Source organism: Perognathus longimembris, chromosome 19 (genome assembly GCF_023159225.1).
Source record: "Perognathus longimembris pacificus isolate PPM17 chromosome 19, ASM2315922v1, whole genome shotgun sequence".
Classification (NCBI taxonomy): domain Eukaryota; kingdom Metazoa; phylum Chordata; class Mammalia; order Rodentia; family Heteromyidae; genus Perognathus; species Perognathus longimembris.
In genome coordinates this window covers 29,022,207-29,094,295 of record NC_063179.1, presented here as the reverse complement: position 1 = coordinate 29,094,295, position 72,089 = coordinate 29,022,207, and the positions used below count along the sequence as shown (strand labels likewise).

The 72,089-nt window shown below is 39.1% G+C and overlaps 1 protein-coding gene across 1 annotated transcript; it reads right to left on the bottom strand.

Moving 5' to 3' along the window:
• Positions 1 to 16,506: 16,506 nt before the first annotated feature.
• Positions 16,507 to 57,947, bottom strand: Emb (embigin). The gene is made up of 9 exons (XM_048368420.1): positions 57,741 to 57,947; positions 47,837 to 47,926; positions 33,957 to 34,146; positions 33,674 to 33,762; positions 26,156 to 26,283; positions 23,330 to 23,609; positions 22,356 to 22,389; positions 19,795 to 19,849; positions 16,507 to 17,440 (listed from the first exon to the last, which is right to left on the bottom strand). The coding sequence occupies exons 1-9, from the start codon at positions 57,856 to 57,858 to the stop codon at positions 17,423 to 17,425; spliced, it is 1,002 nt and encodes a 333-aa protein (XP_048224377.1). The 5' UTR covers positions 57,859 to 57,947; the 3' UTR covers positions 16,507 to 17,422.
• Positions 57,948 to 72,089: the final 14,142 nt, after the last annotated feature.

Here is a 72,089-nt window from a genome sequence, read left to right as displayed (position 1 = left end):
GAAACGCAGGAAAACAAAAAGGAGCAAAAAAGAAGAACCGAAAACCTACACGGAGCCAGAGAATCTCTGGGGCACCCTCCCCCCACCAGCCGACCCTGGCCCAAACAGGGCCAGGCTGGGAAAGGGGACCCCGGCGATCGGCAGACAGGCTGCCAGGAGCGCAGAATTCAGATAGCGGGAGACCCCACAGACACAAGGGAGGGTGCGGAACAAGACACACACCGGAAGCGATGAGAAGTTCTGGTCCACACCGGGTTCGGACAAGGGAACCCAGCGCGGCAGAAAGAGGGAACCAGGGAAGCCACCACGACACTTCGCCAACCCCTGAAGGACCAACGGCTGCGCGGGACACACACACAAAGCAGCAACTGTGAGTCCCCCATTATCCCCTCCCCCAACGGGAGACCAGCTATCAGAGACCCAAACACTACAAAGAAGCTAGATCTCCCTCCCTCCCCCTCCCCACCCCGAGGGAACAAAGAACCCCCAAATCAGGCGGGGAGCTCCCATCAGGCGCTGGGAAGCCAGTTTAGCAGGGGAAGGGCGGAGCAGCCCCAAGGCCCCACAGGTTCCTGAACTGACAGAACCGGCCCTGCCCCCTTCCCAACAGGGGCCGGGGGACAGCCGGCAGTGCAAGCCCCACCCGAGGTGCCTGGACCTTGCAGACTCTTACAACTAAAATCACAGGCGCTGGTGGGCAATACCAGCCCAACAGGGACACCTGGGCCTGATCATGTCCCCCTCTCGCAGCAGAGGCGAGGTCTGAGGGTGCTAACCCACACCCGGACAGTTGATCCCACTGGGCCCCACACATACCGCCCCCCCCAACGGACTCGGGGGAGGGCGCAAGCACAACCCAACAACCCAGGGCTCGCTCTGGGAGACATATCCCGCTAAAGTGTCTGTTGTAGTGGACGCACAGCACACAGGAGGGCGGGGCCCCCGGCGACAGCACCTGCTCTGGTAGGCGTACCCTGCACTGGTGGGCAGGGCCACAGCGACAGCACCTGCTGCTGTAGACACGCCTACACAGGAGGGAGGGAAGAGCTACACAGATCTCCAGATGAGCAAATCACAAAGAAACATAACTCAGTTCATGAAAGGGCAAGGCAACTCGCCAGCTCCATAAAGCAGCACGACTGAAGAGGAGATGGAGACTAAAAAAGCAAATGAGGCCATGTTAACAGGAATGATCGAAAGCGTCAGAAATGAAATCAGAAAACAATGCCAGGAGTTTAGAGCGGAAATCTGGAAGGACACCCAGGAAGCCAAGAAAGAAATGGAAGCAAAACTGGATACAATGCAAGCCTTCTTTAAAGAAAATCTCCACATCCTGAGAATTGAAATGCATGAAAAAATAGATTTAAAATACAACTCTTTAAAGGAAGAAATTTCCATGATCAGAGCTGATATGACAACCATAAATAGCTCTCTGACATCCATAAACTCCGCAATTGAAACCATAACACAAAGAGTGGACCATATATAATCCAGAATATCTCGCCTGGACGACGAAGCAGCCAACAACAACCAGAAAATGACCACACTCCAAGAAAAGGTGAAGCTTCAGGACAGGCTAATCCAGGAACTAATGGACAAAGACAAGAGATATAATCTCCTCATAATTGGAATAGAAGAAGGAGCCGAATACCAGAACAGAGGGCTTAATCATGTTCTCAATAAAGTTATTGCAGAAAACTTCCCAAATCTCACAGGGGACACCATCCAGGTAACCGAAGCCTGTAGGACACCTGGCAGGCCAGACCCCAGGAAAGCCACCCCAAAGCACATAATATTCAAGACTACAGACCTCAAGATTAAAGAGCAAATTCTGAATTCAGCCAAAGCGAAGAAGGAAACTTTCTTCAATGGGAAGAGGATTCAAATAACATCCGATTTATCCACACAAACTTACCAAGCTCGAAGTGAGTGGAACAACACCATCCAAGTACTTCAGAATAACAATTTGTAACCTCGGATCAAATATCCAGAGAAATCGGAGTTCACATTCGAAGGGAAAACCAGATCTTTCCACACCAAAAAGGAGCTAAAGGAGTATGTGAATAAAAAACCAGCCCTACAGCGAATTTTAAGAGGGGAACCCCACCCAACAGAGATCGTAAAAGACACACAGACAGAATCAGAAAGAAACTTCAATAGCCAAAGTCCAGCAGAAAGACCAGCTCACTAAAGACAAGAAAAAAAAAAAAAAAGAGGAAAAAACAGCCCAACAAGAAAATGGAAGGAGAAAAAACACCTTTATCCTTGATCTCTTTAAATATAAATGGTTTAAACTCCCCGATAAAGAGGAGCAGACTGGCAGAATGGATTCACAAACAAAAAGTTGACATCTGCTGTCTACAAGAGACCCACCTTACAGCAAGGGACAAAAACAGGCTTCGATAGTGGCAAGAGTGCCTGCCTCGGATACACAAGGCCCTAGGTTCAATTCCCCAGCACCACATATACAGAAAACGGCCAGAAGCGGCGCTGTGGCTCAAGTGGCAGAGTGCTAGCCTTGAGCGGGAAGAAGCCAGGGACAGTGCTCAGGCCCTGAGCCCAAGGCCCAGGACTGGCCAAAAAAAAAAAAAAAAAAAAACAGGCTTCGAATGAAAGGATGGAGCAAGATCTACCAAGCAAATGCACCCACCAAAACGGCAGGTGTAGCCATTCTGATCTCAGACAAGCTGGACTTCTCATTAAAGTCAAAAGACAAAGAAGGACACTACATATTAATACAAGGAAAAATCCAGAATCAAGAAATCATGGTGATAAATGTATACTCACCGAACAAAAGAGGCCCTACATATGTCAAGCAAATTCTCACAGAATTACAGAACAAGATAGACACAAACACAATCATAGTGGGTGACTTTAATACTCCTCTCTCTCCAAGAGACAGATCCAACACCCAGAGGATTAGTAAGGGAGCTGAGGACCTAAATAACACCATTTCCCAAATGGATCTAACAGACCTATATAGAACCTTCCACCCTACAGAGACCCAATCCACCTTCTTTTCAGCAGCCCATGGATCATATTCCAAAATAGACCACGTCATAGCCCACACAAAGAACCTCAGCAAATACAAAAGTATTGACGTCATCCCATGTATTATATCTGATCACAGTGGATTAAAGGTAACCCTCAACAACAAAGGATACCACAGAGGCTATACAGACTCTTGGAGGCTAAACCCCACGCTGCTATCCAACACTTGGGCCACAGACCAAATTAAAGATGAAATCAACGAATTCATAAGCCACAATGACAAAAAAAAAACAAATAAAAAAAAACCTATGGGACACATCTAAGGCAGTACTGAGGGGCAAGATCATTGCACTCAGCACCCACATTAAAAGAATGGAAGCAGAGCAGGTGAATAACCTCACGATGAAACTAAAACAACTGGAGAAACAAGAAATGACAGAATCTAAAACGACTAGGAGGGGAGAGATCACAACGATTGAAGAAGAGATAAATCTGATTGAAAATAGAAAGACCATTCAACAAATAAATAAGACTAAAAGCTGGTTCTTTGAGAAAATAAACAAAATTGACAGACCTCTTGCAAGAATTACAAAAAAAGAAGAGAGGAGACTCATATACATAAAATCAGGGACTCCACCGGAAAAATTACAACAAGTACACATGATATTCAAACAATCATAAGGAGCTATTTCCAAAACCACTACTCACTAAAAAGCAATAATTTTACAGAAATGGATCAATTCTTAGAGAAGTACAAACTGCCCAAACTGAACCAAGAAGAAATAAATCAACTAAATAAACCAATAATTTATGGTGAGATACAGGAGGTAATCAAGAACCTCCCTACTAAGAAAAGCCCAGGCCCAGATGGATTCACCAACGAATTCTACAAAACCTTTAGTGAGGAGCTAATACCAATACTCTTCAAACTCTTCCGTGAAATAGAAACAGAGGGAGAAATCCCAAACTCATTCTACGAAGCTAATATCATACTCATTCCCAAACCAGGCAAAGACTCAACAAAAAAAGAGACCTACAGACCAATATCACTAATGAACACAGACGCAAAGCTCCTCAATAAAATATTAGATAACAGGATCCAGAAACTGATCAAGAAAATCATACATCATGACCAAGTAGGCTTCATCCTACAGTCACAACGATGGTTCAACATCCGTAAATCAATCAACGTAATTCACCACATAAATAGATCTAAAATTAAGAATTACATTGTTATCTCAGTCGATGCCCAAAAAGCCTTTGACAAAATACAACATCCATACCTATTAAAAGCTTTGGAGAGAACAGGAATAGATGGAACATTCCTCAAAACAATAAAAGCCATATACAACAGATCAACTGCTAATATCATATTAAATGGAGAGAAACTTAAATCATTCCCCCTAAACTCAGGAACAAGACAAGGATGCCCACTCTCCCCACTTCTTTTCAACATAGTGCTGGAATCCCTAGCCATAGCAATAAGGCAAGAGGAGGACATCAAAGGGATCCACATCGTCAAGGAAAAAATCAGGTTATCCCTATTCGCAGACGACATGATCTTATATCTGAAGGACCCAAAAAACTCAGTACCCAAACTCCTACACCTAATAAACCAATTTGGCATAGTAGCAGGATACAAAATCAATCCACAAAACTCAGCAGCTTTTCTGTACACCAGCAATAGACAAACAGAAAAGGAAATTATGGAAACAATTCCATTTACAGTAGCCAAAAAAAGAATAAAGTACCTAGGGATCAACTTAACCAAGGACGTGACCTACCTATTCAATGAAAACTACAAAAATCTAATAAGGGAAATCAAAGAAGACACAAGGAGATGGAAAGACCTCCCATGTTCATGGGTAGGCAGAATCAATATAGTGAAAATGGTCATATTGCCCAAATTGTTATACAAATTCAATGCAATACCTATCAAAATCCCAGCCACATTCTTCACTGAAATAGAGAAACCAATCCATAAATTCATATGGAACAGCAAAAAACCTAGAATAGCCAAAGCAATTCTAGGCAAAAAAAGCAGTGCAGGAGGTATCACAATACCAGATTTCAAGCTCTACTACAAGGCCATCATAATAAAAACAGCATGGTATTGGTATAAAAACAGATTGGAAGACCAATGGATTAGAATTGAAGACCCAGAAATAAAACCGCACTCTTACAGCCAACTGATATTCGACAAAGGAGCTAAAGACATACAATGGAATAAACATAGCCTCTTCAGCTACTGGTGCTGGGAGAACTGGGCAGCCATATGCAGAAAACTCAAAGTAGACCCAAGCCTATCACCATGCACCAAGGTCAATTCAAAATGGATCAAGGACCTCAATATCAGACCTGAATCCTTGAATCTACTGAAGGACAGAATAGGAAAGACGCTAGAACTTATAGGCACAGGAAGGAACTTCCTGAATAGAGTCCCAGGGGCACAACAAATAGGGGAAAGACTCAACAAATGGGACTACTACAAATTATAAAGTTTCTGCACAGCTGAGGTCATAGCCACCAAAATAGAAAGACAGCCAACCATATGGGAAAGGATATTTACCAGCACAGCAACAGACAAAGGCCTGATATCTGTCATCTACAGAGAACTCAAAAAAGTAAGCGCCCCCAAGCCCAATAAGCCTATTAGGAAATGGGCAAAAGAGCTAAAGAGAGACTTCACAAGAGAAGATATAAAAATGGCAAAGAAACACATGAGGAAATGCTCAACATCCCTGCTAGTAAAGGAAATGCAAATAAAAACAACCCTGAGATACCACCTCACCCCAGTTAGAATGGCCTATACTCTGAACTCAGGAAACAACAAATGCTGGAGGGGCTGTGGGGAAAGAGGAACCCTTCTCCATTGTTGGTGGGAGTGCAAATTAGTACAACCACTTTGGAGTATGGAGGTTTCTCAAAAAGCTCAATATAGACCTACCCTATGACCCAGCCATACCACTCCTAGGCATCTATCCTAAACAGCAAACCCCAAGATATCAAAAAGACATTTGTACTTCCATGTTTATCGTGGCACAATTCACAATAGCCGAAATATGGAAACAACCCAGATGCCCCTCCACAGACGAATGAATCAAAAAAATATGGTACTTATACACAATGGAATACTACATAGCGATTAGGAATGGTGAAATATTGTTGTTCGCAGGGAAATGGTCAGAACTCGAACAAATAATGTTGAGGGAGACAAGCCTAGAACACAGAAAACAAAGGGGCATGATCTCCCTGATATATAACTGTTAACAAAGGGAGATGGAGAGACAGTAGAGACCAAGTCTGTGAATACTGTATATGTTCTTGATACATTGTATATTGTATATATGTCTACCTGACCTAGACAAGGGATAGAAAAACAGGACGTAAGATATCACAAGAAATGTACACACTGCCCTACTATGTAACTGTACCCTTTTTGCACAACACATTTTTAAAAAAATTATGTTCAATTAATAAATAAAAAAATGAGTTCATGCACACTATCAAAACAATGGAGAGAAAACTACTGCCGAGAATAATGAAAATGAATGCTCAGTTGTAAAAACTCTCCAAAGCAAATATTCAAACATGAAACTCCTGGTGTAAAACAACGTATGTCACATGATTTCCTCTGTAAAGCAAATGAAGGCATGTGTGAATAGATACCCCTCTGCTTTCTTCAGCTTTTGGGAGGCTGAGACAGGAGGACCACAGTTGAAGGCCAACCTGAGCTACACAACAATACTGCCTCAAGGAAATCAACAAAATAAAATATTTAATTAAAATAATAAAAATAAACTCGAAGAGTTCAAAAATATTCTTAATGATAACTACCTTTGATAAATAAAATAATTGAAAATGGTAAGAGTTATTTTCTATAAGTTGCCACCTTTATTCAGTGATTTGAAAATTATCTTATTTGACATACTATGAGTAGTAATAAATTGTGTGTAGCTAGTATAGACACCCCCCAGTTACTTTTAGTAAAGGTTTATTTATCTCTTCTTGATTTTCAAATAGATACTTTCATTTTTAGTAAAATTGTTCCTGTTTATAGGGGTCAATGGGACATTTCAGTATATGTATACTAGGTATCATCAGATCAGATGAGAATAATTAGTACATCTAATCACTTTACATATGTATCTGTTTTGAGTGTTGAGAACATTTAAAATTCTCTGTCAGAACATATTCTTGTCAGCCATAGTTGCCCTTCTGTGCTATGTAATTTCAGAATATATTGTTCCTGTCCACCTGCACCCTTAATTTGTTCACCATTTTCTTAGGAAGTAGATTTTTACTTTTTAATTCATTAAACTTTCATCTATTTATTTCTATGTATTCGTGTGACCTTACCATCATCTTTGTTTTTAACTACACTAAAATTACTAGTACAGTGAAGCATAACTGTTTTTGTTTGTATTTTATATGCTTTACTAAGTCGCAGTTTATAAATGCATGTTTTATTGTTTTATTTTACACACACACACACACACACACACACGTGCAACATGGAAATGGGAAGTTTGACTGCTTAGAGCTTATATTACAGCAATGAGTGATGGGGATTTTCTAAGAAAAGAAACGTGGCATACAACATACATGAAAGTTATTTTACTGGCTGGGTAGCTGCTTGTAATCCTAGCTATTGAGGGGGCTGAATCCAGAAGACCATGCTTCAAAGCCAATCTGGGCAAAAATAGAAGTTCTTAAGACTCTGTCTCAAAAAAAGGGGGGGAGGGGAAGGTTACAGAATGCTTCAAATGATCAAGCACCAACTAAGTAAGTACAAGGCCCTAACTTTAAAACCACAGTTTGTCTACCCCCCCCCAAAAGTTACTTAATACAAACCCATCTTTAAAAGTATTAACTACAAAAAACAATATTCCTTGTAAGAAACCTTAGAAGATTCTTATTTTATCTGTTAAAAATATCAATTGAATTTTAAGTTCTTTGGCATGGTTAATTATAGAGGACACAATAAAATTTGGTTGAGTTTAGACTTGGAAGTCATTTCTACCTTTATATTTATTTTATAACAACAATTTGTAACTTACAGTGTGGGCCAGCCTTCTTGCAAAATCACCATTGGTAACTATTTCAGCTTTATGAACCATCTGCACTTTTTTGCAACTACCCAAGCACTATACAGGGAAAGCAACATTTAGATAATATATGCACAATTGAATATATTCATAATTATGCCAGCATGTGTTGCCATAACATTATATATATGTATATATATATATATATATATATATATATATATATATATATATATATATATATATATATATATATATTACACAGAGGCCTGGATTTGGCCTCTAGGCCATAAATTTCCAGTGTCTCATAATGAATGCTTTGTATGCAGTTTGTTTAAATCCATTATCAAATCATTCTATAAGGCCTGCTACCTGCATTGAATTGGATCATATAACTGTAACAGGCTAGACAACTCTCTTTAGCCAAGGCTATACCATGAATTGCTGACAGTTCACAACTCCAGTCTGCTGGTCCTTGAACAGCCAGGAAAAATTCTAGTGTGCATCCCACCAGTTGAGGAGGGTGCCTCCCTTAAACCTAATCGCCATCAACATAGTCACTCATTTGTGTAATGGTACATTACCTTTGTCAAATTCTATGTGAAAATTAGTGTTTTCTCACACCCTTCTAATTCTGTTCATAGTTTATTATTTTAAAAATAAGATTTTGAATTCTCAATTATGTTTAATATGTGTGTTATGTGTTTTGTGGGGTATGCAAGATAAAAAGGAGTGAGAGAGAAGAGAGACAGAAAGAGGAAAAAGTTAATTTGAATGTGTCAGCTTGATTGACTTAAGTAATACCTGATGATTTGTGGCTGTTTTTGTGTCTTTCAAGAATAGATTAGATGTGGCACCAGTGCCTGTAATCTTAGCTACACAGGCAGCTGAGATCTTAAGATTGCAGTTCGAAGCCAACCCAGTCAGGAAAGTCTGTGAGACTCTTATCTCCAATGAGAAAGCTGGCAGTAGACCTATGGCTTAAAGTAGCAGAATGCTAGCCTTGAGCAAAAACAGCTCAGGGACAACACTCAGGCCCAGAATTCAAGCCACATGACCATGAAAGAGAGAGAGATAGAAACAGTGACAGAGAGACATAGAGAAAGAAGAAAAAAAGGGAAAGAGACAAAGAGATAGATTAGAATTTAAAACAGCAAAGTGAGTAAAGAAGATCTGCAGCACCAACTTTATCAGGTATAGATAGCTATACAAAAGTCTCAAATAGGAAAAATGGGCAGCACAATGGTAAATACACTATTTACTTTTATTATTATTGTCTTTAATTCGTTTTACAAAGATTGCCCTTTAACAAGGCAGTTTGCGAATAAAGTGGATCTTGATTCCACATTCTCAACCAACCCCTCCAACTCACCCTTTTCCTCCTTACTCTAATTATGCAGGATATATGTTGAATTCTTAAAAAGAAATCTTTCCATTTTTAAAAATTATTATTGTAAAGGTGATGCGGGGGAGGGATGCAGTTCCGTAAATCGGGTATTGAATGTGTTTCCTTTTTTAACAGTGTCACCTCTTCTCACTTCTCCCAGTTTCCCCCTACCTATCCCCCTTCCCAACAAGAGTTTTTCTTGTTACAATGAATTCTTGAGGGCATTCTTGCCACCCTTTCTTCTTCATTACTCTCTCTTAAGCTGGCACATCCACCTTTTTTCCGTCAGACACAGAATGCCTTGGTTCTCAAACTTCCGCCTCTTTCATCTTCTTGGCTCCCTACCTTGGTTCCTGGGCCTTCAGCCTGCCACAGGAAGTTCCCCACCATGAGCTTATCTAGTTCTCAGGTGAAAGTCTCAATATAGACTATACCCCAGCATTTCATGCTCTCTGACTAATAAATGGCAATGGCAGTGTGAAACCCCAACATCTCTAATTAATCTGTATTAGGTCTGTAAGTATAGCAGCCTACCTTTATAACAACAACCACTCTTGATCTTTTGCTTTTCTCATACCTAAATAATAACAAGACCTATGTTTTGAGATAATTAAAGCTAACCAGTACATTATATTTATTCCTATTGGAAAGATTCTACTAATTTTTTTCTTTTTCTTGTTGCCAGTCCTAGGGCTTGAACTCAGGGCCTGGGCACTGTCACTGAGCTTCTTTTGCTCAAGGCTAGCACTCAACTACTTGAGCCAGAGCACCAGCCTTTTCTTTTATGTGGAACTGAGGAATCAAACCCAGGGGCTTCATGCATGCTAGGCAAGCACTCTACCACTAAGCCATATACCCAGCCAACCCACTATTTTTTTTATATCATGTGACTAATTAGTTTTTTTCTTTTCCTCTTTGTTTACATTGTGATAAAAAATTACTAATATAAGATCTACATAGGTGATTTTTTTGTTAAGTTCTTTCATATACTTATGGCTTGTCATTTTAATCCTAATGACATATAAAAATCTTTAGTATAGCTGCCTAGATTTGCAAAATATCTACTGTGTCAGGTTCACTAATTGACATGTTTTTTGTTTGTTTTATTTTGATTTTGTCCATGTACTAGGGCACTGTCCCTGAGTTTAGGGCCCATACTCTACTACTTGAGTCACAGCTCCATTTCTGGATTTATTGCTAGTTATTAGAAATAAGCATGTCATAGGTTTTTACTGTCCAGGCTGGCTTCAAACTAAATTCCTCAGTTCTTAGCCTCCTAAGTAGCTAGATTTACAGGTGCGAGCCACCAGGACCTGTCCTGCAAAGTTGTTTTTAAGTCAGACCAAAGTGAAAGCTCTTACTTTTGAATCACCATCATGTGGGCTGAGAAGCTCCTGGCCTCAGATCAATCCCACGGACAGTGAGTGATTGCTTTTGCGCAACATATTGTTACATCAATTGGAATCTGTTTCTTCCATGTACACAATAGCAGAGACACTGATACAAAGGACATAGGCCCTTGATAAATTGATAGGAAGCAAAAAATTAAGAGTCACAGATGAATTGCTCATGGCTGAGAGTCAGAGGAAATAAAAAATAAATAATGCTTGTTGTATTTAAGAAATAGACCATAATTTCTTTCTATGTATGACTTTTAATTGACAAGTTCAGGGATCATGAGCTCAACTTGTACTTTCACTATCAATTTTTAAGCTCAGCATAATGTCACAGAACTCAGCAAGACACTATCTAGCAAGGACAGAAATTAAGTCTCATGACAGGAATAATTTTTTTAATTAAGGCCTTACTTGGATAAGTAGATTTTTTATAGTTTCTGTTATACCTTTATGTAGTTTATGTCTTTGAAAATAACCTTTCACCAAACTAAAAATGAAACATGCACCAAAATATGTGCATGAGTATTCTAGAAAATAAGAAGGTACAGTACAGCCAAGTAAGCAAAAAGCCAAGAATGGCCACACTAATTAGTGTAGAACAAACAGTTTCACAAAGAAGGCCACATTCACCTTTCATTAAATTGGCCTAGGACTTGTAATCAGGAAGAGAGAGTGGGCCTGAGCCATCTGGCTTCCCCATGTACCCTATAAAGGGCTGCACTCATCTTAACCAATTCCTGCGGGTGCGGACAGAGCCCAGATGCTTGGAGAAGCTAGAAAAAAGGGAGGAAAAAGGGGTGGAAGCCCCCTTACAACTACCACAGGTCTTCAAGATCAGAAAAACACAAGAAACTGATCTTTCTTCATCATGAAGAAGGAGAAGAACAGAGCTAGATGCCAGTATCTTCAGTCTGTCAGTACATGCCTCCAGGGTGGGTCAGTTTCTCCTTTAACTTTTGCTGAAAAGAAACTACATAGCCCAGACACAGCGGCACACACCTGTAATCGCAGCGGCTACCAAGATGTTATCAGAAGAGTGCATTCCCAGACCAGCCCAGATTTTTAAAAGCTCATGAGACACCGTATCAACAGAAAAAAATTAGGCATGGTTCCATGTGCTTGTCATCCCAGCTGTCACAAGAAACATAAACAGGAGGCTCATGGTCCAGTTGAAGAGAGTCCCTATCTCAAAAATAACCAGAATAAAAAGGGGGTAAAGGTTTGTCTCAGGGATTATAGAGTCCCTACCTAGCATATGTGAGCCCTCAGTTCAAAGCTCAACATTGCCAAAACACAAAAAAGAAAGAAAGAAAGAAAGAAAGAAAGAAAGAAAGAAAGAAAGAAAGAAAGAAAGAAAGAAAGAAAGAAAGAAAGAAAGAAAAAAAAGAAAGAAAGAAAAAAAGAAAGAAAGAAAAAAAGAAAGAGGGAGGAATGGAGGGGGGAGGGAGAGAAGGAAGGAAAGAAGAAAGGAAAGAAGGAAGGAAGGAAGGAAGGAAGGAAGGAAGGAAGGAAGGAAGGAAGGAAGGAAGGAAGGAAGGAAGGAAGGGAGTCTGTCATGAGATGTTCTATGTAAGAATGTGATGATCACAACTGAGAGCTATTATGGTATACGCATAAAAGTAGACAGAGGAATCAACACATATCATAAAATTATCAAATGACAATGAAGACAGGAAGAGAGAAAGAGAAGAGCAAATGAACTGCAATAGATATAGAGAAAGGTTAAAATGAAATATATTTTTATCTATTAATTGCTTTCACTATAAATCAAAATAGTGATGATTTATAAAGAGATGTTAAGTGAAGTTAAGTCAGGCCCAGAGAGACAAAGGATCTGTGTTTTCCCTCATATGTGGAAGCCAAATTGAGCTTACAAACTCATAAATAAATATGTGGGATGGTATGTACCAGTTATGATGGCTCATGTCTGTTATCTCAGCTACTCTGGGGATTGAGTTTGAAAAGACTGTCCTTTAAGGACAGCCTTAGAAACATTTAAGCAAGACTGTTATGTCAATAAGTTGGGCACAGAAGCATACAACTGTAACCTCATCTCCTACGGAAAATGGCAAGAGGGGTGATTATAATCTGATGATAGCTTGGGCAAAAATATCAGACTACTTAAAAAAATGAGCCCAGGGAAGGGGTCAGGGTTGAGAGCCTGACTTATGGTAGATAGATAGCCTAGGAACCACAAGGCTCTGAGTTCCAACCTCACTACTCAACAGTACAGTACCGTATGGACATGCTAACACGTAAGATAGATCTCAAGCAGAGCATAAGCCAATAGCTGAATTAAGAGTATAATTTGAGAATCATCTTAAAAATCTTAGATGGAATTTTGAAAATACAGACTTGTAATTACCTTTGCATTACCTGCAAAATAGAATAGCCAAGAGGCTGGCTATGGTATCACCAGACTGTTGCCTATTGCTTACACCCAGTGCAGACTGTACGTCCATCTAAAAATGCCATGAACTGTGTGACACCACTCTTCCCTTCTGCTCCACAGTGAAACTATGATAAAGGCTTCAGAACACTGAGTCAAGAAGCAAGAGTGGGCAAGTACGGAGATGACAGGAACCTGTGATGATGGGAGGTGCAGCTGGTTGACATATTTTTATAAATGTGAAGGTGTTGACTCAGCCTTAATAATATCTTTGTTTCAAAAATAATTTTTTCTCAGCTAACGTGTCTACTGAAGTCATGACTAAGCATGAAGAGTAATTTAAGGACAAGCGGTGACCCTCTCCCCATAGCTACAACAACAAGGAGTAAAGATAAATTTGAAAATGTCTCTTTATAGTGAATCAATATGAAAGGACACCAAAGGGTTGGAAAATAAAAACATTATCTAGGACCAGTAAAATGAGAGTTAAACAAGCAATGGGTCCTGGGCTGGGAATATGGCCTAGTGGCAAGAGTGCTTGCCTCCTACACATGAAGCTCTCAGTTGATTCCCCAGCACCACATATATGGAAAACGGCCAGAAGGGGCGCTGTGGCTCAGGTGGCAGAGTGCTAGCCTTGAGCGGGAAGAAGCCAGGGATGATGCTCAGGCCCTGAGTCCATGGCCCAGGACTGGCCAAAAACAAAACAAAACAAAACAAACAATGAGTCCTGACTCCCCAGAAACCCTGTGGGAACACAGAACTGTGGTTCCATAAACCTAGAGAGATTATGGAGCTTGTGATATAACTGACCAGCTAAAAGAGCATTGTATTGGAAAAGGCACAAGACTGGGTAATAGGTTCAATTTCTAAACACTACCAGGTGGGAACTATCCCATATAACAGAGAGGCCAAGAAGTGCTCTCAAGGAGTCTTTGTCATCCCAGAAGGATGGTAGGCCTGTACACCTGTGCTCCCATGATATAAGGTACATGATCACTGATTTTTATAAGAGGATAATGTGGAGATTTAAGTGATATGAAACACTTGAAAGTATTTTGTATATAATCATGTGCTACACAATTAATTAATGTTAGTGATTAATAAATGTGACAAGGCACGAATGCACACAGGGTTTGCAACAAACTTTATAGACACAGTAAAAATTCTGTTTCTAATTATATGAAAGAAGTGCATATTTTTATATATTTAAATGCCTCAAAGTCCAAGGAACAAGCAAACCAAAGCAATAACTAATGAATTTGAGGAATAATACGTTTTTTCCATGATCAATACTAAATAAGACTTTAATTTTTTTTTTTCTTTTCAACAAATTCTGAAGTGAGTTCTGATGTGTTCTAAGGGTATCACAAGGCTGTGGCATAAGCAAGAGTGTAAAGGGTAATAGTGAAACATCTATAGTACCATGTGAAAGAATATAGCCTTGAACATTCTTTAAAGTCAATGTGTAATTAAGATAAAATAAAAATAAAGGTTTCAGTGGGCACTGTCTACAAAATCTGGGGGCAATATGTATTAAAATCAAAAGCTATATAATTTTGGAAGTTATACAATTCATTTCTCTAAATGTTAATTTTCAATTATTTGCCACAATTTAAAATAAGAGAAAACTTATGAAATTTAATTTTTATTAAAGTGTTCATCTACTCCAACGTACTTCCAAAACATTTAACATACTCAACTCTGTGATTAAAAAGATAATTTTGAGATGCTGGGAAGCATTCTGGGCCCCATCCCTTTGTGTCAAAATTAGTTCAACACAGTGGGAGGAGACTGGCAATTTAACTTTGCCATGTTGCAAAGTGAGATCTTTCTGTTTTATAAAGACTCCAGCAGCAATGCAAGTGTTGTAGTGACAAGTGAGGCTGACACAAAATTAAGACTTTAGGTGTTCCAGTCAGGAAAGGTCTGATTAGGAGAGTCTGGTGGTGATTCATGGCCATTAAGGTCAAAGGATTCAGAACTGGAATAAGTAAAATACCCTAACAAATTTTAAGTGTAAGCCTTCATGACAAAAACAGGAAGATTGCAAAAGGAGATTTGCATTTTAGTGTTAATTGAGTATGAGTACCTGGGAATTTTATGACAACATTAAAGCTATTTATTATGCTATTAAATTTCATCAGCTAGAAGGAGTCATACAATTTCCAACGTGTGAAGATAAACTTGGGAGTTTTCCTGCCCTTGCTTTTTCTACCGCTCTGCAGCTTGATCTGCAGTCAATTCAGAACCAGCCCCTTAGCTAATCCACCGATCATCTGAACTTTAATGGAAGCACTGTTTTGAATCAAACAGTGGCAAAGAAATTTCCCAGAAGTCCTCTAGAGTATAAAGGCAAAAATCAACTTGAGTGTTTTTTCTACATAATATTACTTTAGATAACTTGTCTTTCCTAGAAAAAAATTAAATGGCAAGAATAGTTATTTAAAATTTCAAATTACTCCATAAATGTTTCAGATTATTTTACCTTAGGGGGCAGCAGTTTCTTGTGCTTGAGAACTACTTTAATGTAAACAGTGAGTGATAGTAAAACATATGGATGCATATGCAAATGAAATGCATGTTGCTTGAGGTTTTGTTTACACTCTGGCACAGATATATGCAAATCAGCTGCATGTTATTTGGGGTTGTGTATGTATACTCAGTCACAGATATATGTAAATGAATTCTGTTCGGGATTTTGATATACCCAGATATATGCAAATACACTGCATGTTATTTAGAGTTGTGTATATACCCAGTCACAGATATACTGATTTGAATGAGACATGTTCAAAAGCAGCTTTGAGAAAATTCTCACTGAATTCAAATCATTCAGATGAATTTCTCTAAATGCTATATCTCCCAAGATGATTCTGTGAAGTCAATAATGAATTAAATTGAAGCAATTGTATTGCTCAGACCAAGGATAAAATGCTGTCTGCCATAAAGGGGGTAACCTAGATCAACAAAATGTGCATGGGTAATTAACATCGCTTACAACCAAACACTTATTTTTACAAGATGAGTTGTAGTGCAGTATCTCAGAAACAAAAAAAATGAACAGCTTCCATAAAACCATTTCCTATGTATCATTCCTTCTACTAATGTTGGAAAACATTATAAAATTCTACCATTCATAGGCACGACAAATGATGTAAATGTCTATGATGTTGTTCTCAGATGACTGAGATCATTTTGGGTAGCATACCTGAAATCCTAGAGCCACAAAGGCCCACTCTAGTATCCTGACACAATTTTAATATTTCATTTAAAGCCACTGACAACTTTTCTTGTCCATTCAGATTTTATTTGATTTGGTAATAGCCATTTAATAGAACATTTCCATTATTTATGTAATAGAAACTAAACATCCCATTTATGAAGATAAGGCATTTGTAACAAAATAAAAGAAATACTTTGGTATACCTGGATTTCAGTCAAAATGAATTATTATTAAAAAGCACTAACAATGCATTTTTATGTAGTTTATTCAACTGGCCACAGATTCCCCAAAACTAGGTATCCAATGAAACATAGCAAGAAGCCATGAATCACTGAAGCATTCCAGGCAGCAATACTACATTCTAGCACGAAGATCTGCACCCTCAAATATCAACAGCTGATGGATGTGAAGAAGCTCAAAGTGGGACTTTGCAAACACACAGGTACACGTGCACACACACACATACACACGCACACACCATCACTCTACTTCAATACTAAGAAGCACTTTGGCTTGTTGTGAAAAGCAGTGGAAAAGTGTAGATTAAACATGTAGTGATTTGCTTTTGTAGTGACAACACTCTGGATAGGCACAAGTTTTATTCCCTTGTCCTCCCCTTACTCACAGATTGAACGTCTGTCTTCCAGTTTAGTGTCCACCATTACCAAAAGCACAAAGCATCCATTTCCCCATGAAAACATGTGTTCAGCACCAAAGAAGATCACTAATTATCCTGGACTGCATCTCAGTCAACACACTGGAGCCAAACACTTTGCTTTAATGTAAAACAAATTACAAAATGAAATTATATCTTCCCATCTGAGCCAGCACATGTTGTTTATGAAGCTTCTGTGATGCATGTGGAATAAGCTTTTTGCCTTCAAAACACAAAAATAAAAACTCTGCTGCTCTTAAAAGCAAAGATAAACAAGCGGACATAGGAACTTGGTACATCTTCCTGACAGCTGATCAGATATTTTCCATTCACTGGTCCACAGATTCCTGTGTTATAGAGTACATAATTGAACACAATCAATTTCCACATTATTTTTTAAAATAAAACTTACTTTTTATTAAAAAAAAAAGTACTATCACATTAACCAAGCAAAATAGTAATGGGAATGGTGGTTACAATATACTGCCAACACTAAGAGCTCTAAAATTGATGAACAAAGAAAATGTGGCTCAATAAAGAAAATTAACCATTAAAAATTAGTTCATAGGACCAAATAATAATTATAACATTATATAATAACATATGTATTAGTATAATATGGGAAGAGGGGAAGGGGATGAGGGAAAGCCAGGGAAGAAGGGTGAAGGCAAGGAGAAAAGAAGAAGGGGAGAAGGGGTGAGGAGAAAGAAGAAAGAAAAATAAAAGGAAAGGACACAGAAGGAGAGGAGGAGGAAAGGGAAAGAAAACACTGTGGTTGATTTTTATTGGTTGCTGCCTATTCACTGGTAGAAAGGAATGCAATTATTTTTTGTATCACTATATGTTTTATTCTATTATAGTGTAAATAAGTGTATTTAAGCACCCAACCAATGACTAAAGTTTTTATGAAACTTCTTTGTCAAGTAGTGATTCATAGATAGCCAAGCCAGGTGTGATAATGCATACTTATAATGTCAGCACTTGGAAAGCTGAGGCAGGAGGATCATAAGCTCAAGGCCAATGTGGGCTCCAAGACTAGGTTTCTTTCTCTTATTACCTTTAAGTAGTTGTACAAAGGAGTTGCCATTTAACAAAGCAGTTTATGAATAAAATATATCTTAAGCCATTATAGAATGAATCTTTCATTTGGACTACATTTGAAAGTACCTTACAGCAACATAAACAGAAAGCCCACAGATTAGGAAAAGATCTTTACTGGCCATACAACGGACAAAGGCCTCATATCTAAAATATACGTAGAACTCAAAAAATCAAATTCCCCCAAAACAGGGGCTGGGGATATGGCGTAGTGGCAAGAGTGCTTGCCTCGTATACATGAGGCCCTGGGTTCTATTCCCCAGCACCACATATACAGAAAAAATGGCCAGAAGTGGCGCTGTGGCTCAAGTGGCAGAGTGCTAGCCTTGAGCAAAAAGAAGCCAGGGACAGTGCTCAGGCCCTGAGTCCAAGCCCAGGACTGGCAAAAAAAAAAAAAAAAAAAAAAAAAATTCAAATTCCCCCAAAACAAATCCTCAAAGAACCAACGGCCCAGCCCCCTCAACAAATGGGCTAAAGACCTAAAAAAAGACTTCTCTGAAGAGGAAATGGGAATGGCCAAGAGTCACATGAAGAAATGCTCTACATCCCTGACCATAAAAGAAATGCACATCAAAACAACACTTGAGATTCCATCTCACCCAGTAAGTATGTCCATTATCAGGAAAACTAACAGTAACAAATGTTGGAGGGGATGTGGCCAAAAGGGAACCCTACTTCATTGTTGGTGGGAATGCAAACTTGATCAACCACTCTGGAAAGTGGTATGGAGGTTCCTCAGAAGGCTAAACTTAGAGCTCCCCTATGACCCAGCAGCCCCACTTTTGGGCATTATCCACAATATTACAAGCAAGACCATACTAAAGCCATCAAAACAGCAATGTTCACTGCAGCAAAATTTGTCATTACTAAAATATGGAACCAACCCAGATGCCCCTCAGTAGATGAGTGGATCAAGAAAATGTGGTACATATACACAACGGAATTCTATGCCTCTATCAGAGAGAATGACATTGCCCCATTTGTAATAAAATGGAAAGTCTTGGAAAAATCAAACTAAGTGAAGTGAGCCAGACCCAAAGAAACATGGACTCTATGGTTTCCCTCATAAGGAATAAATAGTACATGTTTAGGTTAGTCATAGCAGAAGATCACAATAGCCCAATAGTTATGCCTGTATGAACACATAAGATGATGCTAAGTGAAATGAACTCCATGTTATGGAAGCAAGTGGTATATTGTTGTAATTATTTAACATGCCATGTGAAACCTTACCCTTTTTTTTTTCTCTCATATTCCCTTTCCATGGTTTAACCCTGCTATTATTGTATCTGATCTTAGTACCCTGGGTACTGTATATACATGCATTAGAACTAGGGAAGGGAAAGGGAATATCAAAATCAAGAGACAAAGGACAAAAAGACAAACCAATGTAACAGCAATACTTACAAAACTGTATTGTTGTAAGTCAACTGTACAACTCAAGCAGGAAAGAGGGAAATAGGGAGGTGGGAGGCGGGGAAAAATGAGGGAGGAGGTAACAAGTTGAATAAGAAATGTACTCACTGCCTTACATATGAAACTGTAACCCCTCTGTACTTCACTCTGACAATAAAGAAAAAAAATTTAAAAGAAAGTAACTTACAGTTTTTCTGAGCCTGGGGGCTTTATTTTCTATACCATTGCTGTCATCTGATTTCCTGTGAGAAAAACAAAAAAGAAAATCACCATATGGTTACAGTGTGCCATCTGTACCACGGCTATCAAGATAAATGTCAAATAGCAGCCTAGCCAGAACTATTTCCTCCTAAGTCAAAATGTTAATTTCACTGATTGTTTTGGACTATTTGAAGAAACTGTTGCCACAGATGACAGTGACCAAGGAGGAGAGCTGTTCCTCCCTGAGCAAGAGAAGGGGCCTGGATATAACACTCTGCCTTACTTCAGAATATGCAAGAGAACAGCCAACTAGGACCTCAGCCAGATTGCAAAAAGCAAGTGTCATACAGTGGTGTTGATCCCATTAACTTAGAGGTAGAATGTGGTTCTTTCCCCAGTGTGCATTAGAGCAAGCTTCCGATTCATAGAATTAACAAGACTAGGTAAGGATTCTGCATAATCAACATCCTTGAATGTCTTAGCAGCAGATTGCACTCATAAAGCTACTAGTGGCAGAGACTAAATCTAATCAACCAATAATTGGGAGGGTATGGATTAGACAGCCACTGAACTATGTGAAGGAGTTGGTTTGCTTTGTTATGCTTCCTATTATTGTTTTTAATAGTATTTTTCCTAAGAAATTCCTCTGAATCATGAATATCCACTGACACACATTATAAGTGAATTCTTTTTCTTTTTCTTCCTGCCAGTCCTGGAGCTTGAACTCAAGGCCTGAGCACTGTCCCTGGCTTGTTTGTGCTCAAGGCTGGCACTCTACCTCTTGAGCCACAGCGCCACTTCTGGCCATTTTCTATATATGTGGCACTGGGGAATCGAACCCAGGGCTTCATGTATATGAGGCTAGCACTCTTGCCACTAGGCCATATTCCCTGCTACTGACACACATTATAAACAAAATATATTGTATGTACAACATGCAAACTTTTTGCCAAAAGAATGTTCTAAAAGGATCACTGTAGAGGATTGCTCAAAATGAACTTATTATTCTCTGTAAGTGAAGGCCACTGAAAGAATGTGAAAGGAGTCAATTTTAGTGGTCTCTGTGGTGAGATAATAGGTGAAGAACATGATATAGATTCTGTTCTGTATAGATATCTTTGTACATGAGGAATCAATGTAGGACCAAAAGAAAAGTGAGGTTTATCCTTTGTAATAGAGATTGAGTAATTTTGACACTGGACCTAGAAAAGAGAAAAGAACAACACTGAATAGGGCAGGTGCATAAATGAAAATTAAATTCTATAAAGCTCAGGGCCCATGACACAGTCCTGGCAGCTTCCTTTCAGAGCATGCCATGACTCAAAGAGGTTTGAGATATGGGAGGCACTGGGAGCAAGAACCAGGGCAAGGTTTTAACTGCTACGCACATGAATGGCTGTCACACTTTTCAGGACAAAGAATAAGAAAGAAGCCCAGTCTGTGCCAATCAGGAGAAAAAGAAAAAGGTTTGAAGGTCAGGTCAAATGTCCAATCAGATCAGATGTCCAATGAGATCAGATCATGCAAACAACAAGAGTCCCCAACAACACTGTTTCGCCTCTCGGGTTTTATGAAAACCCTGAACTAATTATTTTGTTCCCTTCTTTTGAAAGCATATATATTACTGACTTATTGTACCTGCTTTACATAAACTGAGTCAAAGCATCCCATTGAATCATGCCTCTGAGTATCCAAAGGACAGCTACAGGGCTCAATCTGGTTACTGAACATGGCTGTGGACTCATAGCCACAGGGACTTCCGGTGCCATACTGTGTTTCTGATGCTCGTCAGGTCCATACTTTTCAGGTTCCTCTCTGCTGCCTTAGTCTGGCCTCATGCTTTTGGTTCACAGCCACAGGCTGCCATGCAGATTTTTAATCCCCTAATCGTCTTCTGAAGTGCCTATATTTCCCAGCTTGGAGGAAGAGAAGTTCCCAACCTATCCCAAAACAGATTCCCTCCTGGGGATTCTCCTCCCAGCCTCCTGATACCACATCTGCAGTGTGTGTGAGAACTCCAGCTCATAGTGTGATGTGAAGAAAATCAGAACCAGGACGTTCACAAGGTCCCATCTCGGAGCATATAATGTGGGGGACCCAGTGGGTTTGAGTAATTGTTCATTTTAAGAGCCTCTTAAGTGATTCAAAATACAGCCAAAGTTGAAAATCAATTAAATACATCCTTATACTTACTGAACATTTTCTTTGTGCCTGAGAATACATACATACATATATATATATGTACACACATATATGTGACATATAATATTATTTAATGTCCTTAATACAGCAGACGGGTATCATAAGTACTACCATGAAACCATTTGCAGAGGAGAAAACTGAGGCAGCAGGAAGCAAGAACAGTGGTTGGTAATGGAGAGGGTGGGCACAGACAGGCACATTCTCATGGTCTTAGTCACCAGCACAGGCAGGTGTACAGTACATCATGTATGCCTGTGCTTTTATTTTAGGTGCAAACCACATTTCTGTATTCATTTGTAGTTTGCTCAAATGAAGATTAGTCTGTAAAAAAATAATAATACTTACAGTTGTTCAACCTGTTCAAATTCTTTCCCATCATCTGTGTAACAAAAGAAGTGGACAATTAAGCATGGTTAACTTTTGTTTATAGGTCACAGGCATTCAATTGAATCTGGCTCCTAAGTGACAAATGCACTTCCTCTTAGAAGAAAAATAAAGACAGGCAACCAGAGACACTGCACTTCCTTCACACTGGTCAGACTTGACCTGCATTCCCATTTACTTAGCACCAGTACTTTTTAAAATATGACTGAATGAATAACCTGTCATTTAAGGTGCTACAAATTTACAAATCCACCCAGGTTGAGGTGGTTTAGGCTTTAATCTCAGGTACTTGAGAAATGGAAATCGCTTGAACCTAGCCATTATGCCCAGGCGAGCCTGGGCAAAAAAAAAAAAAAGTTTGTTAGATTCTAATCTCAGCTATCAGGGCTAACATGATGGGGCAAGTCTATAATTCAAGGCTGGACCAGGAAGTAACCAACAGATCTTGTCTGAAAAATAACCTAAAACTAAAACACTAGAGGCATGGCTCAAGTGGTCAGTAGTAAAGTAATATATACTGAGTAATACATACTGAAGTATATACATAGAGTGAGTAATATATACGGATATCTCACTGAGTTTAAACTCTAAAGCAATACCAAAGGGGTGAGGAGGCAGAACTATCTAAATGAAATTGTCTCTACATCTTATAAATAGTTATCAATCATGGATTTTCTAACTAATACCCTGGATGTCAACACCCATATCCAATAGTTTGGTGCCAATGGCACCAAAATAAAACCACATAAATTTTAATGATTTTTTTTCAGAAGTTGAAATAATAAGACCAGCAATATAGGTTCATAGCTCATTACCATTACTGTGATTGATACAAATACTAAGAAAGGATTTTTCCAAAATCTCTATGGTCACTATTCCATATTAAGTCATAACATAGTATGTAGGCAACATTGTCTATGAAAAAACAATCCTACCTGGACCCTGCTTCTTTTTCTTTGAGTATATTTCACAAAGAAGGATAACAGCCACTAAAATGAACACTTCGGCAACAATGGCAAGAAATGGTTTGAGGGGAACCAGAAAGCTCAGTACGACCAGCTCAATGTGGTCCTCACTCTCGCCCAGCTGGAAGACCGCATGGCAGGAATAGATGCCCTTGTCATCCTCTAGAAGCTGCTTTATCCTCAGCTTGGTTTCGTTGGCGTATGTTCCATTGACAACGTATTTATCATCCAGGTGTGTATCAATAGGAACCTAGTGCAAGGAGACAGTACAATCTTTACATCCTGTTTCTAAAGAAACTACTGGTTTTTCATGTGGTCTAATTCTGAGCAAAGCTCTAGAAAATGCCAAAAATATAAAGAAAAAAATCTACTTACTAGAAAAGCACATTAAATTTTATGAGAAGTTATACACAAGAAATCTTATCAAGCGAGCAAACAAAGGAAAAAGTACACTGGGCTGGTCAAACTTTAAGCAATGAATATGTCAAGACATAAGCATGCATGCAGGTCATCACAGGGAGAGCGCGGATTGAAAAAAATCAACCATGGGACTTCCATATTCCAAACTCCTGTGTAGCTCTGTACACGAGGGAAAGTGCTCACCCAGGGGAAAGCGCTGCTATTTCTGTTCATTCCTTCGGAGAAAGGTGGCTGAAGAGCTTCTCATGCTAGCCATGAAGCTGTAACCTTTTCATGCACCAATTCTGCCCCTTGTTTTGTCTGTCTCGCTCACTCACTGGTTGGTTGGTTGGCTGTCAAGCTGGCTTCTTAAAATTTGTTGGGTTTCTTTTTTTTTTTTTTTTTTTTTGCCAGTCCTGGGCCTTGGACTCAGGGCCTGAGCACTGTCCCTGGCTTCTTCCCGCTCAAGGCTAGCACTCTGCCACTTGAGCCACAGCGCCGCTTCTGGCCGTTTTCTGTATATGTGGTGCTGGGGAATCGAACCTAGGGCCTCGTGTATCCGAGGCAGGCACTCTTGCCGCTAGGCTATATCCCCAGCCCAAATTTGTTGGGTTTCTTCACCAGGCTAACAGGATCTATACTAAGTTCTTTGGATGCTGTTCTACTTACTCTATTTAAATTAAATTTTATTCTCAATCCATTTGATGCTTTTTTCTGCTGTCTCAACTCACCTATGTAGTTCAATAAATGTTCATCCACATACATTTATTCTTAGAAGTGATCGAACAACTCTCTGTGAGTTTATTATTTGCTAACAATATCTAGGGCCCCAGTTGCATATGCATAGCACTTCCTGGGAAGCTAGTGGCAAAAGAACCCTCCCCCTCTCATGGCAGATACATGACATTACTGCATGCTGAGTAAATACTCTGTTGCTTGAGGTGCAGATGGTTGGCTACATTGTGCAAAACACTTGACCTGAAGTTATAACTTGTACCCTCTTCTTCCCTCTACCTTTTGCCCAGCTTAATATAACCAGAGCAGATGGCTAAATTGAAAAGAGAGTGATGCTTTGTGTAGCAAAAGCACAAAAAGTGGGGCTGGGGATATGGCCTAGTGGCAAGAGAGCTTGCCTCATATACATGAGGCCCTGGGTTTGATTCCCCAGCACCACATATACAGAAAACGGCCAGAAGTGGCGCTGTCGCTCAAGTGGCAGAGTGCTAGCCTTGAGCAAAAGGAAGCCAGGGACAGTGCTCAGGCCCTGAGTCCAAGTCCCAGGACTGGCAAAAAAAAAAAAGCACAGGCATTGGTAAAGTGAAGTATTCTAAATCTTGAATGAAATTGAGTTAGACTACTGTTTGTCTGGTATCACATATGGTATGAGTGAGTAACTTAGGCTGTCCATTTTTTAAAAATTTACATCTTCCTGTTGTAATTATCAGTAAGGTACAAAAGAGTAATGCTTTAGGATGTGGAGCTATTTCCTTGTGAAATTAAATCTGTGTCACCACAAAAATCACTCTCTATATCCTTCCTATGCCAACATTGAGCCATCTAGAATGGCATGAATTTTGTGCTGAAATGATTTAAAATGTCATCATTTAAGATCTGCTCTGCTTCAAATGTTCCTTCTCAAATTACAGCTTGCCCTTAGCAGGACTTTAATCTCAATGCTCCTTAGCACCTTACAAGCAAGAGAAAGCTGTCTCCTAAAGAACAAATTGTCCAGCCATTGGAGGGTATTGTAGGTAGAGAAGAGAGAAAGTCAAACATGATTTACTGAATTTTCTTGTTTTTCTTTACACAGCTCTCTGAGGTGCCATTTCTCTTAGATAAATAAGAAACAAAGTGCAATATCTGGTTTCCTTCTGATATCTGGAAGGCCGTAAAAGGACAATGACAGGGAAGACATTATCCAGCAGGAACTATACTCATTAGGCACTTAGGGATCAAATCTTACACTTAATACAGTAACCACATTTTCATTACGTTTTTCAAATGGTGCATTGTATTATTACATTCTGTCACAGATCTCAGGAGGAAGAAGCTGGAAAGAAACCCAGGTTTTGTTTAGTTTGATTTCATGAATGGACAAGAAAGAAAATCTTTTAATGGTGATAACTCTTTCCACACTGATCAGTGAAAAAATCAACCCTAGCTTTGTTTCAAATAATTTAAATAAGCTGCTTACCCTCCCCCAAAGGAAACAGAAGTTTCTTTAGATATAAAACATCATTCATCACTATGGTTTTCCTTATGTATTCATAAGGAATTCATTAAGTATCAAAATAACAAAACTCTAAGTCATCCTAAAAATCTTAATTCTGTCATCATCTTGTTATTTTGTGAAATGAAAGGGTTTCTTTTTTCTAACTCCCAGAAATGCCATCTTACCTGTGTGCTCTCATTCATTCTGTACCAGGTCCAATTTAAAGGATGACAGCCCTCACATTTACACATCAAGACAGTGGAATCTCCCACATAAGTGATCAATGGCTTATGTTTTCCATGCAGTTGAGGGACTAAGGAAAATTTAGAGAAATACGTTACCAAAACAGAAAAAGTAAAGTACTAATCTTGAAGATACCTTCTCTTTCATTTCCTGTTATACATGGTTTTGTTTAGGTAGTTATAGTTATATAACAGAAAGCCACTAGTCAGGAGAGTAGTCAGAGAGAGAGAGTAAGCAGAGCCATAGTGAATCATAGAGTGAGCTCCAATATAACTGTCTCCGTGGCAGGATTGGAAGGCAAGTCCTCTATCGTTCAGCAGGTAGCATCTTCAAGTGTTGTAGGGAACAGAGCTGACACCATTTTGATTAGGAAAACATGGTAGGAAATGTTGGGGGAGTAGATTAGGTCAACCTGACCCCCAAATTCTGATTTTGTAAATGGTTTGTTGCGTACTCTACCCCCCTGCATCAATCTCCTACATCTGTGCCACACTTGCTTGTTAATGTTGCTTGCTCTACCACTTGCGTCAAGCCCCTACATCTGTGCTATGCTTTTACCTTTATAAACCCCACTTGGAGGACTGCTTGGGGGCACGGTGGCAGCTCCGAGTCTGTGCTGTGTCCCTGTCTGGGCAGTTTGCTTCCCCAATAAACCCATCTTTTTGCTTGAGACTGTCTCTGAAGGGTGAACTCTTGGGGGGGTGTGGAATCTCGCCCGCCCCCCTGCCCTCAGACCCCGTGACATTTTTGGTTCCCTGACCAGGAAGAGTCCTTAACCACTTTCTTCTTGAAAAGAAACCGTAGGCTTCTTTTTGCTCAAGGCTAGCACTCTACGACTTGAGCCACAGTGCCACTTCAGCTTTTTTCTATATATGTGGTGCTAAGGAATCGAACCCAGGGCTTCATATATACGAGGTGAGCCATTTACCACTAGGCCATATTCCCAGCCCCATGTTTTCACTTCTATGGTCTCTTTTTCGCTTTTTATTTAGTTTATGAACTAGAGGAAGAATAGATAAAATTACAAATATAAAAATTTTAGTACTGTTTTGAAAAACTATAGAATTTTCAAATGCTTTAACACTTGTTATTCTGCTTTAGATCTTACAGTTGAGAGGGATAGGGTAGGAATGTAAAACTGGTTTTAATCAACAAAGTTAGATGTCTAGATTAGCTGTATTTCCCAAGCACTCCTGAGTTTCTACCAGTCAAGATAATCTGGCATTTTCTACATATATGAAGCATGAAGTCTTTTTTTAAAAAAGGAAAATTATTGGTAATAACCTCAAGAAATTACAATTTATATAATTACCAGATGAAAGTTCAAGTCAGAGTTTTATGGGTTTTGTTCTCAAAAGACTAATATTACAGTGCTAAGAAAGGCAAGCCTTCTTTCATTCTTGAGTGTTTAACATAGGTTAATCCACTGGCTGCCATACAGTCACACACACCACTCCCTGTGTCATTATCACTGACCATCAGGGCCGAATGCTCCTGAGAAGATGTTTCAATCACCAGGAGGCTCAAAATATAGCAATCAGTAAGTCAGTAGTTCCTACACTTTATATCCAAGCAAACATGTTTTGATTACCTTCAACAGTCTACAGTTATACAATTACCCAAAATGTAAACTGACAATCTGAATTTGTAAGGACTCCACTGATGCTCTGCAAATAATCTCCAGACACCTCCAGAGGAACTCTTGGGATACCTCTGTGGACATGACAGGAAAGGCGAGTACGTGTGAGTAGGCTGAGGTGACAGGGAGGGCTCCCACAGGCAGAAGAAACTGGTGGCCTGGCCAGGTCTCCAGCTAACTCACATTCTCTACTGGCCACCTTCAAGTCGATGAACCCTGACCCCAGGGTTCATTCCAAAGGCCACTGATTTGTGTAGGAAGCAGACAGATTGATAATGTAATAGTGTGAAAAGATATGCTTTAGCTTTGAAGACATGGGCTAAGCCCTAACCTCCGGCAGGCAGTACAGGTGTAAAAGACAAAATAAGGTAAAATCTTATTCTGGTGCATGGTAATTACATTTTGTTAGGATTATATGCCAATGCAGCTCACATTCTGTCTGTCTCTCTCTCTGTGTCCTCTATTTACCAAGAAATAAAAATAAATATATAAAAAGTAAAAGAGGTATGTTGCATGTCTGCTCTGTCACTTCTTTGGTTGTTTCCTCAGTTTGCAGCTACCCCTTCTCAGTTCATTTATAAACCCTGACGGCAACAAAATGGAGAAAAGGAATCATTGTAAGAAAATTGAAAACAGCTCTTAAATTCAAAAAAGAAGTGGTCCATCTGTCATTATATGAACGTAACAAGTATATTTTAAGTTCTTGAGAAGAAAAATGACTAAATGTCAAAATGTTAAAGGCTCCAGCAGGCTGAGTCACAGGACATTTTATTATTTATTTTTTTCCCTAGGGCCCTATGTTTTTAGAAGTAGGAATTTGGAGGCATGAGTAATTCATCTCATGCTCATGGGTTTTTCTTTCTGGTTCAGGTGAACAGATATTCTTTCTCTAGATTAGTAGGCACCACATTGGGTTTTGGTAGTGGAGAAATACACTACTCTACTTTGGTTTATGGTTGCGATCTGGTGAGTAATGTTTTAAAGGTAACAATTTTTAAAAATAAACTGAATGATGTAGCTGCAGGAAAGCAGCTAGTTGCTCATGACTTCTCTGGCTTCCTCAGCAAGGCTTGTGTCCCCAGCAAGCCACAAATACAATGTATTCTTCCTTTTCTTTGTATTTCTTTTCCTAGGATTTTGTTTGTGAGGAGGAATGAATGAACCAGTGGAAAGCTAAATTATTATCACAACAAAGTACTGTCAATCAGATCAGTACCACTTCCTAATTATAATTCCTTTGAAAATATCCAGAGCCTAGCATGTATTTTTGTTACTTATGAGAAGTATGAGACCACAGAAGCATTTGAGGGTTAAAGTTCCACTTTAGAGAAAGAACAAGATCAACCCTACTTTAGAAGAAAGTTTAACCAGATAGGGGCAGGTAAGCAGGGATTAAAATTAACCTAAGGATTTGCAGCAGTCACTAGCTTTCTCCCCCTCCCCCCACCTGTAAAGGAGCCAGGCCACACCTGTACATCCCCTATGGCGAGGTCCCCTGTGGCGAGAAACAAAAGCACTGTGGAACAATGCCTCTCCTCATCGTTAACACAAACACTGCTCTCAAGGGAAGACTGCACTGACTTTGTTGGGCACTAGTTAAGGCCATCAGCTCTGCTTTCCCAGGTGGATTAGCTTCTAGATATTCTAGTACTAAGCATGCATGCTTCTTTCTGGAGAGTTGATCATGCTTTCATAGGAAAGTTTGTGTTGCAATATGTCCAAAATATTGACATTTGCCCACAGGCTAAGAACCAAAAATGAAAAAATACTGCTTTTTAGTAAGCTTCTATGAGACAAACGCCTGAGACAAGATAGATAGCTGGTACCTAGACAAGGTGTTTCACAAAAATCATGGGTATTCAACTATATGCGGTGAAGGACAACTATATGGGTGAGGGACATGTGACTATACAATGCAACTATCCCAAAGAATCTTCAGATCAAGCTGTACACTGCAGTTAAAGGACAATGCCTTAGTGATGACATGGAGAAGATGACATCGAAATTCTGTTTTCTTTTCATCTTTTTTCTTTCCTTGATTATCTCCTAGACTTTACCCATTCCTCTATTCTGGTGTGTATAGTATGCCCTGTCTTTATAAAACATTAATTTACTTCAACTGTCTTGGGAGTCACAGTTACTTTGGCGCCATTGTTTATTATTTATATTTACTAGTCTAATGACATTATGACAGTAGTCACACTGTTGATCGTTTGAAAGTTTTGATAAAGTAGGACACAGTAAGAATGTGTTTCAAGATGGTAAAACTGCTGCTTCAAGCTGTATCTAGGAATATGGGTTTGGACCTCCTAAAGTAACAGCTCTCTAAAATTGTAAGACTGGAGATATATTTGCATATTCATGAAGTAGGCCAGTTGGCCTAAATGTTATGTTTGTTTAAAGACATTTAGATATCATCATATTAGGAAAGGAAGCTTCCAAATGGCCAGCGACATCTTAAGTGAAATTTTAACCTGGGATTTCGGGTTAAAGTCTACATGATTCTATTAGGCTACTTTTCCACACTTGTCATTCTTGAACAATTTCTGGGGAAGACAGATGGCTGAGAAATCTCATAGCATGCAGTATTATCACAGTTTTTGTTTTCTATACCAATTAAAGTTTTTCAGTTTCTACAGATTTTGAACATTGATGAACAGTATGGAAGTTTTCAGAATATTCAACACACAAAGAAACACTCATCTCTCATCTTTCTTGAATGAAATCACACCAACATTGTTTTAATCAACACATTAGCAGCTATAAGAGGAAGAGTAGGCAGCACTAGTGTTTGAACTCAGGGCCACATTCTGACTAAACTGATACATTACCACTTGAGCCATGCCTTCAGTTTTGCTTCTTTGTTGGTAATCGTGGAGATGGGGTGTAGCGAGCTTTCAGCTAAGACTAGTTTTGCATAGCAATCCTCCAGATCCTATCCCCTTAAGTAGCAGGATTACATGGCCAGAGTGTACCCCTGCTCTCTCTTCTCCCCTGGCATCAACAGACAATCTTACAGTCAACAGGGTTGTTTGCTTTTGTTTTACATAGTACTAACCAACAATGTTGAAGCTCTTTTGCATTCTTATAGTAACAAATCAACAGATTTCATGAAAAAGCAGGGACTCTGAGAACCAAGTGTCCCAAGGTTCAGGAGCTATCTATAGTTGACTCTTAAAATCTATGGCTGAATAAAACTCATGTGGGGGTTTTTAACTAAAAACAGAGGATGGAATATGCTTCACACCATGTTCAACTGTTGAGCCACTAAGAAAGTATCCTTCTTAGGAAAAAAACACAAGCAAATCAAGTGCAGAATGAATGTAAGAGGAGATTTATATAAAAAAACAGAACAAACAAAAAACAACAAACCTACATGCCATTCTATACACCTTGCAGACATAACAAATATTAAGTTACAAGTTTTTGTTAATGTGTCTTTAACTGAATGAAATTATTTCTCTAAGCAATATCCAATTTAGATGACTTATACAAAAGTATTCTTTAACCTAGAAAGATCTCAAAGGACTCAATTTACTAATTTTATAAATACCTTCAGGATGCAATATATACTTAAAAGTTGGGTCTGGATAAAGTGGTAAATGAATTGCTCTAAGCTGCTTCTAGCAAATTCAAAAAGGTAAATATTTAGTGGCTTTTCTTGCATTCCTGAAAGATCTGATTTAAAACCTCGACTTTGTGTCCTGATAACACCTAAAACCAGCTTAAGTTATCTCGCCACAGTGCAGGAATTCAATGACCTTCTGAAGAATGCCTGGCATGAAGCTGACTGACACAGTAACAAGTAAATTTTTCCTGATATTCTTCACATTAAAAATAAGAACATTCACTTCCATCTAATGATGTATGTATGAGAGCTACTAAAAATATACATCAACTTTGATCAGAATAACTAGTACATATTTCTAGAGAACAATGGAATCTAGAAAGAGAGAGAGGATGAAGAAAAAAAATAACTCTTAAAACCCATGGCTAAGTAAATTTTGGGGGGGGCTCTTAATTAAAAGCAGAGGATATAATGTGCTTTCTATCCATATCCAACTGTAGCATCACTTAGAAATATGTCTATGTTTGATGGAATTTTTTGTGAATGTGTTTCATGTTCTCTTTGCTTGTTAAAAAGAGACAGAAGAAAAAAGTGAAGGGAGGAAGGGCAAGTAAGGGCAAGGAGAGAGAAAGGTGCAAGATGGAAACAAGGGAGAGCAGGGTAGGAAAAGAAGAAAAAGAAAAGGACTGAAGAAAGGAAAGAGCTGGGAAATAAATGTGCTATCTATTCCTTCACTAAGTTAAACTAAGAAACAGAGATAAGATTAGGAAACAGGCAGGAGAGATGACCCTCCTACACATGTTGTTGTCCTTCAAGGCCATGCAGTGGGGAAGACTTAGAACAGTCATACCAATGAGCCTGACTCGGTATAGACAGAGACTAATGTCTATCTTTGTCTTGAATAAAATTAGAAAAGTGTAACAGTGTTTTGCTTTTTTAAAGTGAAATATAGAATCTTGAAGAATAAGCATATATAGAAAATATTTTTGAATTGTGGTAAAATGTGGTTTGAAGAGTCAAATTAAAAAATAATGTATTGGCTGGGGATATGGCCTAGTGGCAAGAAAGCCTGCCTCGTATACATGAGAACCTGGGTTCGATTCCCCAGCACCACATATACAGAAAACGGCCAGAAGTGGCGCTGTCGCTCAAGTGGCAGAGTGCTAGCCTTGAGCAAAAGGAAGCCAGGGACAGTGCTCAGGCCCTGAGTCTAAGGCCCAGGACTGGCCAAAAATAAAAAATAAAAAAAATAATGTATTGATTAAGTTAAGAGAACCTGATAACTAAAGAAAAATAAGTATTATGCAGAAGAGTGATACCATTCACCAAGATGCACTATACTCATAAATTGGCAGGTCGGAGTGAAACCCTTTCTTACATCTACTAAAAGATGGCAGTGATAAAAATAATTGATTTCAAAAAACAAATATAACATTGAAGAAAAATACTGTTTGTAGATGCAGTGGAGCCAAAGCATGCAGTTTATGACGTCTGCAATGATGGCTGCACCTGAGCCTCCACTCCCTCATCTTTCCCTTGCTGACTCAGTGGATTGCAGGCTTTCAAGCCCCACTCAGGAACAGTGAGCTTCTGAAGGACACTCCCTTATGTTCTAAGTTTAGATAAACAAATCTCATTGTGTCACAAACGCCGGCAGTACAGCAGCATCCAGAACATCAATGTACACCTCATGATGCTCTCTTGACAATGAAATCACCCGGTGATAAACTCCTCAGATCACATCTCTGATACTAACTGCCATGCTGTATTTTTAGGGATGGCTATTTTGTTTTTAAATGATGACACTCAACAATACAAAATATAGACATCTTTTGGACAGATCCATATTACTTTAAAATTATATGGGTCTCTAAAATCCCAAACCCTAGAGCTACAGACACAGCATATCATATCTTAAGTTAGGAGTCTAGGAACATACTTACTCCGAAATCTAGAGCATGTTATAAAAGCTCTAAATTTAGAGGGCTAAAGTAGTAAATAAAATAAGACATCGATGGGAGGCTGGCCTTTTTATCTGAATCCTGTGTTTTAAACTGAGAGGTGGAGGGGGATGAGGTAGCTGTAAAACCTCAAAGCCGTTTTCCAGTTTGCCTCTTGTAATTCAGTGAAAAGTACCTGGTATCTTTTCATCTGTGTTATGTGTACTAAAATAATCATAACTGAAAACCCAAGGGTTTAGAGATCAAAGATCATAATGCTGAAGTCATTATTCCTCAAGTTATTAATACTGACCTTTGATTTTAAATGTTCCTCTTGGTTCCTTTTCCTCTCCAACGAAGCAAGAATAGTCTCCCATTTGCTTGTTGTTAATGAGGGTGAGCCTATAGACAGTTCAGTTTATTAATACAGAATTTGTCCTCAAAAATATTTCTTAATTAAAATCAAGTTGAAGTCACTAATCAAAACTTAGAAATAATTCTATCAACAGGCAAATTAGAATCTTGGTATAACATTCAAGTGGTTTAAAGGAAAGAATGCTCATGCTGTAAAAAGGCTAGCAAGGTAGGTCACTTACGTGTATTGGGTGTGCAAGGTGTTTCCTGTCACATTGACGATGTAATTGTTCTGAAGTAGCTCATCACCTCTCTTCCAAGTCACATTCGCTGCATTCGCATCCCCAGATATGACGAGATGGCATGTGAGTTCCACCTTAGAAGGCTTTTCCAAAGTGATATTTTTTTCTAATGGAGTATTAACATGTTCTGCTATTCCCAAAAGAAAAAAAAAAGACGTGAAAGTTGCAATTGTGGGAAATTTCAATATATAAAACCTTTTAAAACTTTCCACAATGTTCTAACAACAGTTACTGTTTGTCCCATTTATCTGTTTGAAGAATGATTCCTGTCAACATAAACCTGGTTATTAATCTTATTGTCCTTCCTAGGCACAACTGAAGAGGAGCTCTGATATAGCATTAATATCACAAATAATATAGCATAATAACAATATAGTATTCATATCATATAATGATATAACATAATATCACAAACAATCACAAAAGTCTAAAACTATGGTATTTATCTCCTTAATTAAGCTCAGTAAATGAACAGGCGGGAGAATGAGGCAAGAGTAATAATAATGTCTTCATAAGCTCTTAGTGGGAGGAGAAACAACTGCAAAAACAACACACACCAGTTAGCGAATGACTGAATTCTGCTCAGTAAGCATAAATTTGGTTTTCTGAAAGAATGTTTCCTGCATTAATAGGTATTGGATTGATAAGTTGTCATTTATACTTAAGAATCTGTAAGAAGCTGGATAAAGACACAGATGTGATAGAATTTACGTAAGGACCGTACAGGTTTGAGTTTTAACTCAACCTGAAATGTCACTATGGATTTATGCTGGTTATGTCCCCCTCCGAAAAGGCTCCAGTATTGAAGACTTGGTACGGAGCTGGTAGATTCAGTCATTCAGAGGTGATTTGATGATGAAGGCTCTGACCTGACCAATGAGTTAATCCATGAGAGATTCATGAGATGGCATCGCTGAGCAGTGATGGAAATGTCAGGAGGTAAGACCTAGCTGGAGGACATAGGCTATTTGGTGTTCTGCCCTGTAATGAAATAGCTTGTCCCTGGATCTTCCCTGCTCCATGCCCTCCAGCCCTGATGGTCAGTCTGACCATGGCCCAGAGACAAGGGGACTAGTAAACCACAGACTAAAGCCCTTGAAACTATGAATTAGACAAATCCTTTCGATTAGCATCATCTTATGTGTTCATATGTACTTAGCTATTGAGCTACTGTGATCTTCTGCTAGGACTATCCTAGACATGTACTATTATTACCAGTGAAGGAAACCATAGAGTCTATGTTTCTTTGGGTCTGGCTCACTTCAATTAGTATGATTTTTCCCACTTCAAGTTATGGAAATAAGTGATTTATTATTGTTGTTATTTTCAATGTACCATGTGAAATTGTGCCTTTTTCTTTTGTCTTTCTTCCCCATGGTTTTACCCCTCCCCAAGTCACTATAACTAATTCTGGTACCCTGGGTATTGTACATATGTTCATCAGAACTAGGGAAGGGGGACATCAAAATGGAGAGACAAAGGGTAAAAGGCGAACAATGTAACAGCAATACTTACAAGACAATATGCTGTAAACCAGCTGTGCAATTGGATGGGGGGGAAAGCAATTGGGGATGGAAGAAAGTGGGAGAAAAATGAAGGAGGAGGTAATAAGTTTGATCAGAAATGTACTCACTGCCTTAAGTATGAAACAGTAACCCCTCTGTACATCACTTTTTGAAAATAAATTAATTAAATAAATAAACCCTTACTCCTATAAATTGTTTCCCTAAGGTGTTTATCACAGCCATGAAGATCTAGTGAAGAATTAATACAAATATTGCCCTCAGAAAGAGGGGGAAATTTCAGTTCCTGAAATCTCCTAGCTGAATAAACAGAGCATCTCCCCAAATTGCTACAATTCAGTTGTCCTAAAACCCCTCCCCAAGAGCACTCAGAGAAGATCAGCTCTTATCACTAGAGAATTCTTCACACCACACCTGAGCAAACATTGTCACAAAGCTAGCAGGTTTCCTACTTAATCTCCTAATTTACTCAAAGATAAATCAGCTTCCCCTTCCTCTACTAAACTCCAATAAAGATGAGCCCAGATATTTAAGTAAATGTCAGGATCGGCAATTTACACTTAAAATTACAAAGCTTATATGTGTAAACTAAAACTCTTAATCTCAGGAAAATGGAATGCTGAATCATGGTTTTGAGACCTAGGAGGGTGGGGGAAAGGATGAAGCAAGGTTCACTGACAGGCATCTGTTCTGAAGGGCCTGCACACTGTTTCACCTTGGACGAAATGAAGAATATCAAGATGGCAGAGATGGAATACTGAAAAATCAAGGGCCAGTTTTCTTAGGCTGCCAATTAACTTTTCAATGTTTAAAAAGATGAGATACAAAACTAAAATCCTAACTACTCCTTTGAGTTACTTTTTTCCCCCTGAGAACTACTATGACAGGTGTGATTAAATCAGTCCCTTTCTTGCTAATCCTTTTTGTCAGTTTAATTCCTAGTAACTAAGAAAAGTGCTTCTTCCCCCATAGTTTTTCACAATGATGACTTATACTCCTCAACAACCCCAATCCCAGAGCCTGTAGCTGAGATGCCAAGACCCTGGGACCAACCACCATGATTTATTTACTGGTCAAATGCCAGATTTCAGTTGGTGTCACGCTGAGTGAGGATGATTAAATGCCTCCCTTACCTCTTTTTCTTTAATCTTTAGGCTCCCAAACATTAACTCCTTACACACATACACACACTTATGGAAGATGTACAATGCTGATTTAAATTCTGAACAATGGTTTAAAAAAGAAGTATCAAACATGCAAGTGGATGCTAACTGAACCACTGGGTAAAACAGAGGAAGTGTAGCTCGTACACTAAGCATGATGTCACAGCTGCTGGATCATGGATCCAGACATTTCTCATCTACCACAAATATGAGAAATAGCAGGAAACAGACATCAACCACATCCATCTAGATTTTGGGGGGAAAACTACAGAAGTAATGTGATCTGGGTTTTTCAGTAAAAAAAAAAAAAAAAATTTGAAAATGAGGAAGTTGGCAATGCTTGGAAATGAGAGTAATGGGATACTTTACCAATAATCATATATGTATGTATGAAAAGTAAAATTAAACTGTAATGTTTCAGGCTTCCGTATCTGTCCTTATTATATCTGGAAGATTACAGAAAAGTAGAGCTTCTGTGTAAATGTAGAAATAGTGGTGCTTACAAGAGTCAGAAAAAGGAAGCATGTTTGAGAGAGAGAGCACTGCACTACATAGGCCCATTTCTTCTTGTGCAGAGCCCAAATATACAAAGAAATACACGAGAACACTCACTACTTTTCATTAGATTTGAGACCTCCTAAAATGCAAAGTGTGCAAGCAGGGAAGTACAAGCCAGCAGGAAGTGAGAACATGCTTGACATAACTGCTGTCTAACTGCAAAACGGCTGAACTGAATTCTAGGCTCAAAATTAAAAACAAACAAACAAAAACTAAGGTCAGGTTCAAAATATACGGGGGGGTGGAAATGGAGTAAGTAAAATTGAAAGAATTTACACAACTCAGCAAAATTACTGAGCTGAGTGCCATCCACATGCCAACAATTATACTAAGTATAAATAATGAGAGAAAATACTATATTCATTCCTAAGGGTATGTTTGCTGCTATGTTCTCCATGTGTGCATTTAGCTCTGGGATAAAACTTAGTTTTACCCTTTACTTTTTGTGCCATCTCTTGGCAAAACTCAGCTAATTTTTAGTTAAATAATTAATTTAGTTACCTGCTTCAATAAATTTGCTGCAGCCTGTCTTCACCCCATTCCCAACTTAATATAGTATATTCTAGAGTCTCATCTCATCAGAGAAAAGGCTTTCATTTATGTTAAAAACAGCTTAACTACTAAAACCTGATGGTATTTATTCAGAGTTCAAATTCCACATACATGGTTTCTACAGAAGGTTAGATACTGCCAGAGACTTCCCATTCCTTGAAATTCCTTTTATTTTGCTTCACTTGTAGTTTTTCTACTTCTGCGTCACCATTCTAGCGAATTTCCAACACTTTCCTGGCTACATAAAATGCTACCAACTACTCTTTTGAATGTTGTTGCTCCTTGGGTTTGTTTTGGGAGTAGTTGTGTTTTCTTCTTTGCCTCTTGGTGGTACTTAGCACTGAACTCAGAGCTTCACAATTTGCTAGGCGAGCACTGTACCACTTGTGCCATGCCCCTGAGACTTTTCTTGTAGTTTTAGCTTTTAGATATGGTCTCTCACAACATTGTCAAAACTGGCCTCAAAGTATCTATCCTTTTATCTTTATCTCCTGAAAAGCTAAAATTACAAGTGTGAGCCACTATACCTCTCTTGAACTTTTAAGATAGCATCTCTGACTTTTTTTTTTAAACTGGGGCTGGCCTCAAATACTGAGTCTCCTATTTCTGCCTCCTGAGAAGCTGGGATTATAGGCTCATACCACCACATTCGGCACTCTCTGGCTTCTTTATTTGTCAGCTTAAAATATTGTGTTCAGTTCAATGATCACTTCTAATATCTAATAACTTCTAACTTGGAAGAGTCTAGACTTAATTCTTGATCTAGGTCCATGGCTCCACATGTCTACTGATACCTAAAAAGCCCATGAGTACTGAAAACTGTACGCCTGAGTTAGTAGGTCCACTAGACTTCCCTTTCTTTTGGCCCCCAATACTGGCTCATTGTACAGAAGCATTCAGTCGATTTTAACCTCTGCAACATCAAGTTTGCTCTGTTTTCCCAGCTTCATTCACTGTAATTCTTCATTAACTTTCACTAGGCCTAGACAAGTGACCTAATATCTCTGGGCTACTTTCTCTTCTCCATCTGTTTTTATATAACAAGATATCAAAATTATGCTTCCAATTATTTAACTGCTATCCTTAAACAACTTTCACTTGTAAATCAAAGTATCTGTAATGAAAACCACCGTTTCCTGATTTGGCCCATTTTCTTGACCTATAAATTGGGACAATACATGTCTCATAAAACTGCACAAAGAACCACAGTACAGCAAGCAACCATCTCTGGTAAGCTCTCATTTCCTTTCACCATTATCTTAATTGGGGAATGTAAGAAAAGCCATGGTGCATAGTGTCAATAGTCGTGGGTTGATGACATCACTTCATCTTCACAACAGTTCCCATAAGGTAAGAACAATTTTTCAGGGAAGTCCTGGGTGAGTCATCAAGACACTAGCAGAGTTGAATGTTAAATTTAGATGGGGCTAAGACCAGACTCTCCTAATCTACACTACAAATCAATTCTCAAAGACACAGAACTTTTATGACAAAGGGATCGATGTCATCACCTTCAAATGTTTTAGTCAAGATTTTAAGTTAAAAAGTATTAACATCATTATTATTATATTATTATTAATGGCACAGTATAGTCAATATACCACTGTGAACATAAAAGAGTTGGAAGGTGTGATCAAACACATTTAAAACACATTTTCAATTAAATGCTTTTTTAAGCTAAAAAATTTAGCCACACTGATAACTTTCTTGTGTCAGGTCATTCACTGAGTCTGTTATTTCATTGTTTTCTGCAATATTTCTGCAGGTTGGGGATTTTTGTTCAGCCTCAAAAATATGTAGAAAGTTCTGTTTTTTTATTAATTTACTTTATTGTTATTATAGAGGTGATATACAGAGGGATTACAATTACATTAGTCAAGAAAATGAGTACATTTCCTTTATACAGTGTCTTCTGTTCCCTCACTCTCTCCCAGTCCCTCCCTCCCATCTCCACCAGCAAGCTGTATAGTTCACTTTTATCAATGTCCAGTGAGCTCCACTGCTGTACTTTTTCACCATTTTCCCTCGAGTTCTGTACCCTCCCCCAATCCTTCTGAAGATGTACATGTGAATACACCATACATAAAGAAGACAGAATCATCAAAAACTAAAAACTAACAAAAAAGAGGTCTCTTGTTTTCATATCTTAGACTTCATTTCAGTATATTATTTTATATAAATATGAAGAGGCACTTAGGCATTACACATTTGTGTTTCTCTTCTAAGAGTATCCTCTTTTGTTCTCACTATGTGTGTCTGGAATTCTGTATAATTTATCATATCCCAGTGCAATTTAGATCTAATTTCTGCATATCAGAGAGAGAACATGCACTGTTTGTCTCTCTGACCTTGGCTTACCTCACTTAATATGATTTATTCTAGCTTCATCCATTCCCTACAAATTGCATTATTTTATTCTTTCTAATGGCTTTGTAAAATCCCATTGTGTATAGGTACCACAGTTCTGGAATCCACTCATCTATTGTGGGGCATCTGGGTTGTTTCCATATCTTGGCTACTGTGAAGACATATCATATTTTTTAAGTCTTTTGTAGCTAGCCGACAAATGAACATGAGTTCAACAAACAACATTTCCCAAACATTGCTCAAGAGCAATGCACTTCTGCTATTCTAAGGTTTTGCATAGCATCCATGACATCTACATTTCTAGGATTGCAGAAATTCTCCCAGTTTCTGAAACATATTACATAAAGATTTTTCTTAGCTGGACATTATGGTACATGCCTAAAATCCCAGCAGGTGGAAGGTGAAGTCTGGTGGATCAGGAGGCCAGACTAGCTTCATAATAAAAGCCAACTTCAAACATAGAAATAAATAAAAAGGTCAACAGTTACATTATATAAAGAGAGAGGGGGGACATAAATATATGCATACACAAAAGTCCAACTCTATAATACAAATTAAAATAACAAGGCTATGGCTTTTAACACTGTATAGCAAAGACCAAAACTCCTAATAATATGAAGTGCTAGTAAGTATGTAAGAAAGTTGTGTTCAAACCTGTGAACCAGGGGAAAAGCAAACTGTCCAGTTATTTTGGGGGAAAATTTCAAAGTGTCTACTAAAATAAAGATGCACAATTCTACATTCTGGTATTTGCTCTGGAAGAACATTCAAAATTATCCCAGGAAGGAATGGTATCTGTTGCTATATGAATATGTACATAAGCACATATATATATATACACACACACACATATATATGCAAACTCATTATAAAAGTGTTAGTGAACTGATATATCCTGTATATATAAACTGAAGAAGTGTACCCCCATATACTATATGGCTACATCCCCAGCAAGTGATATTGAAGGACAAAAAACAAATTTTAGCACAATACTTAAGAGATATTTACTGCTAATATTAAAGATTCCAAGTCCTACTACATAGTTCCTATGGGTAGGGACTGGTCTAGTATAGCCATATGCACACAAACATACACAGTTGTCACCCCTATCTATGAGTATTATGAAAATATTAAATGAAAATCCAGAAACAATTTCTAAGTCCCACCAGAGACGTGAATGTAATCATCCTTCTTTAGAGTATGTCAACACTGTATTGACTACCTGCCTGCTAATAATCTGGCAGCCATCTTTGTTATCAGATCAACTGTCATGCTACAAGGCAGGACTTGTGTTCAAGTAATCCTACTTTATTTATTAATCTTGGATCCACAAGGCAAGAGTAGCTGTACCAGCAATTCAGATTCCAGGTCAATTATGAGGCATTTCTTGTCACTCTCAACCCTATGTAGTAGTTCTACAAAAGGTAAAAGCATTATAGATATTTTGAGATGCTACATCCAGCAATGTATTACACTGTACCACTATATGTGGTTTTATTAGTTATTGCTAATATCTTCCTTCCTCATATTTGAACTTGGGACTTGGGACTTGCTAGGCAGGCCATTTTCTGCTTAAGCTATACCTCTAATCCTTTCTCCTTTCGTTATTTTTAGGATGGTCTGGACAACCTAGACCATGATCCTTCTATTTGCTGATTAACAGGCATGTACCTTTATGTCCAGGATTTTTTTGTGGTTTGTTTGTTGTTTTCATTTTTTTTTTCCTGTAGAGATGTGGTCTAGTAAGCTTTTTTACTTGACCTGGCTTCAAATTGCCATCCTCCTGATTTCTGCCTCCTGAGTGGCTAGCTTTACAGGAGTTAGCCACCAATGCCTGCACACCTTAAATCATAGTTTAAATAATGCATTATTATGTAAACAGAATGTAAACAGATGAACAGCATTGTTTAGGAAATCAGGACAAGCAAAAGCAGCTGTTTACATTCTGTATATATGCACATCTTATTCTGCAAAATTCTTAACTCACAGTTGTTTTCAATACATAGATTAAAAACCCAAGGATCCAGGGGACTGACTATACATAGGGTTCAGTACTTCTAGTTTTGTGCATCCACTAGAGCTCTTGGAATATATCCCCCACTAATAACATGGAGAGGGAGCAACTGATCAAGTCTCCTAATAACAGCATAGGGATGGACTGTAACTCAGTGATAGTGTGTGTGTCTGGAATGTGAAAGGATCTGGGTTCTATTCTTTCTTTGTACCACCAATTTTTTTTTCCATCAAGTCATTTAAAAAAATGTTCCTATAGGGTGTAGTATATGAAGTCGCATGCACTATATTAACACTATATAGATATTATGGATACACACACACACACACACACACACACACACACACACACACACAGAGGGAGAGAGCCTGAGAAAGGAGCATTACAAATGGAGGTTGCCACTAAAGAGCCAGACATTCAGAGCAGCAATGAGGCTTTGACTTCATTTGTAAAGTTGTCTTTTTTCTCACAATATACTATTTCTTTTGTTTTTAACATTTCTACTTTCTTGTCTGTCCCTACAGAGACTTCTAGAATGTCTCAACCTTTTGCTCCTACGCTAGCTGTGTTAATAAGGCTGCTGCTCCTTTCCTCCAGTTCTCAAGATGGAACATGCCATCAGGAGGACATCACACCTGCCAGAACTGCCCATTGCATTCCTGTGGATGGCTCATCACCAGGGCTGTTTTGTGTTCTTTCTCAGCTAAGAGTCGCCATATAACACATGTAAGGTGACTCTGCAATCCAAATCTCTCGTCTCTGAATCATCACATGAATCTTTCAGGGTCCTTCTTTTACACTTCATTACTATTATTTGTAATGACTGATAATAATGGGAAGTCTTGTGTTTTTCCATAGAAAAAGACTATCACAAAGAAGCCAACTTGTCATCTCTTTGTGCTTTCAGCTGACTTTTTTCCAGTTTGTGTCAAACCTTCCACTGTGCTTGTAACCTAGGAAGGATCAGCTTTCCGGAAGTTTCCAGTTCCTAACTTCTATCTCCCTGCACAGATGCAATACTGTGCACTTCTGCAGTCTGAAAGCTGAAGTGCCCCACAAGTCTCCAATGCCTGTAGCCTAGTCACTCATGGAGTACAAACTGCCTTTACCTTTCTTGTACACTTACATTTAAGAGAATATTTAATATATATTACACATCCCCAAGGATGACAAGAGAGTTTTCATATTCATTAACTAACTGGAATGCTGGAAATGTTTTCATATTGTTTTTAATGGATTCACACTTACTTACATGATTACAAATAAATAAAGCCCGAAACAGCATCTCATTATATGATTATATGTTGAAGATGTAGCTTTTGCCTTAATTTTCAAAGACAGGCAGGATGAGAATACCAGCAGCAGGGAGAGAAAGGTGGGTTTTGTAACTGGCCAGGGGAGGCCTGGTGGGAGGGCCTTAGCTCATCAGGTGTCCTGCCAAGGGATTAGGTAGCTTTCCTGGAAGCTTCAACTTCTGAAATATTACTATGAAGGGGGAAGTCCTGGGGCTCCATCTGTAATCCCAACTGTGAGGAAGAAGGAAATCTGAAAGATAATTGTTTGAGGCCATCAGTAAAAAGAACATGTATCCTAGTCTAGTTGGGCAAAAGCTTGAGAGTCTATATGAAAAATAACTGAAAGCAACAAATCCTGGAAGTGTAGCTCAAGTGGTAGAGCCTAGATATGAGACTCCTAAGTACAAGGGCCAATATCACAAAGAGGAGTGGTAGGCAATCCTGGCCTCCCCTCTACCTCTGTTCTTGGTTCAAAATGAGCTGTTTTTTCTTGCATGTGCTCTGCCATCCTCCAGAGGGGCCTTGCTAGAGCTTGTGCCATGCTATTGGGACTCTGAAGCTACAAAACTTGTGAGCTAAATAATTCTCTTTACTTCGGAAGTAGCCTGCTTTAGGTATTTCATGGTAGTAACAAGAAATGAACTGATACAGTTTATTCTCTTCTATGTGTACAGCAGTGAGGGTACACTGGAGATAAATTTGTTGTTCAGAGGACATTTTAGCTATGTCTACTGGGTAAAGGCCAGTGAACCTGCTAAACATCCTACAAAGCCTAAGGCAGCCCTTAATAATAAAGAACTGCTCCCTGAAAAACATCAATTTTTCTGCTGCTTAGGACAAACATTGCCTGCAGCTGCTGTCATACTGCTATGGTGGAGCCTCTTCCAGCATCTCTATGGCTCCCTGTGAAAATCAGCACTCCCGTTTTTCTTCTCTGCTTCAGCTTGCTGAACGCCTCTGAGAAGTATAAATATCTGTGTCTCACAGGAACCATTCTAGAATCTTCTCTGGAGGCCAAATGCAAGGCTGTCTCACAGCTTTTTATCTTCTCAATCACCTGTGACCTGAGTGGTCCTCCTGCCTCCATCTGGGTCACAGTGCTGGCTTTCCTAGTAGATTTGCATTTGCATTTCTGCACCTCCAGTGTGTGTTCAGGCTACTTCCTCTCTCACCAGGACCTTGCTCAGTCACCGGGTCATATCTTAGCTGGCAAATACAGTGTGCCACTGAGTCAACAAAGTTGCTGATGGCAATACCAACAGGTTGTGTGAGAAAATGGCCAGTTGGTGTTTTGATTTTAATATCATTGTTTGAACTATAACACATTATTGAGTCAGTAAACAGTACAATATGCAGACGACAAGAAAAATCATTGACAGTAACAACATGGAAATACTAATGATAGTAACATACATATTAATTATCAAACACTGATATTAGAAAAGTTAACAATGGTGTTCATTACTCAAACATCTGTTCTGTATACCTGGTGAAAGAAAGAGAAGAAGAGGGCAGGAGAGAAGAGGAAGAAAAGAGGAAGGGAAACTTTTTAATTCTAGTCAGATCAATGGTACTTTTACAAATTCAACATTCAAGAAGTGCAATTGCTCATATGACCTACAAGGGTTTCAGATTATTAGAATCGCTTTATTTTCATAGTTTTTGAACACATCATTTCACAACTGCCTCCATCTCCTTGAAATATTCATAAGGGTTTGAACAAAATAAAGAAATACATTAGTCAGCCATTAGACATACCACAAAGTATAATGATTAAAGGCATTGATTCTGGTGCCAGATTTACAGGGCTCAAAATCAAGCTCCAACCAGAGACCTGGAATCATGATCACTTAATCTTTTTGCTTTTCTTTTCTCATCCCTAAATTACAATAATAATAATACTCATTATGTACATGGTATATGATTAATACCATGAATTGGTTAAGTAAATAATTCATATTATTTTTAAAATATTAAGTAGACATGTAAGCTCTTGGGAGTCAATATATTCCCCTAGGCACAAGGCTAGTGAAGTTCCCACTCTCATCAAGTAAATGTACTGAGAGTATCTAAGGTCTAAATTTGTAACTAAGGCACTGTATATAACTCATGCTAGGAAAAAACAAACAAACACATACACGCAAAATTGTGATCTAGTAGAAAATTTTAACTTCTGAAATGGCCAGAGATAAAAAGAAATAATAAATAAAAATAGGGAAATGCACTAACTACTTTTTTGTGTGTTGTTCAGCTATGAGTCTGGAACTCAGGACCTGGGCAATATCCATGAGTTCTTTTGCACAAGTTTGGTGCTCTACCACTTTGAGCTACAGCTCCACTTCCAGTTTTTAAGTGGTTAGTTGGATATAAGAGTCTCAAGGGGATTTTTTTGCCTGGGCTGACTTTGAACCACAATCCTCAGATCTCAGCCTCTTGAGTAGCTAGGATTAAAGGCATGGGCCACTGTTCCTGACTACTAACTACTATTTACAGATAAACAATAGTAATAATAGTAGCATATCAAACTAGCAATGATAGGACAATATGAAAATCTTCACAAAGTTCATTAAAAGCCTTACTGGTGCAGTAAGGACCATCATGGCTCTTTATAAGCTCCTAAGACCACACTTTTGATAAGACAACCATGTAATGCAACCCCATGTTTCAACATTAAGGTTAGGTCTTATTTATTTATTTTATTTATTTTCAAATAAAACCAAATTCTATTCTACTTTTAAGAAATAAAAAAGGCTTTGTTTCCTAAAAATCTAAATAAATAAAGAAGGAAAATACACTGTAGCAAAAGCTCCAAATTTAAGATCTTCAAGATATTCAAAATCAAAGAGAAAAAAAAAACATTTGTTTTGGAAGGAAGGACAAAGAAGCTGGCAGGACTTGAAGGGAAAATGAGTAATCAAGAGATTGTAGCTAAATAGCATACTCAAGCTGCATCATTGACAGTTTGCTAAGACATAGGGCAAGCTGAAGTGCAGGAGTCCATGAGGAAGAGAAGTGCTAGCACAAAGTTTCATCAAATCAAATGAGTAGGTAAGTAATGCACAACTGTAAACACCTGTTCTCTTTATAAGTGTAGGAATACTAGTTTTATTTGCATTACTAGAATAAAAGAATAGGAGTTAAACCCTCTAAACACCATAAGCAAATAGTTAACTTCTTACTGGGCTCTGAGTGTTAATGCATTGTTTCCAGGCCCCAGTTGTCCTGGGTGAGTGAGAAGTGACCTCCTGGGCACAATGGCAGAGTCATCAAAACATTGGCAAAGTTAAAACTACTCATGATTCTCTCTTTAAAAACAACCTATTTAAACTTAAAGAGAAAACCAATAACTAGAACTGGCAGAAAGAAAAAAGAAGTAACTACACAGTAATAGTGTCATTATTTTTTACAAGAATAAATTTCTAATACTGGGATAAACATATCTGGAAAACAAAAACAAAATATTTACACCAATTTATAAAAACATTCTACCACAATGGAAAGGGTAATATTGATCAATATGAACTGTGTTCATAAACTGCTATGTCGACCTGAAACCCCCTTGTGCAACTAAATAAAGATAATAATGTTCTTACTTAAAACAAATAAAATTGTTCTACAAAGATGCTTAGCAAAATCATTCCACTGACCTCAAGCCAGGGTACACACACATACATGTACATTCGAATCATTCAAAGTCAGAAATAATTAATAATATTGTGAAACATTTTAAAACCTAACACAAAAGGGGAAAATACTACTTGTTAATTTCACACACAGGTTTAAACATTTTTAAGTTGTAATTATGATATTTTATCTTAATTGGCCTCAGGTTCCTCACACTAATTTGAAAAACTCTGTAGTTACTTTTGATTGGAAAGCAATTCCGAGAAATGGTAAGGCCAAGTGGAGTGTATTTCTGGCATTACTTGTTTCCCACAGCCCTGTCCCTCAATCCTGGGATGTCATCACTAGTTTCTCTTGCTGATATGATAGCTTTCCAGGAGATCCACTTATGACCCCACTGCAGAGTGGTCTTAAGGGAAGTAATTCATGGGAACTGACAAAAGAGTAAGAATATCAACAAACTAAAACCAATTTCCCCTTCTCTTCAGCATATACCCCTCTTCTAGGGCTTTCTCAGGTCTAACAGATGTAGAATAGCTTGTTCCTCCCAATCACACAGCACACTGTCCTTCTTAAATTCAAGACATTTGTGTAAATTATCATATGGTATTCCCAATGACCAGGATCAGATATTTGTAGGCATGGAGACAAAACTCAGTAGCTTAAGCTAAAACTTTTTTCTTTGAGCCCTATGTTGACAGTATTTGGAAGATGAGATATCTACCTGTCAGTGATAAGTTATGAATCTCCAAGGGAAGATTAGAGTACTTCGACATCATTTCATCCCGAACAGGCAGACTTGTAAATGCTGAATCTGTTTAGAGAAAGAACACGTACCAACACTCAGTACTTTGCTCAATGTCACTCCTTTAACATTGATCAACACACACTGTATTTATACTGTTTTGTTGAATGACGACTTATTTTTATTAAAGATAATAAAAATATTTTTTAAAGTAGTTTAAAATAGCAAAGAATTACTGTGAACTGTTAATAATAATAATAATAATAAATAAAAAGGCAGCCAAGTGTCAGTGACTTACAACTGTAATCCTAGCTACTGAAGAGTCCAAAGTCTGGGGGCTGGGAATACGGCCTAGTGGCAAGAGTGTTTACCTCATATACAAGAAGCCCTGGGTTCAATTCCTCAGCACCACATATATAGCAAACGGCCAGAAGGGGCACTGTGGCTCAAGTGGCAGAGTGCCAGCCTTGAACAAAAGAAGCCAGGGACCAGTGTTCAGGCCCTGAGTTCAAGCCCCGGGACTGGAAAAAAAAAGAATCTCAAGAGGCCAAAATCTGAGGATCACAGTTTGAAGCCAGCCTGAGCAGTAAATTCCCTGAGACCCTTATCTCCAATTAACCACCAGAAAACCAACAATAGCGCTGTGGCTCAAAGTGGCAGAGCACTAGCAAATGAGCTCAAGGACAGCACCCAGGCCCTGAATTCATGTACAAGGACCTAAAAAGAAAGAAAAAGAAAAGGCATGTAGAAGTTATAACTGGGGCTGGGTGGCATTGATCAAGATGGGTTGTACACGCAAATTAGCATACTGAACTGAAACACCTTGAACAACTACATAAAGATATTTCCTTTTAAATTAAAAATAAAATAAATATATAAACCTAAATTAAAGTAAGTAGATAAGTATCAATGTAATTATATAACCCAAAAATATTTAGTAATGTATTCAGCTATTAAATGTGGCCAGATTTGTGGGGGTTCTTTTCTGTTTCTTATTTAAATTTAAAAAGCTGATATTTTGGATATATTTTTCCGTTGAATAAAAACTTCATAAAATTGTAATTTCCTTACAAAACAGAAATGAACACTGAGAAATTAGGTAAGAATGACAGAAAACGGAAAGTATGAAGAGGCAAAGGAAGAAGTACAGAGGGGGAGGGAAGTAAAAAAATTAAACTGGAAATGTTGGGCACAGGACAGATAAAGCAAAATGTCTGCAGACTTATGTTATTTGTTTTCTGACTACCCACTTCCCATTTCCTGGCACTTCCCTCTTCTTTTAAAAACTTTCATGAAAAAATCAAACAGGTTTTACAAACAAGACCACACTAAAGCTACCAGCACAACCATGCTCATTGCAGTGGTATTTACCAAAGCTAAAATATGGAAACAACCCAGATACCCCTCAGTAGATGAATGGATCAAGAAATTGTGGTATATATACACGATGGAATTCTATGTTTGTATCAGAAAGAATGACATCACTTCATTTATAAGGAAATGGAAAGACTTGGGAAAAAAATCATATTAAGTAAAGTGGGCCAGACCCAAGGAAACATACACTCTATGGTTTCCCTCGTTGGAAATTAGTATATGTCTAGGATAGTCCTAGCAGATGATCACAACAGCTCAGCAGCTATGTACATATGATCACATGATGAAGCTAAGCAAAATGGACTCCAAGTTATGGAAACAAGCAGTTAATCATTGTTGTTATTTCTAATGCACTATGTGAAATTATTTCTCTTTTGTTTATCTTCCCTATGGTGTAGGCCCTGTAGTCACTGTATTTGATTTTGGTACCCTGCGTATTGTATATATGTTTGTCTGAATCAGGGAAGGGAAGGGAAAGATCAAAATGGCAAGAGAAAGGGTAAAAGGCGAACCAATGCAATAGCAATACTTACAAGATAATATTTTAATTTTTAATTGTAATTAAGAAATAAGGGGCTGGGGATATAGCCTAGTGGCAAGAGTGCCTGCCTCGGATACACGAGGCCCTAGGTTCGATTCCCCAGCACCACATATACAGAAAACGGCCAGAAGCGGCGCTGTGGCTCAAGTGGCAGAGTGCTAGCCTTGAGCGGGAAGAAGCCAGGGACAGTGCTCAGGCCCTGAGTCCAAGGCCCAGGACTGGCCAAAAAATAAATAAATAAATAAAACAGGCGTGCATTTCTCCCTCTTTCCTTCCCCTCAGAGCTTCCTTTTTGTTTTTATATAGTTTACTGCTCTCCTTTGACCTTAGGGTATCAAACATTACCTCCTGCAAAAATTAACCCAATTTCATCAGACAAGTCATGGCGAGGGAGATCTTATTAATATAAATCTGGCTGCATTCTTCAACCTTCCATCCAATTTAAAAACTGGTGTTCTTTACTGCACTTAAAATAAAAATACTACACTCAGATATTCCTGCTACAAGATTAGAATTCTAAACCTTTGCTTTACAGCATAAAAAAAAATGTTATCAAAGCAATCCCCTTGGTTGCTTCAGTTTTACAGATAGCTTTTCCAGTGCTATCTAAACCCAAAACATATACCTAGCAAAATCTAACTCTCTACCAGGCTGTGTTTCAAAGGTTCACTGATTTCTAATATTCCTTTGGAAACTGGAATGTGCTTTCTCATACTATCATCTTTAATAACACACTTAAACTACTCCAGTCTCTGGAGAAATATATCTGAGTTTCTCATTGGACTGTCTAGAACTGAAAACCTATTTTCTACCAAAATACAATACTCATTTATACTAATAGTCACATCCTCTCTTCTCCCTCCAACACACACTACTAAAAAAAGGCTCCCGTCAACATTCTTAGTCCTAATGAAAATGATTTTTCACTTACCTGCGCATAGATGACTTAGAAATTGCATTAAAGAAAAGCTATCTCAGGGAAGTTAAGGAAGATACCACTTCTTATGAATGAATGAGAATCCAGTAGTGAGGTTCAACATCACATTACCTAAGTAAGCACTCTATCACTTGAGTTTTCTCTCCAGCAACTTGGGCTTTGACTATTTTTCAGGTAGGTTTTTATGCTTTTGCCCAGGATTTGCTACCACTGTCAACTCTCCTACTCCTGAAATTGGGTCTTGCTAACTTTATTCACACCTTTAAACGGCCTTGAACTGCAAAAATCCTCCTATCTCTACTCCCAAGTAACAGATTACAGGATGTGCCACTATGCCAGGTATATGTGGGTGTTTTTGCTGCTACCTGTAAAAGAATGCGAGGTAGCAATTTTCCAGAAAGAGTTAAGAAAGGGGTGATTATGCTAATTTCAGGAATGTATGTTATGGTCAATATACATGTAACATTCCTGAACTAGCTCTTTCTTCAAATGAATGAGGCTTCTGATGAAAGCTAGCCATTTTCAGTTGCTAGTGGATATAGTAAAAGCACAATCAGACATCCATAAGCCTGATGCCATTTTTACTTACCCTAACTTCATAAGCCCTTGAGAGCCTCTATCAGCCTCCACTTATCACTGAACAAGCAGGTACCATGTGTAATGATGACTATTTTTGCTCTGGGATGAGATCCTTTCAGAGAGGCAATGTACACAAATATACACCTTAGTGAAAAAGTAGGGCAAGGATGAGCTAGAATAGTAAAAGCGAAAAGCTGTTTGTTTGGATGAGTTATTATTTTTAATAAAAAAAAACTGAGACTAAAAACCTTATTGCTTTCAGTAGGACAGTTGGCAGAAAGCTGACTTAGCTAACATTGATGTGTAAAAGAAATTGGTAGGAGACTCAAGCAGAGGTGATTTGAATACTTTCCTGAAAGGATTAAGCTGAGTCACCAAACAGAAAGATAAAATAGAAATAGAGGATTTTGTGTCCCAGTCCCACTTCTGCCAGTAACTTGCTACTTGGGGTTTCACACTGTGATCCAGGGAGCTCAGGGCTTGCATGAGGACAAACCTCTACCACAAGCACATTCCATTAGGGAAAGAACCAAGACAGTTGTCTAAATACTGAATCTTGAGGTGAAGATTATACTCCCCCTCCCCCTTCCCTGACCATTTCTGAAAGTTTTGCACCTGGCATTCTTTTTTTTTTTTTTTTTCCCAGTCCTGGGGCTCGGACTTAGGGTCTGAGCTTCTTTTGCTCAAGGTTAGTACTCTACCACTAGAGCCACAGCACCACTTCTGGCTTTTTCTGTGTATGTGTGCTAAGGAATTGAACCCAGGGCTTCATGCATGCTAGGCAAGCATTCTACCACTAAGCCACATTTCCATTCTTTTAGAGATGCAAAAATGCTACCAACAGGAAAGAGTAACAAGCAATGGCTCTTCTAGAGTAAATGTTTTCCTCCTTCTTCTGGGGAGATGGGGCATGACAGCCCTATACCCAACTTCTACCTGTTAGGGCTTCATGAGAAATAACAAAACTATCTCTACTTTTTCACATTTTAGATACATGTCAATACACTTTTAAATGGACATGACTAGAGGAGCTCCCAGTTTATGTCACTAACACTTTGAAATCAAATGATATGCATGTGCTGTTATATCTACTAAAAATATTAAGAGAACATTTTCACACACTCTACATTGGGGCCTTATTTAATTGAAGTGTGCTGCAAGATGAGGAAAAAAGTACAAATTAATGTTAGTAAATCACACTGAGTTTAAGATTTAAGACTGAATAAAAATTTAATATCATCTCCTATAAGAATATGGGAGATAGCTTCCTTTTAATATCCTCTCTTCATTTTTAATATCATCTCTTCATTATTTTTTAATATTCTAAGACTTCATCTGTAAAATTGCATAAGCTGGGACAGAGGCATAACTCAGAGGCAAAGTGATGGCCTTGTAGACACAAGGTACTGGGTTTGACCCCCAACACTGAAAAAGAAAGAAAGATGGGGGGAGGAAGGAAGGAGTAAGGAGGGAAGAATGGAAGGGGGGGAGAGAGAACAAAGAAAAGATGTAAGCTATTATTAAAATTAAAGTTATCATTCTTCATATCTCATCTACATATGGTTGCTCTCAATATTGCATACTGAAAATTAGTTAAATCTTCATTTTAACATTCTTGATACCTAACATTGTAAATCACATGTAACTCAATCAGAAAAACACTACAATTCAGAAATACTGCAGATATATAGACTGTTTAGAAAACAAATGTTTGGAAATAAAAATAGATTTCCTCAAGAAAACTATATTAGTCACCGGTGGCTCACACCTGTAATTCTAGCTACTACTGAAATCTGTGGATCTCGGTTTGAAGCCAGCCCAGGCAGAAAAGTCCCTGTGAGACTCTTATCTCCAATTAACCATTCAAAAAGCAGAAGTGGCACTGTGACTCAAAGTGGTAGGGCACTAGCCTTGAGCAAAAGAGCTCAGGAACAGTGCCCAAACCCTAAGTTCAAGCCCCACAACTGAGGAAAAAAAAATAAAATAAAAGAAAGCCATAATATGGCATAACTAAATTTCTCAAATCTCCATTTACCAAGTAAAGTAATGTTATGAACAATGTATTTAGATTTGTATTTCTAGGTCCTAACATATCTAGAATGACTCTCTTTAGTCTGTCAACTGGATTAGAAAATTTAAAAAGAAAAGAAAAAGGAGGAAAGGATGTTTTGAGTTCTGGACGTTACAACCAGAGAGAATTTGTCAAGAAAAGAGGAAAGAAAGTTTGTCAAGAAAATAAGTTATTAATCCTGACAGAGCTATTATAAGTCAGCCTTTATGAAACAGAGACAGATAACAGTCCTGATAAGGAACTGGTATTTTTTGTTGTTGTTGTTCACACAGAACAGAACCTACTGGACAAAACAGCCATGCATTGATTAATTAAAAAAAAAAACAAGACAAAAAAATAAACAAAAAAGCTGGGTGCTGATAGCTCATGCCTGTAATCCTACCTACCCAGGAGGCTGAAACCTAAGGATCATGGCTTGAAGCCAGCCCAGGCAGGAAAGTCTGTGGACACTTAAGTCCAATTAGCCACCAAAAAAAAAAAAAAAAAAAAAAAAAGGCTGGAAATGATGCTTTGGATCAAGTGGTAGTTGCCAGCCTTAAGCAAGAAAACTTTGGGACAGCACCCAAACCCCTAATTACAAGCAAAATGTGTACTCTCACATTATTTTATAAAACATTTTCATTAACAGCCCCATGACAAAGAAACATCCAGGCAAAGATGTATACGAAGCTAAGTTGAGAAACCTTCATTCTTAAAGTTTACTTCACAATCACAGGCGCGCACACACACACACACACAATCTCTAGTGTCTTCTACTGAGAGGGAGACTAACACAGTGTCACTAATGTGGGCAATCAATAACATTCATCCCAACAACTATTTATTACTAGCCAGTTTCTGTGGGAAAGTAGTGTAGAAAGAACAAAGATAATCACAGTAGCAACAAGCCATGTTCACTGATTGAGAATCCCAACATTTTCAAAGAACACACTGCACTATTCCAATTTTTTGCAATAGTGCTAAAAATAATGCTGAATGAACCCCATTTATGTTCTCCTATTTAATTCTCCTATTTCTCTTGTTTAATTGAAAAAAAAACCTTGGATGAGTCAAAGTAAATTCCTGGGGCTAAACTTAGGCCAGGACACAAACTGCCAGCATGGCCTTCAGATCAAAGGAAACATTTAGCTTCAACAATTGCAAATACTCCTTGCCATGCCAAATTATCTCTGAGACAACCAACCACTGTGTTTTCAAGAAAGGCTTAGAAGTCAGACTGACCTATGCTCAGTTTCCTGCTCTACTGCTTAACCAAATACAAATATTTGGGCAATTCTTTATTCTGGCCCCCAAATTTCTCATTTGAAGGCCAGAGATAATAAAATTGATTTCATCAGGCTATAAATTGCATAGTGCAGGGGCTGGCACACTGTTGTTTTATAGCAAATGAAATAACAGATACCTGTTTTTATTATTGAAATCTGCCCCCAAAGTCTTACTTTAACATAATACTTATCTCCAAGTGGGTCAAAGCATCTACGTAAAAACTATATAGGGGTAGGTTAGAGATGAGAAGATTCTGGTTCAGAGCCCTTTAACGAAACTGGTGAGATTCTATAAAAACTATATAGGGGTAGGTTAGAGATGAGAAGATTCTGGTTCAGAGCCCTCTAATGAAACAGGTGAGATTCTATCTCCCCCAAAAGAAGCAGCTATGTAAGAAGTAGAGGGAGGACGTTTACAATCCAAAGTCATCCATGGCAAAAGTGTGAGTCCCTACCTCAAAAAATAAAGTAAAAGAGACAAAGGGTATGATTCAAGTGCTTTCTTAGTAAGCATGCAACCTTAGTACCACCAATAAATCCAACAAAATCTGCAACACCTTGTAGCAAACAACCAGATGAATATCATACAACTCAAGACAGAATCTAGAAAATAAGCTGTAGTTGCCTGTCCATTTCTAATTCTAGCTTAAAGTTAGATGCTAAGGCATACATTTCATATATCATAATTCATAACCTGAACCCAAGCAGAGCTATAAGGACATGACTTAGAGCATGCACATACTTTCTACTCTCCCTGGCATCACATGTATTTCCATCTACATTTATTCCATGGATTTTTTTTCCTTATACAAGGAAGCCAGCTGTGTATTATTAAACCTAATGCCAACAGAATAAATACCTAACAGTGCATTATCTAAGTCACATCATTTCACAGAAGTGATTTTCAACCTGTTTTACCTCACATGGGAAGTGTTGAAAACTGCAAATGTCCAACAGGCACTGGAGACTCATGTCTACAATTCTAGCCACATGGGAGACCGAGATTGGAAGGATCATGGCTTGAGGCCAGTTCAGGTTGAAAAATTTACAAGACTAATTTTCAACTAGTCTTCAGCTTGATGGCATAGGGTACACCCATTATACCAGCTACAACCTGAAGTGGAACATAGAAAGATATCACCCAGGTGCATTCTGGAGCACGAAGCAAGACCCTATCTCAAAAACAGTAACAGCAACAATTAGAGCTGGAGGCATGGCTGAGTGGTAGGAGGGTATGCATGCTTTGTATAACTTATGTATGCTAATAAAAAAAAATCTTTAACAAAAAAGAAAACCAGCAAAAATAAGGGCTTGAGATGTGGCTGAGAGGTAAAAAGACATTCACTACAGTACAGAGCCAGCCACCACCCCACCCCACTCCACAAAAAACCTAACTAATATCCTGGCTGGATCCCAGGCCAAAAAATGAACCTTTTTGATGGCAGAATCCAAGTATCACTCTCTTTAAAGCTCTCTCATCATTCTGATAAAAATTCTCACCCAGCTGGGAATATGGCCTAATGGCAAAAGTGCTTGCCTCCTATACATGAAGCCCTGGGTTCAATTCCCCAACACCACATATATAGGAAACGGCCAGAAATGGCGCTGTGGCTCAAGTGGCAGAGTGCTAGCCTTGAGCAAAAAGAAGCCAAGGACAGTGCTCGGTGGTCCCTGATTCCAAGACCCAGAACTGGCAAGAAAAAAAAAAGAATTCTCTCCCCATGTAGAAGACCAAACCACTATGACTAACCAAGAATGGAGTGACTCTCAAAACAACAGTTTGGGGCTGGAGCTGGAGTCAGGAAGCACTTGCCTGCCTGAAGGGATAAAGGGGAGCAGGCAAGTAAATAAGTAATATTGTGAAGTGAATGACATATGAAAGAATCAATGATAGAAATGCAGGGATACCCAGAAAGTAGAAAATGATTCATAAAGAGTATGATGGAAAGGAGTTGTGGGACAAGAAATGGAGAGACCATGCAACCCCTAAGGCTTTGTCTGAGTTATTTCACAACTACTCCTTCTCAACGGTATGTACAAAAACATGAAGTCTTGCTCTTTGATCATCTTTTCTTCCTTACAATATGTTCAAAAACTCTACAAGCTAAACTCTCAAGAAAACAGTTTCCATAAAAAGGTTAAAAACCAAGCCAGGCACTGGTGGCTGACACCTGTAATCCTAGCTCCTCAGGAAGCTGGAATATGAGAATTACAGTTCAAAGCCAGCTAGGACAGGAAAGTCTGTGAGACTCTATCTCCAATTAAGCACCAGAAAACCAGACATCAAGCTGTGGCTCAAAGTGGTAGAGCCACTAGCCTTGATCAAAAGAGCTCAGAACCAGTGCCCAGTCCCTGAGTTCAATCCTCCTGGTGGCCAGTCTTTACCAGTTTGGGATGTAACTATTCCCTTATCCTTCCTACATGTTAACACTTAAAAGATTTGTGAACACAGGAGAAAGCAAGTCACATGGACTAGCTCTGACACAAAATGTTGCCAAGTAAAGAGTCAGGCAAAAAGGCCCCCCCCCCAAAAAAAGTGGGGGGATGGGGATTGATACTGTCTGTACTTAAACCCCTCTGTCAAAGTGTTTTAAACTAGCAACAAATTGGTCAAGCTTTGCTTAGTTGGTTGGTTGGGCCTGGTGCTTTGTCCACTCACCTTTAAAAAAAAAAATCTTCAAAGTTAAGCACTGGCGAGGAGGAGGAAAGGTGACATTTGAGCCTTACGGTCCACTCAAGCCAAGGGAGTTGGCCTTGAGAATGTGACTTAGAAGCAAGCCACATTAGCAAAGTCCCCACGGCCACGTCACGCTCTAACACCCTCTACCTAGGAAAAAACCTAACCCTGTCCTAAAACCAGCGCCCCCCTAACTTGCCCGGCTCTAGTCATTCCCGAATCTCCCCTCGGAGCAGCCCAGCACACGGATCCCCAGTCTCACATCCCTTCCACGGGTAACCCACGCCCAGCCAATAAGAGGCCTCGGCCGCGGCTCCTCACCCGCCAGCATCCCGGCGCCTATCCCCACCACCCGGGTCCAGGCGCTCGCGATTCCCTCCGCACTCGAAGGAATCGGGGGTCACGCGCCCCTTCCAGGGCGCCAGAACACTCCACACACCTGCGGGGTCCCCCGAGCTGGGGCGCGTCGCTGCCAGAAGGCACAGGAGGAGGAGAAGGAGCCCGGCGGGCGGCGCTCGGGTCGTTCCGGGGCCCCAGAGACCGGTGAGCGCGTGCATGGCGCCTGCAGGTTGCCTGTGGTCCCGATGGAGGTGGCAGCTTCCCGGCGGTTCCCGGTTGGCCTCAAGAGTCCCGGCGCACTGACTGGAAACCGAGAGGCTGAGGCTGATCCCCGGCACTAAGGTTTAAAGGCAAGGCGAAATGGGAGGGGCCGGGCCGCGCCGCCCTCCTCCCCCGCGAGGCGCTCGGCGCACCCCTGGCAGGCCCTGCCTTGCGCCCGGCCCCCATCAATTATGCAGCCCGCAGTTGGCTGCAGGCGCGCCGGATGTGCGGTGCCACCTCCGTGTCGCATCCTCTCCAGCCCCCTCCCTCTCTGAGCTCCCAGGTTGGAGAGGGAGCGACGCTGGCTAGGTAATGGCTAACCCATTGCTTTAGGGATTAGAATAAAACTCCCTGCAGACTGCATCCACTGCAAAGAAGTTTCCCTTATTCGCCTTGGCAGGACAGACCAAAGAAAGAGGACACTTCTCCCGAGACTTGTTTGAACTTCTGTCTTCAATTGGATTTTGTGTGTGTGTGTGTGTGTGTGTGAGTGTGCACGCGTGCTTGCCACTGGAAGACACGATCCAGCTACCCTTCATCTTTACACCTAAATTGTCTTAGCTCTGCCAACCAATCAGCATGGCCTCTTCTCTAGTCTCTAAAGGTTTGACCGGTTCTCTCCGGATTAAGGCTGTGTCCCCAGGCCCCATAGTGTACCTGTTTTTATATTCTTTTTGTAAGAGTTCTCCAGCAGCCAACAAGAATTCAAGAAAGCAAAAAACAAAAACTGCCTAAAGGAAACACTATATCAACTTCACGAAGATCTTGACCTTTATCAAAGGTCAAGCCTTTGGCCTGTAGTTTCGATTTCTTTTTTACCCCACTAAAAATATAATGAAACCATTTACAAACTATTGCTTTATTGGAAAAGGAATCTAAGATTATTATGTAACTGAGTGGAAAGATGTAATGATTCTGGGGATGCTTTACTTTAGCACATTAAATTTTTGTTGTTTTGTTTAGCTCAGGCTGTCCCCAGAGCCCTGGGCTCAGGCACTCCTCTTGCTTTATCACTCAAATCGCCCTGAAGAGACAAATTTTAACACTTTTTATTGTGGAGGATTTCTCATGAGTTTAGGTGCCCTCTCCCTTTGCTCTTTATAGGTCAGGCTTGATAATTATAAATTAAATACAGATCAGTGGGAGAGGAGAAGATGTTTTGCAGAATAAACTTTTGTTTTCTTTTTTAGTGTTTATATTTAATATATTCTTGTTTTCAGATTAAAAACATATAGGCAAAACTTTGGGGAAAATGTAGATCATATAAATTGGTATTGAAAAAATATATAAGACAATTTTTCCCGCAACACTGTGTTCAAAATAGGCTGCATAAACAGTAAGGAGTTCACACACATAATGATGAACCTAGAGAGCTCAGAAAAAACTCACTTACAGTGATTCAACCATTCAGAACAGAACCTTCAGAGCCTCTCATGACCTGTACCTGCCTTGCTGTCCTGTATCCTCTGTGTGCCAACTGCAAACATTTCCTATATCTTAGGAGAATGTTACCAGTAAATACTTCCAGAACAAACTTAATTCTGACTCAGCTTTTCCAACTAACCTTTAAAATCATTAATCCAAAGTCCACCCTTCTTTAAATGAGTTGACCACATTTAAAGAAAAATGATCTTTGCAGTTGAATCAGCCTGTTTATGAATGGTAAACAGTGATTTGTCCAATTTGAGACTCTGTCTTCCCATTCTTGGAGCACAACAGTTGAAAAAGAATCATCATTTCTCTGGCGTTTGAGCTCAAGGCCTTAGGCCTGTTAGGCAGTTGTTTTATCTTTGTGCCACATCCTCAGTCCTACAATTCTTGTTGGGCTGAGCTTTTGGAAAGTCTTTTCACCATTATTACAGTCTTAAAATTATTTGATATGGGAAGTGGCACTGTAGCTCAAAGTGGTAGAGAGTCTTGAGCAAAAGTGCTCAGCAACAGCCCCGAAGGCCCTGTGTTCAAGCCCCACAACCAAAAAAAAAAAGTCTTAGCAAAATTATTTGATATGTTTAGCTTTAAGTCCACTCCACTTTCTAAAATGTTGCCTATTGAATTAAAGCTAGAATTTTCCTATATCACTTTTTCTCACTTTTCTCTTTCAAATAGTCTTTTCACTGCATGGTAGACTGAGAGGGAAAGAGAATCCAGTATAAGTATCTTTTCTCTTTCAACTCCTTGACTCTAACTCCTATAAGAGACAAATTAAAAGATGCTTTTGTTGGGTCTGGGATTATAAACTTGGTACCCTGTCCAAACACACACACACACACACACACACACTTTGAATCTCTGCCCTTTGATCTTCACCATTGTTTTCCTGTGGTTGCTTTACAATCATCTTAGGCTCCAAGATAAGATGTCACAGAAAACAACTAGTGACAAAAGGCAAACTGGCTCTCTGATTAGCAATGCCATCTTTTTATCTTGTGATAAAAAGCAAATCTGCCTCCAAAGAAGAAAACAACCAAAAGGTACAGACTACCTACCTGCCAGGCATCCAGAATCTGACAGGCCACACCTGTGAGACTGCTGTAATTACGTACACCCTTCTCACAATCTTCCCTCAGTTCTCTTATTTAACATAATGCCAATATTTGTACCACTAACACCTGAAGATGTTCTGTCCCATGACTGCCATGTAATAATTATCCTTTGTACTTCACCATGTTTTTATGTTTTTGTTGTAGTTTTCTTAATTTGGTATATAGACATGAGTGGCTGATCCTAACATAGGACTCCTGGAATGGGTTTCACTGGCCCTATTGAATGAACAATGCTAACAATGTGTTGTTTTTTGCCTACCCATTAAAGTAACAGTGTGTGAGCTTCCTGAGCCAGACCACAAGAACTTCCCCTTCCTGTCCATTGAAGCCTCCTTCTTTGAGCACAGCTGCCAGGTAAATAGCACAATTACCACAAGACTCCCATGCTGTGAGAAAACCAAACTACAAGGAGGGCTCTGTTCAAATAAAATTAGGTCAAATTCAAAAAGAAATCTAAGTTTATTATTCATACAAAAGAACAGTTTGTGAACTGGGCAGACTTCAGCCCCTTTGGCACTCAGGAGATACAGTGCAGTTTATAAAGCACACATGAGGAAGTACATTGGTCTTTATTGTGATTGGCTATTAAAAACATGCCTTCCTTTTACTGTGAGCATAGCTAAATAAGCTTACTTATCCATGACTGATCTGTTCAACCTTATGATTGTCCTGACAAGAAAGAATAGCTCTTCCTGCTACATGGCTACATTTGGTAGAGGTAGTAGACCCACATTCTGACAATATTTTAACTTTCAATTGAACTGACATTGTGACCATCTCTTAAGATTCATTCTGATTACATATTTCTCTTTGCATGGTCATCAGTGGCCTGAATTTTTTTTAACTGAATAAAGATATTCCAAATATTCAAATTCAAAGCTTTTTTTGTGGTTTAATGCAATGCAGGTCATTTGGTGCCTCAGAGACTGCCTACAAGCAACTAATACTCCTCAGACACCACACTGCACAACTGATGTCATCAGTGAGACACAGATAATACCAAGAGTTTAAAGAACACCTTAGGCTGAATATTCCAAAACCAAGATTTAATCAACCAATTGTCAATTTTTTACACCTTCCTGATCAGAAAAAATATCTGTATCTCATCTTTTAAATCTCTATGATAGGATGTATGCATATTTCCCTCTGTGTTTTTCAATAAAGATTCCTACAGCCCAGCCCAGCTGGGAATATGGCCTAGTGGTAGACAGTGTGTTTCATTTATGGAAAAAAATAATGTAGAGAATTTAAAATAACTGGACAGTCCTAACAGGAGGATTTTGCAATGCACAATTGCATCATTCTTATGTACTTCCCAAAGAGGAGGTTCTACAATATTGTTTTTAGACTTTTTTTTTTTTTTTGCCAGTCCTGGGCCTTGGACTCAGGGCCTGAGCACTGTCCCTGGCTTCTTTTTGCTCAAGGATAGCACTCTGCCACTTGAGCCACAGTGCAACTCTTGGCCATTTTCTATATATGTGGTGCTGGGGAATCAAACCCAGGGCTTCATGTATACAAGGCAAACACTCTTGCCACTAGGCAATATTCCCAGCCCCCGCAATATTGTTTTTAGTCAGCTCATACAGTAGAGAAAAATTGGGGACCTCAGACCAGCTGTATCCTAAAAATACCAGGATGCATCTGGGTTGTCATCCAGTCACAGGTCTAGGGTAAATTGGAATGGAATTACTTTTTACTTAATGCATACAAGCCCCTTTTGTAGATAAGTCATCATCTAGATAATGTTCAACTTCTAATGGGAATTACAATTTATCTCACTAAGTCATAGAGTTCCAATCAGCCAGTTGTTGCAACAATACACTGAGTCAAAAATACTCGAGGCCTTGTGAGATGAAGAACAAAGAAATAAATCATCTATATGTTGAATTCAAGGAAGAATTATAGTACTCAGATTCTGATGTACAAATTATGAGAACTATAAAGGAACATCATATGCTTTCTAAGGCATTACTGTGCAAGTATAGTGCTCAGCTTTAAGTAAATACCAAGCAATATCACAGTCTTTGTCTACAGGAATGCTAAATTTAGAAAAATAGTAATATACAACTCTACTGTGAACTACTTGGATTCAGATCATACCATGGATAGTGTGATATTTTGATACAGTACCATAGAGAATTTTGGAGTTACAACTTTATTAATCGCTGTCGGCTCCTGAACAAAGCCCCACCTTTCTCCTTCTTGAAAGGCAATCTAGGAATGATACAAGGATTAGAGCACGGGATAATTAGTCCCTCTTTTATTAGGTGCTTTTCATCAGAGTGAGTCTCTATATTGCTTTGGGTATCAAAATGTTGTGGTAATTTAGGGAAAAGTTTAAAGGGGTCAGTCATAATTTTAATGGAGTTGGTACTTTCATGTTTCCTATGCCTATAGAAGAGTAACTCCATGGAGTGTTGGGAATTTCGGAAGAGTGTTTGTCTACACATTCATGAAGCTTTATAGTTCCCTTGGGATGATCAATTTGGTCTTGGAGAACCCACAATGTCTCATTGTCTAATAAATCACAGATTCCTAAACTCATTTAATCCAACTAGAATTTTACTTAGCTCCTTAGTAGAATAATAGATGTCTGTCAAGGAGATTCACCAGAGCCAATCACATAATTAGGAAGGTGAAATACTCAGAAAAAGGCAAGAGTAATAACATGAATTATAATAAAGAAAAATCTTGAACTTGAAATTGCTACTGAAATATTTTTGTTACTCCATCAACATTCTTGACAGAGTATTGGAAGAGGGTTACCAGGTTGTTTCTGATAGTACCATCAAGGTAGAGCTGTTCAGAAGCAGAGACAATTTTATTCCCTTCTTCTTTAACAAGAGGCTATCTGTTTTCCCTTTCCAGTTAAGGCCTCTGCAATTGTGTAAATGGAGGGTCATTAGTTGGTTTGCCTAGTGGTTTCTTTTTAATCTCAATCCCTTTCAAAAGGTTCCAGTAGATACTGCTGTTCCATTGCATTCTAGTTTACTTTCTTTAGGAAGTCATCTATTCCTGTATGTAGTCCATTCACAAAATGGGCTGATAAAGAAACTCCATCATTCTGGCCTTTAAGGCAAGTAAATGGAACATTTTCCTGATAGCCCACAACAGATTCATCCTTTCTTGTTGGTTTGATTGAATTTTGTTTGACTGGCTTATGACCCAGACTATTCTCACAGGGAATACTTCAGGAATAACTTTTAATAGTTGTTGGCCTGAGCTTGATTCTGAACCCCTATCTTCTCTTTAGAGGCACTATTCACAGGATCCCCCAAAATGCCTAGTTAGGGTTTGGAGATGTAATTCAGTGACAGAGAAGTTGCCTAGCATTTAATTTTCTGGGCCCTGGATTTAATGTCCAGCACTGGAAAAAAAATGTAGTTGAGATATACTAACAGAGTTTTGTTGCTGTTATCATTGTCATTGAGTATCTACATACCTGATGTCATTGACTATCTGTCTTATAGGCAGATGGGTATTAATCAGGATCCCTGGTCTAATGAGATGGTGAATGGTGGTGAGTGTCACATGAAGATCCCCTTGTTAAAGGCCTGGACTCCAGGGGTGGCACTTTCATTGAACCTTTAAAGATGAGTAGGATGTCCTTAGTCTTTGGGAGTGTGCTCTAGGAAGGTAGTTTGACATTTCCTTCAAGGACTGTTATAAAAACCTGAGCTTGGAAAAGCTCCTCTTTGCTCCTATACCAGCTCCCACATTGATAGCCCATGAGTTTCTCCCCTGAATCCCTAAAATGGTGAGTTAAAGAAACTTGTTCTGCCACATAAGTAACCTAGATCAGACATTTTATGACAGTGACAAAAAGACTGGCTCCTCAAAAAATGTTAAGTCCTTCTGTAAATTTGATTTGATCCCTCTTGGGATCAAATAGAAACCTGATTTATGGGGGATATTTATGTAGGAAACAAGGGCTTACAAGGATATAAGAAATGGGTACACCTAAACTATGGCCTCAGATTTTTATATTTATTCCGTTGGTAGCACTAAATGATAAGATATTTTGCAGGAAGGCAAAGGTCTTGGAGAAGGGAGGTACCAGATTTATCAGGAGCCTTCATAAAAGGTCAATCCTAATTGAATAGTATACAGTATCTCCAATTGATGCTTCTTGGAAACAAAGAACTGCCCAGTTAAACCTTGCCTGAAGTTGTGGCCCAGGCAGCTGTGAAATACAATGAATTTGTTACTTTGAGTCACTAAAGTTTGAAAAATCTGTGTCACCACAATCCATAATCAGAACACTCTGTTCTAAACCCATGATGTCTGTAAGATTCATTTGAAAGTTCCATAATTTGTAGCCATGTAACTTGAATTTCATTGTTGGCTTCAGCTCCAATTTAAATTCATTATTATATCATCCTTCCCAGCCAGGACAGAATTATTTTAATACCTGCAAACAATTACTTAAGTAATAATTTTGCTGTACTCTGAGTTTTGCTTCTCAGAAATTTACTGTAAGCAAAGTAAGGTTTGTTCTTTGTTACAGAAACCTTTGCTGAGGTTGAAAAACATTAGAAAGTCTTATTTTTCCTTTCAGTACATAAACTGATACTCAGTGAAAGTTCATGGCAGGGATCTGAGAGGAAAGGGAAATGAGATTGAAAATGTGGGCATAGATTGTCAACTTCTGAAAATAATATTTGATTTCTGTAAAAATATTTGGAGAAAAATATGTCAGATAATGAGTTGCATAAAAGTACTAAAATATAGGTAAAAGTAGAAAAGTAACAGTAGAAAAGTAACAAATAAACAGAAATTAATCCAAAATTAACTGGGCACCAGTGGCTCATGACAATAATCCTAGTTACTTAGGAGGCTGAGATATGCCTCCCAAGTAAGAGAGCAGTTGAAAGCCAGTCCAGGATGCATTCTCAACCAAACGCTGGGCACAGTGAAACACACCTATTGTCCTACCTGTGTGAGAGACTAAGATTGGGAGGATCATAGTTCTAGACCAGCTTGTGGAAAAAAAAATTCATAAGATGCTACCTTAACAGAAAAAAACCTGACCATGCACCTACCATCTTAGTTATGAGAGGAAGTTTGAATTAGCCAGATTATAGTCCAAGAACAAGCCTGGGCTGGGGATATAGCCTAGTGGCAAGAGTGCCTGCCTCGGATACACGAGGCCCTAGGTTCGATTCCCCAGTACCACATATACAGAAAACGGCCAGAAGCGGCGCTGTGGCTCAAGTGGCAGAGTACTAGCCTTGAGCGGGAAGAAGCCAGGGACAGTGCTTAGGCCCTGAGTCCAAGGCCCAGGACTGGCCAAAAAAAAAAACAAAAAAAAAAAAAAAAGAACAAGCCTGGGCAGAAAGTAAGACCGTATCTCAAAAAATAACCAGTATGGCAAGCATGGGGCTCTGAGTTGAAAGCCCAGTACCACAAAAATAAAGAGTTCAAGACCAGGAAAATTTCTGATGCTCTCCTAAACGGACTCACGCTGATTCACATGACTTCCGTTCCCTGGCCTTGAGTGTAGCCAGAGCTTTGAACATGTTGAGATCATCCATCTCCGGATTATTTTACATTAGTAACACTTTAATTTAGCCAACTGGATGGAGAGATTGCTGAGGAGGGAGAGATGATCTCATGTTTATCTAGAAGAGACAAGAATTACCTATGGAAAGGGCCTCTTCCAGTAATTAAACACTTCAATCCTACAATTGCTAGGAGCCAAATTATACCATCCAGAGAACTTCAAAGAGGTCCCGAAGCATTAGGAGAGGGTACACCTTTATGAGACCCTAAGCAGAAACCCAAAGACTTGTACCTGAACTCTTGACTCATGCAATTTGTCAGATCATAAATTTTTGTCAGTATTAGCCTCTAAGTTGTGACAATTTGCTACACCACAATAAAAACTGGCTGCACAAAGTTGCCCATCAGATATGGCTCTAGTTACAGTGTCAGGAAATTATTCTGTAGTTGAACAGGAGCAAGAATGGATGTAGAAAGAAAAACTGCACTGGTCAGCTTTGAGAATATAAAGAATTAATTCTAACCCCTTGCTAAGCCTCTATCTTTCTAAATGATATCCATGATGCACTAATATTTTCTCTTCTACTCTGTTAACATATCCTAAAGTATATGGGTGTACATGGATACTACTTGATCTCAGGGACCCCCAACTGTCTATACCAATAAATAGGATCTGAGTCCCCTAAGCAGTGGTATGTAGAGAGGGGGACGTAACTAGTGAGCTATAAGAGCCAATCTACTTCTGGGCATCAGTGGCTCAAGCCTGTAATCCTCACCTCTCAGGAGTATGCTATCTGAGGATCACAATTCAAAGACAGCTTGGGCAGGAAAGTCCCCAGGATTCGTATCTCACACACACACACACACACACACACACACACACACACACACACACACACACACACGAGAGAAAAGAAAGAAAGAAAAGCCAGAAGTGCAGCTGTAGCTTAAGAGCACTAGCCTTAAACAAAAAAAACCCTCAGGTCCTCAGTTCAAGCCACAAGACTGGCACACACACACACACACACACACACACACACACACAGAGAGAGAGAGAGAGAGAGAGAGAGAGAGAGAGAAACAATCTACTGAAGAGAGAGGTTTCTTCAATGTAGGGTGGGGCCAGGAACCCTCAGACCTCAAACAGAAAAGACTTTCCCCTGCTTCCCTTTGCCTTTTCTCCCTTCCTTGAATATGATGCCAGAATTACAATCATTTGCTAGCAAGCCAACATCTCTAAGAGCAGTAGAAGAAGAATTAAACAGAAACTTGATTGTGAAATACTTATATTAGGGAGTATTACAGCACTATTTGGATGTTTTTTTAAATGGCACATGAATATATTTCTGTGTGTTTCAGGATTTTCTGTGGTTTGCCTCAGTTTAAAATAAAGTCATGTCCTGTTCCTTAAAATTCTTACCACAATTTTCCATCCAGAATTCTCCTTCTCCTACCTACTTCTAATGACTCACTTTGCAATGAGGATAATATCCAATATCTAAGATCTCTCATGATGTGGTCTCAGAATAATTTTTCAATTTACCTATCAACATCTTCCCTCATCCAACTTCTACTTACCCAAAAATGTGTAAAAATCAGCTGTTATGTGTGCCTCATAATGTTCCTTTGGATTAAAAAAAAAAAAGTGTGTGTGTGTGTGTGTGTGTGTGTGTGTGTGTGTGTGTAATAGCTATACCTGCAGCTTGGGTGCCAAATTCTTTGGTCAGTTGCGGTGTCTCCTTTTCTCTTGAAAGCTCTTCAGATTGTTCCTTGTCAACAGCTTCTTCTCTGCCTTCCACTACATCTGTGCACACCCGCATGCCAGGGCAACCGTTTGCATCTGGAATGTGTCCCAAAAGTCCATGTGTTGAAGTCATTGGAGTCCATGTGTGGAAGGCTCTATCTATGGCATTGCTAAGAGGCCATAGATCCGTAAGAAGATGGCACCTAGTGGAAAGAGGTTGTGTTTGGGGAAATGCCCTCAGAAAGAATACTAGGATCTCAATCTCTACTGTATCTCTGTCTTGTATCTCAGCTGCCATGAGAGAGACAAATTTCTTACACCACATACATCTGCCATGATGTTCTACCTTATTTCTGACCCAAAGGCATCAGGGACAAGGACCCCCATGTGGTAACCTCTGAAACCACAAGCTAGAATGAGCCTTTCTTCCCTTTAGTTGATGTTTCTCAAGGATTTGTCAGAGTGGTAGAAACTGACCATTAGACGCAGTTCATAACACATGATGCTGTAAGTCTCTATTATTTAGCTCCCTAAATGCTGACATATATCGAGTAACCTATGGGCTCCACATGCCATTGTACCCATGGCATAGACCCAGGGATACGTTCTCCCTTTCAACCGCTAAATATTATCCCACTCTGTGCATGCTCAACCACCTACCTACCAGTTCCCACCTGATTGTATTTACTTTGGTTAGAATGCTCTCTATTTACAAAATTTATGTAGTGGTTCATATGAATATATGCATAAAATATAATCATAGAAAATTTTTTTGCTTAAAATATTCGGGTTTTACCACCCCTTTTTTCCTTCAAAATTTTACTTTGCATTTATCACCAACGAGAGAGCTTGTTTCCTTATGCCAGTATCTGTAGATCAAAGCAAACTTTGTCAAACTAATGTATGAAAGTTCAATGAACTTACAACGTCATTTGTTTTTTCTTTTATTGTAAGTCAGAGTGAGAGAAGTTTATATGTGCCAAAATATGTGCAAATCTTGTTGCAAGCAACAAAAGCTAGTCTAGCTAGTTCTACCAGAATTATAATCTCTTAAAGGAGATTAGGTACTACTTGAGATTGTTGAAGAAAGAGGCTCAGGGCTGGGGATATGGCCTAGTGGCAAAGAGTGCTTGCCTCCTATACATGAAGCCCTGGGTTCAATTCCCCAGCACCACACATACAGAAAACAGCCAGAAGTGGCATGTGGCTCAAGTGGCAGAGTGCTCGCCTTGAGCAAAAAGAAGCCAGGGACAGTGCTCAGGCCCTGAGTCCAAGCCCTATGACTGGCAAAAAAAGAAAGAGGCTCAAAGAGAAGCTTCCAGAAACAACAACAACAATGCAATAGATATCCACTGAAGTACATATCCACTAGTGTCTCTTCCACTAAACATAAAATGCTAAAGAGTCAGCATCTCAGCATCTACCACTACCTCTTTCCCTGGTGAGCAGGTACTTGCTCTTGCTCTTTCTGCTGCCACCTACACTGCTGAGCTCATTTCTAAAGCAGTCTCACCTGGGGTGTGTCTGTTGTTTGAAGTCTAGATCACATACCTAGCTACTAGCTGCAAGAGAGGCTTCTAAGTGGAGAAACCCAGGCCTGCCAGTATAGGAAGTTATTCAAAAGATGATAAAAATCCCAGAATGTACCCAATAGCTTTATCAGGCCACCACTCTTTATATTTAGTCTTAGAAACAAAGGCAGATGGTCTCTTGACATACTCCACTCTCCTGTGTACTTCTGCAGTGCAAGTACCTCCATCCTCGCCCAGGACAGCCCATGCTTCCATGGAAGAACACGTCTCATCCCAGGTACATCCCATGATGCTGGAACAAAACCTATGCTTATTTGCCACAGGCGATTGTAAAATGTATCAAAATAAGCTGATCTGACTGAAGTGATTTCATACTACTGCAAAATCTACTCCAACTTCTCTTTCCTCACACTTTCCCACGTGTCAGATGATGTGCTAAGAGTAGTGAAGGATACATGTAGGAAAGACTCTTCCCAGGACAGTGGGTGTTCTGCAGAGATTTCTGTGCAGAGGCATGTAGTACCACCCAGTGTGGAGATGTGTCCAGTGTTCACAGAGCTTCGGCTGTGTGATAAACTCTTCACCATCATGGAGTGTCCTATGTGAGGGAGGCAAAGAGGGAAGTGTCAGAGAAAGGGTGCTGATTCTTGGATGTCATTTGCACCAGAAGTAAGTACAGAGTGTAGCAGAGACCAGGTTACAACTGTAGAGGGCCAGGAAAATGGAAAATCATTTCAATCATGTGATCAACTAAGTTGAAAGGAAGTTTTCAATTCTCATCAGTATTTAGTCAGAACTAAAATTTGTTGTTTGAGAGACATGTCTTAAGTTACAGTATATTTAATGATAAATACACTACATTTTAATGATAGTATGTGAAATTGAATTACCAGAAAAGGAAGGTTGATGGGGTGAATGAGATCATGCATATGCCACAGCGGCTAATCTACTGTCTTTGTTTCCTATCATGTCCAATCTGACCATCAGCTAGTATGAATTCTGCTTTTAATTTTTCACTTGAATGTACAACATAAATCTTTCTCTTAAAGGTACCAAGTGCCTTGTCACCATAGGCATTTCAGGTTCCCGTGACTTCTCAATCCACCTACCATGAGTGGGTAGATCTCCGTGTGCCAACCTTCCCAAGATGGTAACTGATCTTGCCTACTTTGATCTTGCCTACTGATCTTTGTCATGACGATGGCAAAGTGTCAGGGACAGTAATGCCCTATAGCTAATTAAAGTCTGTGTCCTCTGGCAGAAGTCTTCCTTATTAGGGAAACAGGAACTTCAAGTCTATAGAATCCTGAGTTGTAGCAACAGGAAATACAATTGCCCTAATTTCTACTGCTTGGCTCCTAGGCCCAAATATGTATGTTGACTTAAAGTGTAAACTGTAAGTATCCAACAAGATGGCTTCTTATCTTCTCAAAGTATCATTAACCTGTCACTTCCAGTCAAGTCAACAGGCAGTTCTATGCTTCTACCAAAGCGACAAATCTGCATGTCAGGATGAGATATGGCCAAAAGATCACAGGGCCATGTGCCTACTCCTGATCCACCTTTGCAGAAGGAAGGAAGGAAGGAAGGGAGGAAGAGAAGGAAGGAGGGAGGGAGGGAGGGAGGGAGGGAGGGAGGGAGGGAGGGAGGAAGGAAGGAGGCAAGGGAGGAAGGAGGTGAGGGAGGAAGGAAGGAAGGAAGGAAGGAAGGAAGGAAGGAAGGAAGGAAGGAAGGAAGGAAGGAAGGAAGGAAGGAAGGAAGGGAAGGAAGGAGAGGAGAAGGGGGAAGGAAGGAGGGAAAGAGGGAAGGAAAAGAAGGAAAGCGAAGGGAGTACAAGGGGAATCACTTGGTTGAGTACAGTGTTGTGTGGAATTCTGAACTACTGCATGAAACATTTAATACTTGATTTGGAAGAAGTACAGGCTTAGACTATGAACACTAGAAATATGAACCCACACAGGATATGAGTTTATTTTTTCTATCTAAATGAATTACTGTACTTTCTAAGAGTTGAAGTGATAGGATAAGCAAGCTAGTTGCTGTCTTCAAGAGTCAAAAATTTAGCATCCATTTCTATTGACATGTGGGAGATTTAGTATCAACCATGATGTTTTCTCATTCTTGGGGTATTGTGGATTGAATTCTGTTTACCCCCAAAATCATATGCTGGCTATTACTTTATAGTAATAGGGTTGTAGCATATCAGTTAATATGAAGTCATAGTGGAGTAAGGAAGTTGCCTAAAATTCATTTGTTGAAGCTTTAATCTCAATACTTGAAGATGTGAGAGTCCCTTTAAGAAGGTCCTTTTAAGAAATAATTAAGATTAAATGAGGTCATAAGCATGCACCTGAATCCATATAACTTCTCTGTGTTCTGACATGGCTGGTTCTCCATGTGTACCCATGCAGAGTGTAAGAACTTGTTCTTATGAGAACAGCGTTAATGGGCACATTTGGAGAAAAGGCCACGTCAGAATGCAGAGAGAAGGTGGCCACCTGCTGGCCAAGTCTAAAAATCTCAAGAGAAAGCAAACATTTCCAAGGACCCTGAAACATTTAGTAAGCGTTTGCGATCTAACACAAATGTCTAGGTACTATGTCATTGGAGGCTCTGATGATGTAGTCTAGCAAGGCTGGCATACGTGGCACAGCAGCTACAACTGAGAGGACATCATTGTTAACATCAGCATACAGTCATCCTAGGAAAGCCACATAGTTCTGTTTGTTTGGGAGTCAGGTGTGGTGAAAAGATGGGTGAACTAAATAGAATATGGCTATGGATCATTGCAGTTGCATGCTTTAGGTTTTAGGGATGGCAGGGATTTTTTTGGCATGTGACATTAGTTCTGATTTAAGGATTTTCAG

Bases quoted from the DNA above. Each gene is read 5' to 3' on its own strand.
- Emb (XM_048368420.1), bottom strand. From the start codon at position 57,858: ATGCACGCGCTCACCGGTCTCTGGGGCCCCGGAACGACCCGAGCGCCG. The intron at 23,610-26,155 runs GTAAGATGGCAT...TCCTTGCACTAG, and splicing joins GAATGAATGAGAGCACACAG to GTTCCTATTGATACACACCT. The intron at 19,850-22,355 runs GTAAGTATTATT...TTTTTCTCACAG, and splicing joins TTTGAACAGGTTGAACAACT to GAAATCAGATGACAGCAATG.